The sequence below is a fragment of the Physcomitrium patens genome, chromosome 19, assembly GCF_059467195.1.
Source record: "Physcomitrium patens ecotype Gransden chromosome 19, ASM5946719v1, whole genome shotgun sequence".
Lineage (NCBI taxonomy): Eukaryota > Viridiplantae > Streptophyta > Bryopsida > Funariales > Funariaceae > Physcomitrium > Physcomitrium patens.
The window spans coordinates 999494-1071582 of record NC_143428.1 but is presented as its reverse complement, the minus strand read 5'-3'; the positions used below and the strand labels follow the sequence as shown (position 1 = coordinate 1071582).

Here is a 72089-nt window from a genome sequence, read left to right as displayed (position 1 = left end):
ATTTAAATCGGTAGCCCTTGCGTAACAGTTCATATAATGGATCCGCTATGTGAGCATAATGAGGGATCCAGATTCGATAAAATATACATGCACCTAAAAACCTGCGAACCTCTGTTAAAGAATCACAATACTCTTTCATCCTTCCAATTGCATCAACTTTAGTCGGATCTGGTTTTCTTCCATAAGATCCACATAAATGTCCAACAATCACAACCTCTTGTACTCCAAATACGGACTCCATACCCGATAATGTAAGATGAACTTCTCTAAGCCGAGTTAAAATCTTTTCACAATCTTGTATATGATCAACAACATATTTGCGACACCCCTTCTTATCTAAAGTTTCATCCTTGTCTCCTTCTCTGCACCTTTTTATAGAAACATCATCCAAAAAAGGCATAGTCTTTTCCGGAATAAAATCTCTCAATACCTTATTCATCCCATTCATCATATGCGCAACTGAGTTGGTCGCGCCTTGAGGAAGAGTGTACATTCTAACCAATCTAAGTGGTGTCCTCATTGTTGTCATATCTCTACTTCCTTCGGCAAGTTGAAATTGATCATAACCTAAATACAAGTCACCCATTGAATAGATCGCCCTTCAAGCAAACACCTCAGTAAATTCATCCACAATAGGTCCAATTCCTACATTCCTGACAGTTACTGCATTCACCGGTTGCATATCTTGAATAAACCGTAGTGACCCATTCTTCTTAGGTACCGTAAACCATCGACTAGAATACGGCTCAAATGAGGGTTTCAATATTTTCATCTTTATCTTTTCTTTTAATAGTTCAACCAATTTAGATAAATGTGCCCTCGATATTGGAATCGATCTTAGATTCCAAGGTACATGCGGTACAGTGAAGATAACCATAGGTGTTATAATATTTGGATCCACACACCCAATTTCATGAGATTCGAAGGCAAACGATCTATCTTGTTTAGCCAACATCTTTTTGAAATAAGTAATTTCTTCCAGCAATAAAGAACCATCAGAACCAATCTTCAATTCTTTAAAAGTCTCTTTAGTAAACTGATGTCCAATACTGATTGGATCTCTTAAACTTGCTTCTTTTGATGCTTCTCCCATTTGTTCTTTAGAATCTTCTAGTAATGGTCCGACAACAGGCTTTATCTTCCTATCTGCTGTTTTATATCTCGTCTCTATAGTGACTTCTGGTGCTTGAAAAGATTCAAGTGTGGTATAAACCTCTCTTGAATAAATCTCAACAATCTTATCATTATCTCCTAACCCAATAGATGTAATTAATTCCAATGAATCTTCCAATCCATTTTCTTCATAAACACCTAAAATCCTCTCATCATCTTGCAATGTACCTCACTTGCGTAATTCTCCTTCAATATCATATAATCTTTTTCTTTCTTTTCTTTTAAAATCATCAACTTTCTTATACATAATATTTCCATTCTCCAATATACTAATAAAACTCGCATGAAAGGCACCTTCATCTCGCGAGAGTACCTCCTCTTTTGTACCTCCATAATCTCGCTTTACAGTGGTACCTCCCCAAAATCCTTAAATCTTTCAACAAACTTTGGCAATGGTTTCTCCCTCAACCTATCTCGATTCCGTTCATGGTTAGGAGGTACTGTTAGAAATTGTACAGCTTTCCTCCCATCTTCGCTACGTTGTCGTGTTGTAACACGAGTATAGCGTAAAAATATAAAGAAAGTGGACTTTTATTAATGTTCAGTTACCTCGAATATTGGGAGCAACGACCAACTCCAATGCAAATACTAAGTGGCCAGGTTCAGTCACCCTGTTATAGTCAGCCGGGACGTACTGAAATGCTCCATTCGATTCCAATAACGGTAGTCAGCAGGAAGAGAAAGGACCAATTCACACGACGGATGAGCCTGGTTCGAAGAGCCAATTGGATCTAATTTCAAGAATCCAATCCGGGTCCTCTTATCCAATATGAGACCTACATTGGTCGGGCAACCTAATGCAGTCTAATTACGGAAAAATCGAGTTCTTACTACGGGCCTCAGCCAGTTTGACGCGAAGGACCAATTTGATCCAATTACAGGAACATCCAGGTTACTACGGGCATCTTACTCAATATGAGACCTGAATTGGTCGAGCGACTCAATGTGGACCCGAATACGGGGTTTCGATTCTGTTTCAGGCTGTCCTATTCTCTGTGCTGTTTCAAGGAACGTTGTTTTCGGTAAATGGATCTCTTAAAGGTAAAAACAGAGGAGAAAGCTCTGACGGCGGGAGCCAATTTCGGATCTAAGCTTTGATGGTGGGAGCCAATTTCGGATCCAAGACGGAAGATTGAAGAAATTCAGAGGATAAGGTTAAGAGGAGAATAAGTTTTTGGGGAGGTTTTTGAAGATCGGGGGGGGGGGGAGAGGAGCTTCATGCTTCGGGCGGAGAAAGAAGACAGAGAATTGGGTTTTTTTTTTTTTTTTTTTTTTTTTTTTTTTTTTCTTCATAGGATTTTGGGAAGACTGAGGCAATCGTTGTTGAAGTGAGTGTTGTAATGGTGAATTGGGATTTTAATGAAGTGGATTTGATTACTCTTGACTGTTTTGTGAAATCGAGTTACGTTCGAGATTGAAGAATTAAAAGGGTGTCTATAGGATTGAGTATGCGGAATGAATGAAATTTATTGGATTAATCTAACAAGACAGTCAGTGGATACAAGATTGTAAGTACAAAGCGGTATCGAAGATTAACAGTTTGGGTTGTTCGGGGTTCTCTGTAACATTTCGAGACCTATCGGCCGGGACAAAAAGGACTTCGGCGAGCAGTCGAAGGGGCATCTATATAGATTTACGATGTATTCTTGTAGTCCTTTATATTCTAGCAGTCAAAAACTGATAGACTGCTTGACTATTGGCGAATCTCCATACTACCTTCTACAGCAAGACGCCCGGCGCGTTCTCAAGCAGGAAAGTACGTAATACGACAACGTACCCTTGCATAAGCAGAACCATCGTCAAGTACTTTTGTTTCCATCCTTTTTGTCATAGTATAAGGTTGTCCTAAAATCAACGGATAAGACGTTGTATCTTGAACAAAGAAATGTTGCTCCGTCGCAACATCTCCAATCCAAATTTTGACATCTGGACAAGCTCCATATAATTCGCCCTGTGTGTTATTAGCTGCTCATACTGCCCATCCATGTTTCATATCAATTGACCATTTTTGCCTCTTATAAAGATCTTTAGATATGAAATTTATTTCAGAACCATGGTCGACTAAAGCAACAATTGGTTCTTCTATATCTCTTACTTTTATTAATACCTCAGTAGTTGCCTTTGCCCAATGCTTTCGAGTATAATGGCTCAAAGTTTCTATTTTCTTATCACTATAATCTTCAAAACGTATTCGTTGATTATATCCATTCTTTTCATTTGTTGGTTGCTTGTAACCAATATCAACCTCTTTCTCATCTTTATATATTCTTGCATCAATAGCATGACTCATTTCAGTTTCACCTATTAATTACCTCTTTCGCTTAATGCTGTCAATAATAACATCATGAAATTCCTTCTTTGCAATTCCCAAAACTTCTTTCAATGTGAATTCCACCTTAGCATTTAATATACGTTCTTCCAACACCCCTTTCAAATTTGTTGCTGCTTCAATGTCAGAAAGTAGCTTATAAGCAATTGATTTGTCCTTATCTTTTGTCTTCTCTATTTTTTCTTCCAATGATACTGAGGTATCTTTTACAAGCAATTCTTGTGAAGCTGCCTCTTGAGCCTTGTCTCCTCGAGTTTGCCTCTTAGAAGAATTTCCTTCTCTCATATCATCAAAATTTCCTCATCTCTTTTCTTCCATCAAAGCTTCGTGTTGGCTCTTAGCAATATATGCATGAACTGAAAGAGACTCAACAGGATCCTCCCAACTTGTTGCACCTTGTATTATAGCTGCAGTCCTCAATAACGCTTCTCGAGGTAATTTTCCTTCTTGCATTGTAGAAATGGCAGAAGCCTAAAACTCACTAGTTTCCATACTTCCACCAAGGTCATCATCCACTCTAGTACCATAACTTGCACTTTCTTGTGCTGTTGTTTCATGCTCTTTTAAGTAATCTTGAACCAATGCTCTCATTCCTCCCTTGCCAAAATTGGTGTGAAGAAGATCCTCCCTATCTTTCAATGCTATCTTCCCATCTTTCCAGCAAATAATTGCTTGCCGTATCATATTATTAAATTCATTGTAATCTTTTCTAGTGTGTGAAGCATCATCACACCAAATGCATCTTTGTACATATCCTTGTTTTGAAACATTCTTCGAATTGTTTATAGAAGTATTCTCTTCAAGTCTTGCTAATTTGATTTGAAGATCTCGCATTCCTCGTATAATTTCTTCCATCCCCATAACTGCTTTCTTTGATAAGGATATCGAAGGTTGAACTATAGGCATTGTTGGTGGTGTTGTACGTACTGGAGCTTTGGGTGCTTGTACTGTTTTCGGAATATTGCTCCTATCCTTTCTCCTTTCTCTTTTTGTAAGTAACTCCACCGCATCTTCAACGTTCTTCCACTTTGTTGTCAATCCTTCATCTTCTTCTTTGTCTTCAAGAAGGAGTTGTAATTTCCCTTGCAATTCTCCATCAACAGCTTGAAGAAATAGATCAACTTTGTTCGGCTCCAATGTCAATTTTTCTACGTTCGACAATTGAGAGTACTGCCTCTCAAATTCTCTTAGTAGCTCTGTTGCTTGCAAATTCTTATTAGGCCGTTCAATCCTTTCCAGAAACAGCTTCTTAGTAACGCGATCAGCATCTTCCAAGAAATATTCGTCTTTCAATGCATGTGAAAAAACCTCCCATGTATTCCCATAACGATGCGTAATCAATAAAATATGGTCTCTTATCTCCGGTATCGTGGCAAGTCCAAATAATTCAACCATTTTCTTCTCAGAAACCCGATTTAATTCCATTTCACGAACATAACATCTTAAATATCTTGAAATATTCCTTCCATCAAATTGATCAATTTTATTGACCACTGCTTGCAATGCTTTGGTTACCAAAGCTTCCTTTTGATCATTGCTTTGCTATTGCTGTATTGATAATAAGAAGGCTTGAAACATACTTGCAATAGACGGATCCATGTGCATACCTTGTCCTTTAGAAGAACCCCCACCAGAAACTCCTCCCAAAAATCCTTCAAAATTTTTATTTTCGTTTTCCATAAAAATAAAAATAAAATCAAATGAAATCCAATACCTTCCACCTCAAGCTTTCACGTTGGGTTCACCACTTTTGTCTCATTATGTGCTTTTCTGCTCGAGAACGCGCCGAACATCTGGTTGTAGAAGGTAGTATGAAGATTCGCTAATATTCAAGCAGTTTATCAGTTTTTGACTATTGGAATATAAACAACTGTAAGAATATATCATAAATTTATACGGATGTCCTTCGACTGCTCGCCAAAATCCTTTTTGCCCCAGCCGGTAGGTCTCTAGACGCTATAGAGAACCCCGAACAACCCAAACTATTAATCTTTGATACCGCTTTATACTCACAATCTTGTATCCACTGACTGTCTTGTTAGATTAACCCAATAAATTTCATTCACTGTGCATACTCAATCCTATAGATACCTTTTTAATTCTTCATCACAGACGTAACTCGATTTCATAAAACAGTCAAGAGCAATCACACCCACTTCATTAAAAATCTCGATTCCAGTACAACACTTCGACTATTCAGCAACGATTGCCTCAGTCTTCCCAAAACCCTATGAAGAAAAAAAAACCCCAATTGTCTGTCTTTTTTCCCCGCCCCAAAGTATGAAGCTAGCTCTTGGACCCTTCTAAAAAACTTATTCTCCCTCCTTCATTTCTTAACCTATCCTCCCCTTTAACCCTAATTCTCCCTTCTTTCAAATCCTAGCCTCTGAATTTCTTCAATCTTCCGTCTTGGATCCGGAATTGGCTTCGCCGTTAGAGCTTTCTCCTCCGTTTTTACCTTTAAGAGATCCTTTCACTGAAAGGACATTCCCGGAACAGCACAAAGGACGGAACAGCCTGAAACGGAATCGGAGCCCGTAATCGAGACTACATTGAGTCGCCCAACCAATTCAGGTCTCATATTAGCTAAGAGGCCCGTAGTAAGACCTGGATGTTCCCGTAATTGGTCAACATTGGGTTGCCCGACCAAGTCAGGTCTCATATTGGGTAAGAGGACCCGGATTGGATGTCTTGAAATTGGATCCAATTGGCTCTTCGAACTAGGCTCACCCGTCGTTGAATTGGTCCTTTCTCTTCTTGCTGACTCTCATTATTGGAATCGAATGGAGTATTTCAGTATGCCCCGGTTGACTATATCGAGGTGACTGAACCTGGCTTCTCAGTATTTGCACTGGAATTGGTCGTTGCTCCCAATATTCGAGGTAACTGAACATTAATAAAAGTCTCCTTTCTTTATATTTTCATGGTATACTCGTGTTACAACACGACACCATTTCAAATCATCTCTAGTAAAATTTCTCTTTTTAGCATACCTCATTGCACTTGTCCACAAAGAACTAGATTCTATTCGAAACTAAAGGTTTATACTTAAACATCTACTAGGTTCTGCTTCCACCCAATATGTTGATGTTTCATTGCTTCAGATTGTCTGCACTTTAAAAGTATCTCCAATAAATAACTTCATTCCTCCGTTACCAAAATTTGTTTCTAATTTTTCTCCATTTTCTTTTGAGTGTATCATACCATCTTTAAAAAAAACAACTCCTTTACGTAATGCCTCTGTAAATTCTTCATATTCCCTCCTCGAGTGATCTATGCTGTGACACCACATGCATCTATGTACTACACCCTCCATTGGCCTTGGTCTTTGTTTTATTGATATTCTTGATGATTGACCTTTCTCTTCAAGTTTTACAAATTCTATTTGTAAATCTCTCATTCCACATATGATTTCATCAATTCCTGTTTCTTCTTTCTTTGATGTAGCCATTGAAGGTTGAATTAAAGATGTCGGATGGATACTAGACACCTTTATCTTAGATGGTTGTAATGGTCTTTGATCACCCCCCATATCTTTTCTCTTTTCTCTTTTTGTCATCGTCCTTATAGCATCCTCTACCCTTTTCCAATTTGTTGTCAATCCTTCATCTTCTTCTTTATCTTCAAGCATGAATTCCAACTTCTCTTGCAACTTTCCATCAGCTCCTTGAAGAAAGAGATCCACCTTACTTGGATCCAATAACTGTCTTTCTTTCTTTGATAAAGAAGAATATTACTTTTCAAACTCCCTTAATAATTCTATTGCTAGAAGATCCTTCTTTGGCTTTTCAATCCATTCAAAAAAAGACCTTTTTGTAACCCTATCACTATCTTCTAAGAAAATCTCATCCTTCAAAGCTTGAAAATATTTCTTCAATGAACCTCCAAAGTGTTGAATAAGAAACTTAACTTGATTTCTTATCTCTCGTGCAGAGGCTAATTCAAATAATTGAACCATCTCACTTTCTGAAATATGCTTCAATTCCATTTCCTTTATATAACATCTTAAATATTTTGTAATATCTTTTCCTTCAAATTGATCGATCTTGTCCACGATCGCTTGTAATGCTTTGTTAGCCATACTCTCTTTGCGATCTTTAACCTATTGCTCTTGTTGTTGCATAAATAAGGTCAAAGCTACAAACATGCTTGTGGAGTTAGGATCAAAATGCATACCTTATCCTCCAAATGAAGCTCTTCTTCCAACTCCACTTGAAGTACTATCCAAATTGCCTCCTTCCATTCTCTTTTAATTCCTTCTCCAAAATTCAAATAATTAAAAAAATATAATAATAAATTCCTTCCACCTCAAGCATTTCACGTCGGGTTCACCAAATATGTCATAATGTGTGAAGTCTTGCTTGAGAATGCTCCGGGTACCTGGCTGTAGAAGGAAGAATAGAAATTGCAATAACAAAATCCTAATTCTAATAGAATACTAACAACGTTCTAATTAGACTATAATAATGCTAAACAAACGTAATCAAATTCAAAACAACTCAAAGAAATTTCAAACAAATAATAAAATTCTTAAAGAAATATTAGAATGATCACAAATTTTACTCAAATATATGTCAATTCAACCTTAATTTAATTCTAGTTAAAATCCTATTGAATTTCACTCAACTTTAGATCAAACCTAATTAAATCTTAAACCCTAATAATTCTTAAACCCTAAGTCAAATCCTAAATAAATCTTGAATTAAACCCTATTTCAAACCCTAAATCCTAAATCAAACCCTAAATCAAACCCTAAACCAAACCTTAAATCAAATCCAAACCAAACCCTAATCCAAACCCTAAATCAAACCCTAACCAAACCCTAAACCCTAGTCCAAACCCTAATCCAAATCCTAAATCAAATCCTAATCAAATCCTAAATCCTAATCCAAATCCTAATCCAAACCCTAATCCAACTCCAAATTCTAATCCAAACCCTAAATCAAATCCTAACCAAATCCTAAATCCTAATCCAAACCCTAATCCAAACCCTAATCCAACTCCAAATTCTAATCCAAACCCTAAATCAAATCCTAACCAAATCCTAAATCCTAATCCAAACCCTAATCCAAACCCTAATCCAACTCCAAATTCTAATCCAAACCCTAAATCAAATCCTAACCAAATCCTAAATCCTAATCCAAACCCTAATCCAATCCTAAACACTAATCCAAATCCTAAATCCTAAACCAAACCTTAAATCAAATCCTAACCAAATACTAATCCAAATCCTAAATCCTAAACCAAACCTTAAATCAAACCCTAACCAAATCCTAATCCAAATCCTAAATCAAATCCTAACCAAACTCTAATCCAAATCCTAGTAATTCCTATGACAGATTTAAACCTCAATATCTAATGAATAAACCGTTGATCTCAATTCAAAATTTTCACACTTCTTAAAAATCAAGTTCAAAATAAGCAAAAACATTTTGAAAAGGATCGGAATTACCAAATTGACGAAAACCTCAAAAATGTATTCGGGTGTTAGCCAGCCTCCTTCTCCAATCTTGTTGCCAACCTTCCAGAGCCAATTTCTCTTCTTTGCACCGTTCGATTGGTTTCAACTTTCTCATGGACATAGAAAAACAAGTCTTATATTCTCTCACACAAGTTTTACTCCAATCCAACTAGTAGATTGCATGAAATCTTAAAAAACCCTCACTGGATCTAAAATTCTACTTTCTAAGACCTTGACTCACTTAAACCTCAATATCTCTCAGTTCAACCGTTAGATCAATCTAAAATTCACAACATGTATTCAACACAACTATAACCATGAATCCAAAAAAATTCACCCATAGATCTGCAACAAAACTCTCGAAATCACTCAAAACATAAACCCTATTTTATTTCATAAAACCCAAGTCATCCGAAAAAAACCTCAACTTTGCAAAGCTCTTACAAATTCATAACAACTCCAAATCACCCAAAATCAATGCCTTAAGAAATCTTATCCAATCTTCTCTCAAACCCCACTCTCCAATCTACCAAAGATTCCGGGAGTCGTCATCGAGACTCGGTTTTGTGCCTCAGGATCTGATTTCGACCCTGGTTCATAACCGGCCCTCTCCGGATATCAATATCTAGTTTTTCTAAGTAACTTTTTTTTAGAATTTACTCTTAACTTTCTTCTAAAGATTCCTATATCATTTATTTTTCCAATATACTTTGATTTGCCTTACTTATGGTACTACAAAGTAAGTAGAAGTCACCTTTCTAAAAGGCAGTATTGGTACCTTTTAATTTTTCTACCCCTTTGGCTATTAACTATATTTCTAAGATAATTTGTTCTAATACTTTGAACTAAGATCTCTTAAATTATAATAATCTCTACACTCTTTCACCTATTAATCGTGTTACATCACGATAGCGTCCTCGTAAACACACAATTGTTACTTATCTAAAAACTACTTAACAAAACTCTACAAAGTTACTATTTCTTCTAGTCCACTCAATTGATCATTTGCTGCATTATCTAATGTAGGTTCCACCAATTCTAGTTCTAAATTCAAATCTTTCTCTTCTTCCAATCCATCCATTGACTCCTTCCTCAACTGGTTTGAGAGATCTTGATTATACTCTTCCAATTCATGAACTTAATCCTCCAATTTTAAGTTCTGGGCATCACGGAGTTCCAATTGATGCTACTGCTGACTCATCCATTCTAGAACATCTTCAATTGACGCTTGTGACTGCCTCCTCATTGTTAATTCTTCCATCAATTTTGCCACCTCAGAGTGTAAAACTTCGATTTTGGACCTCAACTTCTCCGTTTTGCATCTGGATTGATCACTCAATGCCGCTTTCTCTTTCATCAATAACTCTGTCTTGTCTGCTTCTGCTTGCAATTGAAATTTGAATTTCTCTCATTCCAAATTTCATGACTTGTGATTTCGGATCAATTCGTCTCATTGTCCTTCCACAATCCGTAAGATGTGTTCTTTTTCTTTTGTCAAAGACTCATATTGGTGAACCAATTTTTACTCCAATACCAGCTTGGATTCTCCAATTTCTTTTATAGTCCATGCTTACTTTTTAATTCTTCGGTTTTGCTCTGATATCACCTTGTTGCTGTCCTCTAAATCTCATTTTCTACTGCCTTCTACATTGAATTCTTGCTTTGTACTTTCAATTGCCATGATGCTTCCTGTAATCGTCGTTTGACTCGGTCTCAAAACACCAAGATATTTGATCAGTATAGGTGGATTCGATCTCGGGGAAAGACTCGTTGTATGAATTGGATATGTTATGTCACAATTGATTATGTATTAATTATCTAAAACTTCCAAAGTTCTCTTCCTCATCTCAATTCAATCCCTTCACAATCTCTACAATCGTTCACTACCCTGCAACTACTCAATATCATTGACATTCTTGACATCTACAGGATGCTTAATCTCTTTTCACAGTACTTCAATTCTCAATTCCTTTACTTTTACTCAATCTTCCAGTGCTACTATCACAATGCAATAATCTCTATTATCACAATCACACTTTCTTTCTCCAAATTAATTAATTCGAATTCATAATTTTTAATATCTCAATCACAGTTTCAGCAATCCTTTTCTTAAATCCAATACTAAAGAAAAACACAAAAACAAAGAAAACAAAAGAGTAGCTCCAAGCTTTACCCTGGCTCACGACTATCACAGTCTGGCCCCCATTCCTTCTTCCTCAACCTCTTTATCCTACCAAAATATGAATCGTCATTCAGCAGATTCCATAGGTTGTGAAACTTTGGCTTCTTAACCGCATATGTTCCTAACTTCCTACTATTAACAACTAATCGAACTAACCATTCATCTAAATCCTAACATTACTACTATTTAATTGATAACAAACCAGAAAAGTCATTTATACATTCTACACTTCGTCATTGAAATTCTTAACTGGAATAACTATTCTTGAATACACAAGAAATACAAAAAATGTCAATCTCAAAAAAAACAATCCAAAACTACACCACAGAATGACCTCTAACTGGTGCTCTATTCCTATTCTCTTATTACTTGGTGATAATGACAACATGTTACCTATATTGTCCATTTCTCACCTCCGTCCCATCTGACACATTAATAATTACTAACTATCCTTTCAGTCGCTTGTACATCCTAATGCACTTATATCATACCTAGGTCTATCTTGAGTCCATTTAAAATCACTCCTCCCAAAAAAATAAAAACCTGTCCTAAGTGTTATGTATTAAATAACCGTAATCGATTCCCATTAATACGGGTCCTGAATCGATGGCCCATGAAATCGTCCAATTGAATAGATCCATTAGAAAAACTTTCAATCACCTAATATAGCCTATATCAACTAATTTGAAATTTGTCCGAAAAATGATTAAACCGGCTATCATATAGTAATACCAAATCATTGGATATAAAATTCTTCGGACGCAGTTTACTATCATGGTAACTCTTCCTTCGTTTTTGAGTTGCTTCCATGTTGAAAAGAATTGTAGCCCGTATTTCATCTAATTTCTTTAATTTTACCAACTGAGAGTATAATGACTCGTTGTCATTGAGACGTTCATCCAAGGCAATCCGTAAACTTTGAACCTTCAAGTTGATAAGTAAAATTGCTTCTTGGCCACAAACTAGTTGGAGCGGAGTAGTGTTGGTAGTTACTTTATATGCGGTACGATACGCCCACAAAGCCGCAAAGAGTTTGGTCTGTCAATTGGTACCTGCCTCCAAAATTGTCTTAGTCAAGACCTTGTACAAAATTCCATTGGTCTATTTCATTTATCCATTTACACGAAGATGATATAGAGTAGTTTTTCAATGCTTAATCTCATATGTGTTCATCAAGGCGGCTATGGTAGCATTTATGAAATAGGTGCCACGATTACTAACTATTTCTTTTGGACATCCAAATCGAGTTATAATATTCTCGTAAAGAAAATTGGTCACCATACTGGCATTATCATAACAAGTAGGAATAGCCTCTGTCCATTTGGTTACATAGTCTATGGCGACTAAAATATATCACTTCTAGCTTAGTTTTGACGTTGGTATAATGGGACCGACAAAATCAATACCTTATTTTTCAAATGATGCCTGTTCCAAGATTAGTACTAATGGCATAGCAAAAGTACTCGTGGATCGATCCATTCATTGATAGGGATCTTAATGATGAACAAATTGGTGTATATTAGAAAACATTGTAGGCCACCAATATCCTGCCATTAAAGCCTTGCGAGCAGTGCTGTCCCCCCAAAATGACCACCACAACTATCCAAATGGCAACCCTCTAGTATCGACTTTACTTCACTTTGAAAGATATAGCATCTTAAAATTCCATCTTTGCCTTGTTTATACAACGTATTGCAAATCATCATGTATGGCGCATTCTTCAAAATGAGTCACTTCTTAAGCTTCTCGATGAAAGTTGGAGGAAAAGTGTGGAAGGTCAAAAACTTAATGATTTCACTATACTCAAGGAAAATCACATCCAGCATAAATAATTTGATGTTGAGAAGAGCATCAAGGACAAGCTTGTTGCCAAGAATATTAAACAATTAGGATAAATGATCAACATTTGCATGTTTTTTTTCAGCTTGTACAACAATCGTAAAATTAAACTCTTGTAGAAGTAATATCTATCGAGTAATGCATCCACTCAATTGAAGCTTATTAATCATGTATTTGAGGGCATCATGATCCACATAAAATATAAATGGATATCCAAGCAAATAACGCTGAAACTTCTGAACCGAGTATATCATATCTAATACTTTGCGTTCAGTAGTAGTATAATTACGTTTGATAGCCATCAATTATCGACTGGTATAATAGATAGGATAATTTAGATCTTCGTCATCCTTCTGACTTAATATCGATCCAATATTCACATTGGATGCATCAATATACATATGGAAATGCTCCGTCCAACAAGGTGCTACCAATATTAGAGCAGAGATGAATTTTGACTTTAATGCCTCAAACACCAGAGTATACTCCATGGTCTAGAGGAAACTAGTTCCATTTGATGGAGGTTTTTTTAGTAAGTTTGTTAAAGGTTGACAAATAACTTCAAATAAATGAATAAAGCGATGATAATAACTGACATGGTTGACAAACCCTCGAACACTAAAGACCGTCTCTAGTTTGGACAAGTTCATTATATGCTGCACTTTGTCAAGATCCATAGTAATATCACAGCTAGAGATGATATGTCCCATTAATTTTTTAGACAGAATTCCAAATTGACACTTCTCTGAATTCAACCATATTCCAAACTTAGCACACTGAGCCAAACATTTGCCTAGACAACTAAGATGATCTTGTTTTGTATTGAATGCACAAAAGTCATCTAAAAAAATCTCCATAAATATTCGGAGATAGTCTTGGAAGGCTTGAGTCATCACTCTCTGAAATGTGGCTGGGACATTGCATAACCCAAAAGGTATCACGCGATAAGCAAATGTGCCCCAATTCGTAGTAAAGGTTGTCTTGAGCTGGTCTTTCGGTGCAATTTAAACTTGATTAAACCCAAAAAAACCATCGAGGAATAAATAACATTCATGACCTTCTACAACATCTAATATACTATCTGTGAAAGGTAATGGAAAGTATTCTTTCTTGGTGGTCACATTAAATTTTTGAAAATCTTGAAAAATTTAGATTTTTTCGTTCTTTTTCGGCACCATCATGATTGGAGAAATCCATTCACTATTCGGTACCAGGTAAATAAAACCAATCACAAGAAGCTTGTCTAATTCCTCTATCACCATGATAAAATATTTAGGATTAAGGCGATATTGCCTCTACCATATCGGTTTAGCATTCTCTTCTAAAATGATACGATGCTCACAATCTTCAGAGAGGATACCTTTTAGATCATCACAAGTCCGAGCAAAAGCTGATTTATGATGTAAGAAAAATTTTGTCTAATAGTTCAATTCATGTTCTTTAATACCTTTGTAGACCTTAACTGTCCGAGGCTCTGCTGTAGTCGTCAAGTTGATAGTTTGACATAAAGGTGCAGCAGCGATGTTCTGTTTCAACTCCCGCGTTGATTTAAAATTAGTTGGGAAGTCCAACATATACAAAGTATTGAATCCTATGTCCAGGGCACTCACATGGTGCATATTATATTCGGTCATGCAATCAATACTAACTTTAGCAAAGATTTCCGAATCCGACAGATATATCAAGTACTCCCCTGGACCTCTATATTAGTACACTACTCCAGGATGTTGGACTGCTTTCATGGGTGCCTCCATAATTGGTGCTACTGCATCATCATTGGAGTTAAATTCATCGTCCAAAATCAATTCAGAAGCTCGCAATTGAGACTCCCCGTGATAGTATACTAGGTACATTTGTAACACCATTTTATCTCTGTTCTTCCTAATTATCAAAGTATCTCGACCTCAATCGTTCTTGACCTGTGCTTGATAAAGCCAAGGTCGTCCCAATAAAATTAGATATGATAAAATCAAAGGTTGTAATGAAAAGACGATGTAGTCGATTTCATATGCAATATCAATAATTATAGTTTGAACACTCCGTAAAATATCCATTGGTTTAACTTGGCTATGATCTGCCATCCTTATCACCAATATTGTGGATACTAAGTATTTTAAATCTAAAGAATCCATTGTATCAGCATTCATTAAATTGACGCTAGAACCACCTGAACACCTGAACACCTGAGATCATAACATCGTCACTCGAAATATTGATGGTTGGTGCAGCTGAGTCAGGGTTCAAACTGACTTCACAAACTTCTTTATTGCGTTACGTATGCCATATTAATGATGAATTCAATATAGAATGGTATTTTGGTGTGACCACTAAAAGTTGCTTCATAGAAATAGAAGGCCGAAAAACGTCCAAATCTTTCAAAATGTCACAGGGTTCTATATTTAAGGTAATTCTCAATGCCCTCTTTCTGTTCATTGAGTTGAGTTTAACTTTGAGAGGTAAGATATTTTTGTGCCTTGGACTTGGAATTGAAATAATAGCCCAAGCTTCTTTGGAATTTACGCCTCCAAGAGGATCTTTCAACGGATAGGATGTTTCTCAAAACTGCGTAGATAACAGAACCTCTTAGAACGGAACCAAAGCCTCTTTAATCGAAACCTCATTTGGTTGCTCAACCGAGTTAGGTCTCATACTGAATAAGAGGCCTGTAACAGGACCTACATTGGATGTCCCCGTAATTGGGTTAAATTGGTCCTTTACATCAGGCTCACCCAAATGTTGAATCGGTCCTTTTTTCTTTTGTTGACTCTTGATAAGAACGACTTGGATACATTCCATCTGATTTAGTAGAGAATCTTGAAGATCCTAATTTATCTCCTCAATTTTTTCTTGGCTTTGGATCTGCTGATCCCGATTTTTGAAATTAAACAAAGCATTATATAGCTGATAAGTATGCCACAACTGCTTGCAATTTCCACACACACTGGTACATAATCATCATTGGCTCTAGAATTGGGACATTCACTTATATAATGACTAATCTGTTTATAACAAAAAAAACGAAGTGGTCTTCTTGCACTCCCATTAGGCATATTAAGTATCTCCACTAGTATATACCTACTGGGCTTATTTCATGTAAGGTTAGAAAATGATCTTGGTTGTCCCATTGGTAAAGAATGTACTTGGTCTGATGGCGCCGGTGGAGCATATTGCTGATACCTTTGTTGCTCCTTACCATAGTTTTAGGGGTTTGATATAGACCCCTGATTAAAATTGAAACTTTGAAAGTTATGGAATGCTCGATTTTATAGATTAGATTGATTTCCATTCTATCCATATGTATTTTTCATTTGAACTTGATTCACATCTCATTGAGTTAGTGGGATCATGGTCTGATTATTAAATTCTTGTTATCTTTGCTGATTCCAACAATTAGCTATTAAGTGCTTTCCTTTGCAAAATGTACGTTGTCCCATCATTTGTAAGGATGAAGGGCATTCTGTTATCAAATAACCATAGCCCTTACAATTACTGCACCATACATTGGTCTAGTATTGGTAGGCTTGGGCCTCTTCTCTTTATCCTTGGCCATATTAACGGCCATTTCTTCCATTTTCTTTATCAGGTTCAATAACAAGGCTTCATTGGAATCTTTTGGAGCTGGTATTATTGGTAACTCTGCCCCTTGTTGTTGATATGGAAAATATGGAGCATACACTGTTGTCATGTTTGATGGTATAGCTTGTAATGGGGTGACATTAACTAGGCCCTAAATATTGGTACTAGAATTGGCAATTGTTTCTAACATCCATGGATAATTATCCACGAATCCGTTCTAAGTCGGATTTTAATAGCTGCCTTGAACTGAAATCATTGTGGCACCCATAGTTAAAAATTGATCATAATGGCATTCCTCCCAAACCTTGGCTCTATTAAGAGATGCAGTTATTGTATTTGGTTGAGCCTCTTTTACAAACATTTTTAGTTCAAGTGGATGCAATCTGTTGATTAATATGGAAAATACACAAGCCTTTGGCATTTGGTGATTTAGCCACTTATGGAATATATCTATCACACGACCATAGTATGATTCCACTACCTCTCCTCGATCCATTTTGCTAGTCATTAATCTTTCTCAAAGTTGATCCTCAAAACCAATTGGGCAAAAATGATTTTAAAATGCATTCTTCAATACTTTCAAATTAGGAAATTGATCCATTGGTTGATGATTGTACCATTCAAACGCCGTATCCTTCAAGGTTATTGGCAACCATCATAACCAAATATCTTCAGTTCTTCTATTATTGGCTACACATGCTGTTAGAAACTCAAACAAATGTTGATCGGGATCTGCATCCAAAAAATCCCTAAAAGTTGGTAATGGAGCCACGCTTGTTGTGCAATCACTCACGTAACCCATTTGTACTGCTATTGGAATTATTGGATCACCTATCGCCATTGAAGAAAATAATGTTCCACTTAATCTTTTGTCAAAACAACTAGCGCCTTCTCCAATTGATTATTATGAATTTTCAAGTTTCCTCAATTTGTTATTATTGATCCTTATTAAATTATTTGATTGAATTGGGGGTGAAAATGATGAATTTTGAAATACACTAAACTGGCCCTTATTGATCGATAATTTATGCCATTGTATGGAACTAGTTTTGATGGAATTGGAAGCTTTTATTATTGGAAACATATCCAATGGAGTACCCAATTCTTTTATGATTCCTCCACTCGCAATTAATAGCTTCAAGGGAAACATTGGTCCATTGACAAAAAATTTCATGAGTGCTCTTGGTAATTTTTCTAACGATATATACTTCTGAAATATTTGTTGTCAATCAACTTCTGGGTATATTTAGATATGCCAACAAGCATGCAACCATGGTTTAATCAAACTTTGTAGATGATTCATTTTTAATTTTTGTTCTTACTTGTTACGCAACAAATTTCTTGCTTGCGATCTCTCTATTCTTTCTTTCGACTACCATATTCTCTTTATTGTTAAGTTTTCAATCTTAATAATCATACTCTTTCATTATATTCTACTGAATTTGCTTCTTATCTCCCATCTAACTAAACCGGGAGTTAATTCCTAACACTCAATACTATTATCTATCCCCGACAGCGGCACCAAAATGTAATTGTTGTTTTACTTATTCTTCAATTCCTTTCAGAATAAACTTATATAGGAGAATTCAAACACAGAGAAAGATTAAGTGCATGAGTTTTACTTGTTAGGGTCACACAATTAACCGTATTCCGAACCACTAAAATACCAAAAAATATTACAATGCTTTCTCCTAGTAACAATACTCCTTCATCAACTGATAACAACAATGTGCAATCCTACACTCTCAAAAGATCGCTCAAAATACATAATTTCCATCCAACACCAAAAATAACAGACTTCAATCTAACCAATCTGAATTCACATAATTTCTGTAATCACTAACTTTCTTTGTCGAAACACACACAATTTTTAATAAACAACAATCATAATCTTCTAATAATTTCTCATATAATTCAATCACTTAGTGCTCCAATTATATAATCAATAACTCATAAATCAATCTCTGATTTATTCCACAGACTCACTTCTTAGTATTTAAAAACTATCTATTAATCTTCAACAACAAAGAAAAATAAAGAAACAAAGAGGTAGTAACAAGCTTAACCCCAACTCATGACTATCACAGTTTGGCACTCAGACTAACTTCTACAATTCCTATATACTTACTCTCTATTCTCAGATTCTAATCGTAATTCTGTAATTAACCACTTTTAATAACTAAGTTAACCATCTGTCCTCCTGAACTGACTATTCTATGGACTATTAGTCTATTTTACCAATATCTTACAAAAACAAACTAATATCTATTCAACAAGATTTAATAGTAATTTATAAATCCTAAAAAACATTGGACATCTCTTATCATTTTTGAGAACTTCTAATCTATAATAGTTTGAACTTTTGTAGGATCCATCATAAATCCATCATTTGAAATGATATATCCTAGAAAGTCAATCTAAGTAGTATAAAATATATATTTTTTTTTATCTTAGCATACAATTTTACATCTTTTAGTTTTTGTAATATACAACAAATATGGAGTTCATGTTTTTTTATATTTTTAGTATAGATTAAGACATTGGTTAGGCAACAAATAATAAAGTCATCTAAAAACTCTCAAAAAATATTATTTATTAGATGTTAGAAAGTTATTGGTATATATATAAGTCCAATAGGTGTGATGTTGTATTCAAAATATCTATACCTTATTTGAAATACAGTCTTTTATTCATCTCCTTCTTTGATGCATATCAGATTTTATGCTCTTTGTAGATCTATATTTGTAAAGATCTTAGCTTGATTCAAGTAATCAAGAAGTCCGGATATCAAAGATAGCAGGTATCTAATCTTAATTGTGATTTTTTTGACTCTTTAATAATTGACATACATCTGTAATGATCCATCATTTTTTTTACAAATAAAATTGAAACTCATATTAGAAATTTGAAATAGCATATAAAGTTCTTTGCTAGATTTTTTACAATATATTCTTTAAATTTAGCCAATTTATTTATGATAAATTGTAAATTGCTCTAAACAGCAATTGAGTTCCTTCTTGAAGGTCAATTGAGTAGTCATAGAAATAATTCTTCTCAAATACATCTTAAAAATCTTCATATTGGCTTAGAATGCTACTTGAAGTCTTTCTACTATTAGAAACAGGTGTAGTATAAATGACATAAGATAATCTCTCTTTTGTAACATGTAAAAAAGTTCTTACACTTACAAATATATATTTAATTATACTAAACTTATGATTTTTTCTTTGATCAATTATATTCTTAATTATATTTTCAAAAAAGACAAGACTATAAGAAATCCAATCCATTTTTGAATTTAAATTTTTTTAGCCATGATAAACTTAAAATAATTAAATTAAAGGGAGATCTAATGATGTTAAATATTACAAAGCTACTATAACTATTAGTTATTATCTATATAAGAAAGATTTTATGAATAATATTTTTTGAAGATAATAAACAACCATCTAAGATTTCCATGTGAACAAGTTTAGTTTTCTTCACTAAATGTGTGCTATGTCTTTTAGCAAATTCTTCATCTAAAAAATATGCTGAGGCTTTTGAATCTGATCAAGTAGAGGCTTTGTGATGTTTAGGTTCTAAAATAACATTTATTGTAAAACAAAGAGAGGATTTTGAGGAAAAAATAGGGCCTTCACTAGGCATTGTATAAGGTAGCTGGAGAAATGTTTTTCAACATACTATTTTCTTTGATGGCCATATTCCTCATTTTATGGTTGTATTGATTCTTTGAATAATATTGAAAAATACACTTAATTTTTTTATAACATAAGTATAATCCCTCTTGATGATAATGAGTCATTTTTTGCTCAATAAGAAATTTAAAATATATTATATGAATTTTCATGTCGTCTACTTTTTAATATATGTGTTGAAAAGATATTGGCATTGTCATTAAATTATAGTAATGTTGATGTGCACTTGTGCAACTCTCAAATTGAAATACAAAAAGTTAATTGTCACACCTCACAGCAAAGTCAATTGCTTGACTCAATGTTTAAGAATTTGCTAAGTTGAACATCAATTTTTTTACCTCATATTATAATTCATATAGAAATTAACTAATAATAGTAAGATAATCTCACTTGATATTAATTCTAAGTTATCTAAACTATAAACTATATAATGTTATCAATTGATTGTCTTATTGCAAAATATAGATTTTATTGGTTACAATATAAATTATATCATATTTTTTTATATATAGATCAAAATTTTGCCAAAAAAGCCTTCAAATTCTCTAATATTAGATCTCATTATTCAAAAAAAGATAAAAACTATTATAATGTTGAACTTGAAAGGAGTGTTTCAATGAATCTAATTTACAATCTTAGAGTTAGATAGCTTTGGAATTGAAGTTCAATTACATATTGTACTTGATTCATAAATCCTTAAAACTTAGATCTTGTGCCATCAAACTTCTTGGACAATGCAATCCTTAGTTTTTTAATACTAGAAGGATGTTCTATCATAAAAAAAGAAACATGATTTGGTGCAAATGTTGAAGCAGCTCCAATCATCTCTTTATCTTTGCTCCCTGCTATTCTTGTTATTTCTTTTGGGAATAAATTGTGTTGATGTATTACAAGTATTAATTCCCTCAACTATTCTTATATTTATACTATTACAATTTTTATTTCAAAAAGCTTTACTATGATAACCCTTAAAGAAAAAAAGATGTCTAATATCACTAAAAATAAATAAATAAAAAAAAGACTTGAAAAAAAAGAAAAAATACCAATAATAATATCAGTTTAAAAGAAGATAATTTGCAACTCCTAATACACTTAAGTCTTATAAAAAAAATGGATAATCTACTTTTAATCAAGAAAAGACAAAGCTTTGATATTATAAGTATATTCTTATCAATCTATCAAAGACAAGAACTTGATAAAAGTAAATAAACAAGTGAGACTCTCTCAAATAAATATGACAAAATAAAAATAGAAAATTATGTATATTAAAAAAGAAATTAGAATAGCTATTGCCAAAAGACAAAGAAACTAAAGACTCTCGAAACTAGATTAGAACCAAGAAAGGAATTGACAAGAGTAAAGAAGGCTTCATTCTTGCTTTTATATATACTATTTATCTAAGATCTATGTAATAATATTCTACAGGACCTCCAAAAATGTATTAACTTTGTATGATATATATCTTAACTTGCAAAGTAAGTTTTCTATATGAATGCCATATAGTTAGCTTGTTCTAAAAATTATCAATACATGTAAAATGTAGTTAATTTATTTATTAAGTTTTTTATATATTAATCAACTACAAACATATATAAGATAAAATCAACATCTGAAAAGCTTTTAGGAAGCTTTTCTAGAAGGTATATTAAAATTAATTTATTTTTATCCATTTATACTTATTCATATTATCTAAATAATAATTATAATAGATATATATCTGTGATAGGATTAAATATTTAATAAAAAAATAAATAAACTATTGATTTATGAATAAAAATTTGCATACATATTTACAACTAGCACACCAACATATTATCCAAATATCACTAGTACACATACTATATAACTCAAAAAATCCTCAAATTTATAAATATATTATTATTTCTCAACTTCTAATCCTACCAAGAATATTATTAAATTTAAAAATCCTTCAAAATCTCAATATTGATCTAAATGACATGAAATTATTGTTTTAGAATTTTTCTCTAGTCTGCTCTCAAATTTCACTCTTTGATTTACAAAAAAACCTTGGAGTCACCATAGGTGCTATCACAAACATATATATTTATCTCAATAGTTACTTATATGATTAGATAGAAGTAGGTAAATATAAATTAATTTCATAAAGTCTTCTTCAAAAGCTTTTTAGAAGCTTTATAGATGTGGTTCTGACTTTAAGTGTATTTGTAGGTTAGAAACTTGACCAATAAGTTAATTCCCTATAATAGCTTATAGAACAAGCTAACTATGTGGTACATACATGAATAACTTGCTTTGCAAGTGTCAAGGACAAGAACTCGATGAAAGCTAAAGAGTAAGTGAGACTTTTCTCAAAAAGAAATAGGACAAAATAGAAATATGTATATTAAGAAAGAAACTGGAATGGCTATTGCCAAAATACAAGAAAACTAGAGACCCTTGAAACTAGACTAGAAGCAAGAAAGGAGTTGACAAGAGTGAAGAGGGCTTCACTCTTGCCTCTATATATACTATCTAACTAGAAGCCACGTGGCGATGTTCTATAAGACCTCCAATATATGTTGACTTTCTAGGCCACATGCCTTTGCTTGCAAGGCAAGTTTTCTATGGATGGACCACGTAGTTAGCTTGTTCTTTAAGCTTCCAACATGCGTGGCACATGGCTAACTTGTTGACCAAGTTTCTAACCTAAAAGTCAACTATAGACTCCTATAAAGTCAAAGCAGTGTCTATGAAGCTTCTAAGAAGCTTCTCTAGAAGATATTACACAATTAACCTACTTTTACATACTTTTATCTATTCATATAGGTAATTATATGTATGTCCGTGACATTACCCCCCCTTCTAGGGACGAGTTCCACAAGGAGCGGTGATTATATATTGAGAAAATCTAATATGCGGCGAATTGTATTTGCTACATACTCTGATCTTTGTTCTCTTCGAAGATAGTTGATGGGTCCTCTTAGCCATCGATAGTGTCCCATTCCAGGGCGAGAAGACCACCCTGTTATTTGATCACTGTTGAGGCCTTCATAACTTCCTCAATCTTGTCTCTTTTATAAGAGAGGTTTTCATCTTGGTTTTGATGGATGTCGTTGATGAAAAACTTTGACTTTAGCTGATGCATTTGCTAGATTCCTAGATGGCTCCCATGTGCGCTCACTACTATCATATCCGCACCAATGAACAAGATATTCCAGCTTATTTCGGCGCCGCCTTGAGTCTAATATCTCTTCCACCTCAAATTCTTCATTATTATCTACTTCTATAGGAGGCGGTGGCATTTGTCTTCTTCCTTGTATATCCACTGTCTTATATGGTTCAAGAAGAGACACGTGGAATACAAGATGGATCTTCATTGACTCCGGTAGATGTAACCGATATGCAACTGGGTTGATCTGTTCAGAAACAGAAAAGGGGCCAAGCCTCCGATAGTCCAATTTGTCACAAGGTCGAGTGGTCTTGACATTGCGACGAAGTAGCCATACCTTATCACCCACGTTGAGTTGTGGTTGCTCTTTACGATATACATCTGCATTTATCTTTTGTCGTTCTTGAGCTTTCTTCAACTGCGCCTTCATTATTGCATGTAACTCTGACAACCGATTTGCCATATCTTCTGCTGCAGGATTATCAACTTTTGAAAAATCAAAAGTATCAAGTCGTGGATGATAGCCATAATTGGCAAAGAAAGGTGTTTGTTGCGTGGAGGAATGTACCGTATTATTATAAGCAAACTCTGCCAATGGCAGAAGGTTTGTCCAATCATCTTGTTGGTAGTTGATGGTACACCTTAAATACTGTTCCAAGACTTGGTTTACGCGCTCTGTTTGTCCATCAGTTTGAGGATGGAAAGCTGAAGATAGCTTTATGTCCACTTTTAAAATCTTGAAAAGAGTCCTCCAGAATCTCGACACAAATTGAGTTCCCCTATCCGATATGATATCTTTAGGCAATCCATGATAGCGATAGATATTATCAATGAAAAGCTTAGCTGTTTCTTCACCTGTGATAGATTTTGTACATGGCATAAAATGTGCCATCTTGGTGAAACGATCTACTATCACAAATATAGAATCATAAGATCTTGAGTTTGGAAGATCTGTGATGAAATCCATAGAAACAGAAGACCATAGTTGTTCTGGTATAGGTAATGGCTGAAGAAGTCCGTAAGGTCGATGTCGAGGAATTTTTGATCTTGAACAAATATCACATGATTGTACAAAGTCTTTGACTGACTTCCACATTTGTGGCCACCAAAAATCTCTTGATATGAGTTCCAGAGTCTTATTATATCCAAAGTGCCCTGCTGCTGGAAAGTCATGACGTGCTTGAAGAACACGCAAACGTGCTTTTCCTTCTGGAACATATAGGCGTCTTTCAAAATATAATAGATTATAATTGAACTCGAACTTAGAAGAATCATGAGACTTGGAAGAATTATTCTCGATATCATGAACAAGAGGGTCTGAGGACATACTGGACTGGATTTGCTTGAGAAAAGTTGAATCAACAGTCAATGTTGATTTCACTGCTCGGAGATGAAATTGCTCCGGTTTCAAGAGGACTGTTCTTTGTTGCTCAAAAGCTGCATCTCCTTCTTTTGGTGCAAAATAAGAACGTCTAGACAGGGCATCGGACAAACCTTGTTGTTTTCCTGGCCGATAAGTGATAATGAAGTCGAATCTTGACAAAGACATACTCCAACGAGCTTGACGACGATTCAACGCGCGTGCTGACATGAAATACTCGAGGTTCTTGTGATCTGTATACACAATGACTGGACTAGAAGCACCTTCTAGATAATGACGCCATTCTTGAAAAGAATCCACGATTGCAAGAAGTTCTTTATCGTGGATCTCATAATTGATCTCGGCTGCTGAGAATTTTCTTGAATGAAAAGCTATCGGATGAAGTTTGTCATCTGTTCCCATTTGTGATAAAACTGCACCCAAGGCAAAATCCGATGCGTCTGTTTCCATAAAAAATGCCTTGGAAAAGTCAACACGATATAAGACTGGTGCAGAGACAAACGATGTCTTCAAGGCTTCAAATGCTGCTTCCGCTTCTTGATTCCATTGGAATTTATCTTTACTAGTCAAGCGTGTAAGTGGAGCTGCAACTCGTGAGAAGTCTTTGATGAAGATCCGATAGTAATTGGCAAATCCCAAGAAACATTGGACATCTCTTACAGTCTTTGGAATCTTCCAATCCATGATTGTTTGGACTTTCTTAGAATCCATCATAAGACCATCATTTGAAATGATGTATCCTAAAAAGTCAACTTGAGTAGTGTGAAATATACACTTTTCCATCTTGGCGTACAATCCTGCATCTCTGAGTTTTTGTAATACTTGACGAACATGTATTTCATGTTCTTCAACATTCTTAGAATAAATCAGGATATCGTCTAGGTAGCAGACGACAAAATTGTCTAAGAATTCACGAAATACATCATTCATGAGATGTTGAAAAGCAGCTGGTGCATTCGTGAGTCCAAAAGGCATGACATTATATTCAAAATGTCCGTACCTGGTTCGAAACGCAGTCTTCCATTCATCTCCTTCTTTGATCCGTACTAGATTATATGCTCCTCTTAGATCTATTTTTGTATAGATCTTAGCTTGGTTTAACTGGTCAAGGAGTCCTGATATCAAAGGTAATGGATACCTGTTCTTGATTGTGATCTTGTTGAGTCCTCGATAGTCAACACACATTCGTAAAGATCCATCTTTTTTCTTTACGAATAGAATTGGAGCTCCTGCTGGAGATTTTGAATGGCGTATGAAATTCTTCGCTAAATTCTCGTCAATATATGTCTTGAGTTCAGCCAACTCATCTTGCGATAAACTGTAAATTGGTCCAAATGGTGGCTGAGTTCCTTCCTTGAGATCGATTGAACAATCGTATGGGCGATGCTCAGGAAGAATATCTGCATTCTTTTTCTCAAAAACGTCTTGATAATCCTGATATTGACTTGGAATGCCACTTGAAGTCTTTACGCTTTCAGAAATAGGTGCAGCATAAATAGCAAAAGTTGATCCTTCTTTTGCTGCGTGTATAAATGCTTTTGCACCTATAGGTGCGAGTTTTACTATACTAGACTCATGGTTTTTTACTTGGTTAATAGAACTGTTACTAATGCTCTGAGGAAAATCAAGTTTACGAGAAATCCAATCTATTCGAGGATTATACTTTTCTAACCATGATAAGCCTAAAATTACTGGATTAGAGGGAGATCTAATTATATTAAAAATTACGCAACTACTATGACCATTTATTACTACATCTACAGGAAGTGTTTAGTGAGTTACATCTCCAGAAGACAACGGACGACCATCTATGACTTCTACGTGTACAGGTTTAGTTTTTTGTATTAATGATATTCTATGACATCTAGCAAATTCTTCATCTAAAAAACAAGATGAGGCTCCTGAATCTACCAAGGCAGAGGCTTTATAATTATTAGGTCCTAAACGCACATCTATTATAAAACAAGGAGATGGTTCTGAGGAGAGGATAGGACCTTTATTAGAAGTTGTACAAGATTCCAGCCGCACGGTCCCTATTGTAGCTGGACATACTCGTTTTCCGACATACTGTCTTCTTTGACAGCCGTACTCCTCATTTTGTAGTTACGTCGCTTCTTTGGACAATGTTGAGCAGTGTGCTTAGGTTCTCCACAATATAAGCACAATCCTTCTTGTCGACGACGAGACTTTTCTTGCTCAGTAAGAGGTTTGAAACGTACCGCATCAATTTGCATATCCTCTACTTCTGAAGGTATGTGTTGAGGAGACGTCGGTGTTGCCATTGAATTGTAGTAACGTTGAGGCCCACTTGTGCGACTCTCGGATCGAAATTCAAAAAGTCGATTGTCGCACTTCACAGCAAAGTCAATTGCTTGACTCAATGTTTGAGGATCAGGTAAATTAAGCATCAATTTCTTTACCTCATATTGTAATCCGTAGAGAAATTGACTCACAAGTGCGGCATCATCCCACTTGATATCAGTTGCAAGTTGTCAAAATTGCGAAGCATATAATGTTACTGATCGATTGCCTTGTCGCAAAATACGGATCTTGTTGGTTGCAACACGAATTGCATCATGTTCTCCAAACATGGATCGAAACTCCGCCAAAAAAGCCTCCAGATTATCCAATATTGGATCTCGTCGTTCAAGAAAAGATGAAAACCATGACAATGCTGAACCTGAAAGAAGTGTACCAATGAATCTTACTTGTGACCCTGGAGTTGGATAGCTCTGGGGTTGAAGTTCAATCACTAGTTGGACCTGATTGATGAATCCTCGAAACTTGGATCTGGTACCATCAAACTTCTCGGACAAGGCAACTCTCGGTTCTCTAACACTCGAAGGGTGTTCCATTCTGGGAGAAGGGACATGGTTTGGTGCAGATGTTGAAGCAGCCCCAATCATCTCTATATCTTCACTTCCTACCATTCTTGTTGCTCCTTGTGGTGGTAAATTGAGTTGATGCATCGCAAGCATTAACTCCCTCAATTGTTCTTGCATCTGTGCCATTGCACTCTTCATTTCAAGAAGCTTTGCCATAGTAGCACTTAGAAAAGAGAAGATGTCTAATAACGCTCAAAAAAAATAGAAGAGAGGAATTGATAACAAAGAAAATACTAAGAACAATATCAGTTTAAAAGAGGGTAATCCGCAACTTCTAATGCGCTTATGTCTTATCAAGAAAAAGGGGTAATCCACTCTTAATCAAGAAAAGACAAAGCTCTGATATTGTAAGTGTACTCTTGTCAATCTGTCAAGGACAAGAACTCGATGAAAGCTAAAGAGTAAGTGAGACTTTTCTCAAAAAGAAATAGGACAAAATAGAAATATGTATATTAAGAAAGAAACTGGAATGGCTATTGCCAAAATACAAGAAAACTAGAGACCCTTGAAACTAGACTAGAAGCAAGAAAGGAGTTGACAAGAGTGAAGAGGGCTTCACTCTTGCCTCTATATATACTATCTAACTAGAAGCCACGTGGCGATGTTCTATAAGACCTCCAATATATGTTGACTTTCTAGGCCACATGCCTTTGCTTGCAAGGCAAGTTTTCTATGGATGGACCACGTAGTTAGCTTGTTCTTTAAGCTTCCAACATGCGTGGCACATGGCTAACTTGTTGACCAAGTTTCTAACCTAAAAGTCAACTATAGACTCCTATAAAGTCAAAGCAGTGTCTATGAAGCTTCTAAGAAGCTTCTCTAGAAGATATTACACAATTAACCTACTTTTACATACTTTTATCTATTCATATAGGTAATTATATGTATGTCCGTGTCAGCAAGTTAAGACATGTGGCTAGCAAAGTCAAGACATGTTGGAGGTCTTATAGAACATTGTCACGTAGCTCTTAATTAGAGAGTATATATAGAAGCAAGAATGAAGCCTTTTTCAATCTTGTTAATGCCTTTTTAGTCCTTAGCCTTGTTTCAAGACTTTTTAGTCTTCTTGTTTTCGGCAATAGCCATTCTATTTTAATATTATATCATCTTTTGAGTGTCTTTCTAATTCTCTTTAGTGACAAAAGAGTGTATTGAAGATTTTCTTTTTTCGAGATTTATGTCCTTGATAGGTGTATAGTTTTGTACTTAGAAGTCTAATTTTGATCCAAATTAACAATTGGTCATTTTTGGATATCAATTCTTTACTTCTCAAGGTAAATTTTTCTAAAATATATTCTTAATTTCTTCCTACATTACTTATATCAATCTATTTCTCAATATACTTTATTTTACCTTATTTCTAGTCCTACAAAGTAAGTAGAAGCTCATTTTGTAGCAAAGCAACATTAAATCTTTTTAATTTTTATCATCTTTTTAATTATTTTTTATATTATTAAGATAATTTAATACAATATTTTAAAATAAGATTTTCTATAATATAATATTTTTTTCTTTCTTTCATTCATTAGTTATCTTACATCACAACATCATGAGATCTTCAATTAATTCCTAGCTAAAATATTACATAGAAGTATGGCCAAGATCTTTCATCAAAGCTCAATTATGGCCTTCTATGAAAATTTGGCAAGAATCTTAAATAAAAGCTGGGTCAAACTGTTGGATTTAGTAGTAAAAAATTCTTATCTCTAGTTACAGAACAACTTATCTTTTCATATTTTGTTGTTATATCTTCATCTTTTGTATGCATTGTAGCTATGATAATGCCAAATGTCATTTTTTCCTTTTTCTTTCTTTCTTATTTTTTTTTCTAATATATATCTTTTTTCTTAAATGCATAGATTTTTTCAACCTCTATTGTCAAAACCTCTTGGTATGTAGATGTGGCAATCAAAAAATATTTTATATCTTGTCTTTTATCTTTTAATACTAAATTCTTTTCTATAATAACATCAACAATAATAGGAATAGATAAGTCTTTTTTTTTGCTTGTTCTTCTTTATTTTCTTCTTTTTAAGGTCCGTGTCTCTTAATTCCTTATTTATCATGATCTTCTAAATCTCAGCAACCAATAAGCTAATATGGATGGCAATGATTGTTTGTATAATCATTTTATTATTTTATTTTTATTTTTATTTATTCTATCTATATTCTTTAGAATTTTATCTTTAATTTATCTTTCAAGATCATGGACCAGTCTATCTATTTATCATTCAACATATTTTGCATATATCTTATGAAAGTTGTAGGTGCAACATTAGTCCTTTTTTGAAAATATAATGTAGCATACAAGAACTAGATAATATATCTTACAGCTTCAAATTTGTAAGTAAAAATGTAAAAAAGTAGAAGCTTTATAATTCTTTTTTTCAATAGAAGGATAGAGTACAATTTTATGTATAATATGCATTAAATTGTTATGTAATCTTTAGAAACAAAATGTAATTTTGTACAACGCACTATATCAAATAGGGACAAAACTGTAATTCTTTCCTGCTATAATACTACTATTGTGATCTTCTTGTATATTCAATAAATCATCTTGTATCTAAAAGGTGTATGTTTTGTTATAACCTTATATGTAGTATAATATGCCTAGAAGTTTGAATAAAATTTACTATTTCAATATGTTTGATTTGCATTAATTTTTTTAATTAACATAGTTTTAAGAACTTTATTATTCAATTCAACTTGCTCATTTTCTTAAAGATAATAAGTGGTGGACTTCCAATATTAAATCATAAATTCTATTGTCAATAATTAAATTATTTTTTGAATAAAATATATTCCTTGATCACTTATCAATTTAATAAGATAATTATAATATATTATAATTTCTTTATATAAGAATTTTGCTATTGATTTAGCTATATTATCTTTTAATTCTCTTGCCTCTATCCATTTGGTTTTATAATCAATTTCAATTATAATATATCAATTCTTTGTTAAATTAGTTGGTAGATCTATTGATTCCACAAAATCAATTCTCTATTTTTGAAACACTTCTAATGGTAATATTAGATATAAAGAATTTTTTATTTATTTGATTTAGTGTTTTTTATTGGAAAACATCACATTATTTATAATAATCATATATATCTTGTCTTAACATTAGCCACTAAAATGAAGCATTAAGAATTTTTTATAAATTTATTGTTTCCAAAAAATAACCTCCATCAAGTCCTTCATGCGCTTTAATAATAATAGCTTTTGTGATAGGCCTTGCTAAATAAATTTGTTCTATGCCATCTAAATATGTTTTTATTAATTTGTTTGTTTTGTCCAAATAAATGTATCAATTTCTTATAGCAATTTTTTTTCTAATATTAATTGAAGTAATTGTAGTAATTCATCTATTTTTAAGAAATAAATAAAAGATATTTTTCAATCTATAAAGATAATGGATTTTTTTTTTTTTTTTTTTTTTTTTTTTTTTTTGCAATAATTTGGACCATACATATATTTGTGTCTAAAACATTATCTATTACACTCATGAGTGCTTCTTTGGTGGTTATTTTAGACTAATGATCTACCATCACATGTTGACATCTTAATTTATAAACAATTTTGAAATCATATTCTTGTAATAGTAACATCCATCTTGTAACTTGTTCTAAAACTATTGGTCTATTAATTAAATATAATAATGCCTGATGATCAACATGAAATATAAAATGATTTACTAGCAAATAATGACAAAAAAAATTGAACTGAATAAACTATTGCCAATGCTTTTCTTTCTATGGTATTGTAATTTCTTTTGCTTGATTTAATAATCAACTGCATAGTAAATTAGTGGATCTACTTGCCTGGTAATGTTTTGGGACAAAATACAATAAATTGCTTCATTTGAAGCATCTCAATATACATAAAAAAATTTATTCCAATATGATGTAATTAAAATTGGAGTAGTTGTTAATTTTGTTTTTAGAACTTCAAAGGCTTATTGAAATTCTATAGTCTATACATATTTTACACTAGATTTTGTTAATTTTGTCAATGGTTGTGATATATTGAAAAATTTATATACAAATCTTCAATAATAACTAGTAGAATCTATAAATTCTTGCATTCTTTTAAATTTCTTTAGTGGTAGTAAAACAATGATAGCTTGTATTTTAACTAGATCTACTAATAGCTCTTCTTTGCAAACAATCTGATCCAATAATGCACCTGAAGTAACTACAAAGGTGTATTTTTTGGATTAAAGCTAATTCTATCTTCTTGATACCTTTGAAGGCACTTTTATAAATGCTCTAAATGTTTGACTTGAGTTCCATACGTGTTAAAATCATCAAGAAAAACTTACATGAAATCATTCAAATACTTTGCAAAGGCATGCATAACTATTCTTTGAAATGCAGTAGGTACATTTTTCAAATCAAAAGACATTACTTGATAAGCAAATGGTCTCCATTTTATGATAAAATAAGATTTAAGCTGATCTTTTACAACCATTGGTATTTGATTATAACCATTGAATCCATCTAATATAGGATATAATTCATATCTAACTACCATTTCAAGTACTATATTACTAAAAAAATAATACAAAAGGATCTAGTTTTGTGATTCCATTAAGTTTTCTATAATCAATACAAATCCAAAGTTTGGCATTCTTCTTAGGAACAATAACTATTGAAGATAATCATTTTGTTTGATCTACAAGATAAATAATCCCATCTTAAGTAATTTATTAATTTCTTCTTTTGCTTTAATAACATAAGTTGGATTCATTAGATATCTTACTTATTTAATTGGTTGAGAATTTAGTTCAAGTTCAATTTGATATTCACAAATGTGAGCAAGCACTTCCTTTAAATCTTCATAACTCCATGCAAAAGTATCATTGTATTTTTTTAGTAATTTTATCAATTCTTTTTTATAGCCCTTATAATTTTATTTTTTTTATCTTTATTGTTATTGGTTGAGCTTCAATTTGTAGATTTACTTCATCTACTTGGTCTTTTTTGCTGATTGTCCAACTTATGATGGATTTTTCCTTAATTGCCATTGTAGCTGGAATTGTATCTACTTCTTTGGCTTCCATCCTTAATTTATAAAAATAATCAGAATACTTTATCAATTCTTCCATGGGTTCAATTGATTTATGAGATTTTATTTTTATTTTTTCCTTGGATTTTATATCATTTTGTGATATGATATCCACCATATTACAATCATAACTAAACATTTCTTTTAATCTAGATAAAATCAATATCAACTACAAGATATAAGAAAAGTATAGCTTGATAATCAATTTATTCTTTTTTATTAGTCAAACCTCTTTTCCAATCATAATATTCAAAATGTGTGAGAAATTTTAATGGTAAATGGCTTCAACATTTTTCAGAATATATTTTCTTTTCTCTATTTTTTAAAAAATGGTTAGAGTATCCTTAGTCCAATCTTATTTAGATCTTGCTTATTTAAGTTATGATCGACCTAATAACACAGAATAGCATTGAATTTTTTTTTCCATTTTCAAAATTGTTATTATAATGTTATAAGTAAATTTTCCTATTTGTTTACATAAATCTTTGATAATATTCATTGGATTCACTTTTTGTTCATTAGCCATTATTATTATAAAAGGTAATGATTCAATCTTATTATAATCCACTTTTTTGTATAATTTTCTTTTAATAATATTTACTCTTGAATATCTATCTAATAATATATCTTGTATAATTTGATATTTAATTTTAACAATAATCATAGGCATTTCCATATTATAATCCTAATTTACAACATAAGCTTCTGATATACTTGATTCAAAATTACTTTTAAGAAGAAATGCTTTTATAATTATTTTGCAATATGGAGCCAATTCCAATAATTATCCTGTAGATATTATTTTTATTCTATCAAAATACATCTTTAATTATTTTTTCAATTTTTTCTTCCTTTATTACTCCTCTTTCTTCAATATTTTTACTTATTAGTTTTTTTTCAACATCTTTAAATAAATTTTTTTTTTGAATTGGAATTTCTTCAATTTCTTATTATAATTCTTATATTGTTTTTAGCTACATCTTTGTATATTCTTCTTTAATTAGACCATTCTTGAGATGCTTTTTCTTGTAATTTATCTTAATTTATAAACTCAAATTATTTTCTACTTTCATCCCCTTCATCTTTATCACTATTATTAGTGCTTGTTACTTCATTCTTAATTTCTTCTTTATATCTTTGAGCTCAAGTCATAACAAAAACTTTTCAAATTATTGCATTTGTAGCTACAACTTGTTATCTTTATATTTGTGCATCTCTAGTTTTTTTTTGGTATTTAATCTATAATAGACAATCTACTTTCATATGTCTATTTTTATGGCAATAATAATACTTAAGATTATCTCCATGTATTTGATTTATATAATCCCTTCTTAGTGAATTAACATTCATATATCTTTTATGTCTTCTTTCATAGCTTTGTTGTAATCTATCCTCATAATATTTGGATCTATATCCTTCTTTATGAAGATATCTTTCTTTTCCTCTATAAGTGCTATTCCTCATAGTATCTTTCCTCTTGTATTATTGTTGATTTGAAGGTCCTTGATCTCTATCTTGATTTATAGATAAATTTCTTCTTATAGGTTCTCTTTTTTTTTATATTATTTAATTATGGTTATATTTAATGAACTACTAAATTTCTATCTCTATATCATTAATTATAATTACAATCATTAGTTTGGTGCATGTATGTATTGAAATTTGTACAAAATTTTATATGATACTAGAAAAATAAAAAAAAATCCTTTATTGTTGCACTTTCTACAAATAATACCTATTCTAAATTGCTTTGATCCAATACTTAACTAAGCCATATCTTCTTTTAATTTCCTTAAATTTTCTTTAATAGAATTTTTTTTTCTTTCTTCTTCATCTAAATCTTCATTCAAATCTTTAGATTTTATATCATAAGATATTTTATTCATATATATATTTAGTTTAATTTTTTTTGATTGTAGAGCTTCTTCCAATATATTTATTAGTAATAAAGCTACATATTTGCCTACTTTTTTTTAACCTATTTAAAAAATAATATTTTTTTAAATAGGTCATGAACTTGAAGAACAAGTTTATTAGGTGCATATATTATTTTTTCCAAGAATTCTTCCACATCCTTACTTTTTTTTTGTTTGAGATGTAAAAGAGTAACAATGATTTCTTGATCACTTTTCTTTTTTTTGAAACGAATAATGAATACATTTCTAAGACCTTTCTAAAAAATAAAATGTCTTATAAGATACCAAGAATATTACTTTAGTACTTTTTTTAAGTATTATTGAAAAAAGAGTTAATTTGACTTCATCTGATATTTTTCTATTAGCCTAAAAAACATTATTAAATTCCTTAATGTAAATGTTTAGATCTTCTTTGCTTTTAAATTTGGATATGTTTTCTTTAATATGTCTAATAATTAATGCCATATTGATTGTTATTCTTTGATGTAATGGTATAGACAAACTAGAAGACTATATTGAAAATTATATTGATTCTACATTCATTGTAGAATTTACTAATTTTAATTTCCTTATAACTTCTTCTATAATTGAAGAACCTCTTTTTTCTTCTTTATTTATTGAATTTATATCATCTTTACTATTAAAACCTAAATCTTTTATTAAGTTTTTAAACATAAGTTTGTTGGAAAAATCTTTTCTCTTATTGTAATATTTTTTTCTTTCAATGTTTTACCTATCAATTCTATCATTTTTTATTTTTATTTATTTTTTTGTTTATATATTCTATAAATATGCTATCATCCAGCAACTTGTTCTCTTAGAGTTTTTGGATTGCTAGAAAATCTAGTTTCTTGGTTCATTACTTAATATAATGTCTGACTTTTATAGTCATTAATTTTATGTTGTTTTGTAATTTTTTGATTGCAAAAGTTTTCTTTTATAGAACATTCTTTGATGCAGATCCTTCTTCAATGTGTATCATTTTTTTATCTTGATAAAAGATAGATATTTTTTCTTTTTACTTTTGCCTTATTTATTCAATCCTTCTAGTTTGGCATGCAATATTGAATTGTTCCATACCATCTTTATTTATGGTTTTTAATACTCGTGATAAAGTAAATAAGTTTCATTCATGAATATCACTCATTCTTATTAAATAAACTCTATTAATTTGTTAAATTTTATAAACTTAATTACCAAAGAAAATAATGTATCCCTATCATGGTTGCCAAATGAATACCTAGATTCTTGCATCTCAAGAATCTCAAGTATCCCTTCTATGTTTCTACATAGGAACTATCCATGTACTTGTTTTTCACAACTTTTGGTTGTATCAAAAGTTGTGGTCAAACATGTCACCTTAGAAACTATCTTCAATTTATCTGTCAATTTTATTTGATCTTTTTCAACTTATTCTTTAAACATTCATATTTTCATAGACTTAATCTTATCTTTGTCTTCTTTAACCTAGTCTTCAATCATCTATATTTTTATTAACTTCTTCTTCTCTTCAACTTCTTCAACCTAGTCTTTAACCATTTATTTCTTCATTAACTTCATCTTATTTTTGTCTTCTTCAACTTAGTCTTCAACCATCTATATCTTCATTTTATCTTGCAACTCTCATAACTTAATACTAGATCAAAAGTGTATGAAACAATATGCAAACATGTCAATTTTACTCTCTTTCAATATGATTTTTTTGATAATAATAATATGATTTAAAGCTATTTATAGATTTTTAATAATAATTTTTTATCAATATTATTTAAAATATAGTAAGATTAATTTATTTCTAACTATCATAACTATCAAAGATGGTTTTAACTTCCTAAAAAGGTTTTAACCACCTTATCTTTTCTACACATTGGTAGCTAATCACTTTGTTTTATATTTTTATATTTTATATTTTATATTTTTGTCACCGCATTTTCCCTTGAATATATAAGTTATTTTTTATACTAATTTTATTCCTTCACATAAATATTCTTAGTAAAATAGTATCTTAATTATATTAATTATAATTTCTAAGATTATCATAGTTCTATAAATTAATTTTAAATAAATAATAAAGATAAATAAATAAATATAAATATTTTATGTATGTCTTAAGTTTTATGTATATATATATATATATATATATATATATAATATAATTTTGATCTTCACCAAGTTGAATAATGTAGTCTATTATATTGTTGTATTATGTAAAGTCTGCTTGAGAATGTATTAGACATCTGGTTGTGGAAAGAAAAATGGAACTTGCAATAAGATAATCCTAATAACTCTAGTAGAATTCTAAACAAATTTCAATTAAATTATAAAAATTCTCATCAATCTTTAATTAAATCCAAAAGAAGTCTCAAGAATTTATAAAAGAAATATAAAAAATTTATAAATTAATCTTAATAAAATATATATTATAAAAATATCTTAAAAAAATATCAAAAATAAAAATCTTAATTGAATCTTAATCAAACCTTAATGCAATCCTAAACAGATTTTAATGAAATCCTAAACCAATTCAAATCAAATTTTAATAAAATTCTAAATCTTAATCAAATTCTAATAAGATCTTAATAAAATCCTATACAAATCTTAATCAAATCTGAGACAAATCCTAAACAAAATCTAAATCCAAATCTTAGACTAAATCCTAATAAAACCTTATGTCCTAACCAAATCCTTGACAAATCCTAAGTTCTAATCAAACTCTAAACCAGACCATAATAAAATTTTAGAAGAATCTTAATCAAATTCTAAATAAATCTTAAATTTTAACCTAAACCAAATCCTAATTAAATTCTAAATTCTAAACAATTCAAGAAAATTCTTAGTAAATTTCAATCAATTATTATAGCTATTTGGGACCTCAATAAACATTAATTGAATTATAAAACTTGACTAAAATTTCATCCAAACTTCAACCAATAAGCAATTAACAAGCATACAAAATTTGAAAAGAATTGGATTTACTAATTGTAAGAAAAGCTTCCAAAACCTCTCAGTTTTTGGTTGCCTTCCTTCTCTAACTTGAAAGTTAATCTTTCAACACCAATTTCTCTTTACTGAACCATTAAATTGCTCTAAATAATTAGGTTTTGTATAGATATTTAAGTCTTAATTTTTTTTTACCAAATATTGCTTTAATCTAACTAGCAAATATTACTAGATCTTGGAATTATTCACAAACCCTAAATTTCAAATTCCAAATTTCACCTAATGGCCATGTTATTACATGACAACATACAAGTCTAATTTAAAACATTAAAATTAAAAAAACTTCATAAAAGTCTTTTTTTTACTAAAAATAATCCTTCTTTAAAAAATCTTGGATTTTGTATTTAGTACAAAGTAAAAAGAGGCCTTGAAAAAGGCCACTTTATTTTACTACTAAAATTTTAAATATGTCAATTCATATGATTATTATAAATATATTAAAACAAATATAATTTTTTATCTTCTTATTTTTTAATTAAATTATGTAAGTATCTTTTGACTAAAATTTTTATTTTTAAAAATTTTAAAACTACCTCAATAAGATGGATCTAATAGAAAATTTTAAAATACATATTATTCATGCATTGTAGACAAAAAAAACTATTGCACCTCATTTTTTCATTGAGGGTCTAAAAAAAATTTTTCCAATAAAAAAGTTATTACATAAAGGTATTTGTATTTTTAAAATTCAAAAAAATTCAAAGTTATAGCCACTTATCTTTTTTCTAAATTATATTAATTATATTATAGAAATATATTTTTAAGTCAATATTAAATATTAAAATATCTTTGAATTAATATATATATACATATATATATACTAATAAATTTTATTTACTAATGTATAAAATTAGCTTATATCATATAATTTTAATATTAATAATTTAACTTATTTGCTTATCTATCTTAGTATCTAAGATTTATCCATTTAACTAAATAATTTACTCAATAATATTTCAAACCAAAAAGTAAGTAGGAAAAAATTCATACACTACCTATTTAATTTATGCTATTACCTTTCTATCAAAACATACTATTTACATATATACAAACTAAGCACCAATTAAAATTTTAAGTATCTAAAATAAATTTATTTTTTAAAATAAAAAATAAAAAATCTAAAAATTGAACAACACTACTTTTATTAATATATAAATTTTTTCAAATTTCAAAAATGCATGAAAACATGTGAACCTTATCATATTTCTTAAATAAATAAATAAATAAATAAATAAATATCTTTTAAAAAATATCATTTTAAAGTAAATATAAAAATTATTTAAAAGAATTGTAATCTTATTTTTATATTCAGATTTGTAAAACTTATAATAATATGTCTTACTATATCAAAACTTAACAAATTAATTAATGATATCTAAAGTAATATAATTTTTTTTCACATCATAAACTATAAAATTAATCATAAATTAAAAATGATTAAATCCATTATATTAACATCAATTAAAAGACTATAAATATTTTTTAGCAAATGAAATCAAAAAAAATATTGCAAGATAGATTGTAACAATCAACCAGATTATGCTATAAAATAAATCAATTAAGATACATAAAACTTTAAATTAATTTATACCAATACAATTATAAGTACTATAATACATATGCAATTAAGATAATTAATCTTTCAAAGTCACAAGCTAGTTAATCAATTCTAAAGTCAATACATGCATTTAATTTTACAACATAAAAAACATAACAAAACTTACACACCAAATTAGATGCTCTCACAATATGACTATATAAAAAGATGATAATATCCATAAATTTTCATTCATTAAGAAGATTATATTTCAAACTATGTCATCTTTAATCAAAACAATATTTAAGTTTATAACTAATCCAACACATATTCTAGTATAATTCTACTATAATACATGCTTATTAAAAATATTAGAGCGTTGTCGTATTACGTGCTTTCCTGCTCGAGAATGCGCCAGGCGTCTAGCTGTAGAAGGTAGTATGGAGATCCGCCGATAGTCAAGCAGTCTATCAGTTTTTACTCCAGGAATATAAACGACTGCAAGAATACACCGTAAATCTTTACTGATGCCCTTCGACTGCTTGTCGAAGTCCTTTTTTTTGCCCCAGCCGGTAGGTCTTTAGACGTTACAGAGAACCCCGAACAACCCAAACTGTTAATCTTCAATACCCCTTTGTACTTACGATCTTGTATCCACTGACTGTCCTGTTAGATTAACCCAATAAATTTCATTCACTCCGCATACTCAATCCTATAGACACCCCTTTAATCCTTCAATCACAGACGTAACTCGATTTTACAAAACAGTCAAGAGTATTCAAACCCACTTCATTTAAAAATCCTGATTCACTATTACAACACTGACTTCAGCAGCGATTGCCTCAGTCGTCCCAAAACTCTATGAAGAAGAAAAATCCAAATTCTATGTCTTTCCTTCCCCGACCCGAAGCATGAAGCTCCTCTCTCTAATTTCCTTGATCTTCCAAAAACCTCCAATGAAAAACCGAACTGGTAACCTTGCAAAAGCTTGAAAACTTGCTCCCCCCCCGATTCCCCCCGAAAAAAAAACCTTCCCCCCTCAAAACTATATCCCCCCCTAACCTTATCCTCTGAATTTCTTCAATCTTCCGTCTTAGATCCGGAATTGGCTCCCACCTCAAGCTTGGATCCGAAATTGGCTCTCGCCGTCAAGCTTTCTCCTCCATTTTTACCTTTAAGAAATCCATTTACCGAAAACAACGTTCCCTGAAACGGCACAGAGAACAGGACAGCCTGAAACAGAATCGAACCCCGTAATCAGGACCACATTGAGTCGCCCGACCAATTCAGGTCCTATATTGGGAAAGATGCCCGTAGTAACCTGGATGTTTCCGTAATTGGGTCAAATTGGTCCTCGCGTCAGATTGGCTAAGACCCGTAGTAAGACCTGGATTTCCCGTAATTAGACTGCATTGGGTTGACCGGCCAATTCAGGTCTCATATTGGATAAGAGGACCCGGATTGGATTATCGAAATTGGATCCAATTGGCTCCTCGAACCCGTCGTGTGAATTGGTCCTTCTCTTCCTGCTGACTCCCGTTATTGGAATCGAACGGAGCATTTCAGTATGCCCCGGCTGACTGTAATGGAGTGACTGAACCTGACCACTCAGTATTTGTACTGGAGTTGGTTGATGCTCCCAATATTCGAGGTAACTGAATATTAATAAAATTCCCCTTTCTTTTTATTTTCACTGTATACTCGTGTTACAACATGACAGCGTAAAAACACATTATGACCTATTTGAAAAAATGTCAAATATTTATTTCTATTTCAAATCCAATAAAACACATGTGAATAAAAATAAAACCTTAAGTTGCTTCTATTTATAAATTTTATAATAAATTAATAAATAAAAATTTAAAAATTTCAATCTCAAAAGTGGTTAATTAAATTACTAAGCTAGTCAAGTCTTTGAATTCAAAAAAATAAAAAATAAAAAATAAAAAAATAATATCATAATAAAATAAAATAAAACTTTTGTCTAAATTAAAAAATTACATTGTACATAATTCTATAATTGCTAATAATATTGAACTTAATACCATGAAAATATTTCCAAAACATCAATTAAAGACCTTAACTTATCAAAATTTGTATCCAAATATCCTACATATATATATATATATATATATATATATATATTCTAAAATGATCCACGCAATTTCATGTAGGAATCCAATATATATTTTTTACAACATAGGTGGAAAGTTCACTTGAAAACCTAATATTGATTGGACAATCACAAGCATGTTGAATTGTATTAAAGATATTAAATTGAATGATTTTTAAAAAAAAACACAAGTTCCAATGCATTTATTTATTAGTGTGATTCAAAGAGGAAATAATAGACTTTAAAAATAATTGATGAATATAAAACAACACTCAAAGGACTTCAATTTCATAAGAATCCTATCCATATAAGCATCTAAGTTTGAAACCACAAGATAGAAAGAAAGAAAGATGCAATATGAATAATGTGAGTTTAATATTATATCCATTGATTGGCAAGTTGTGCCAAAAAGATGTCATATCTAGTAAAGGAGTATAATTTGGCTATTTAAAACTCAATGAAGTATTAGCACCAAAAGTCCTCTTGACTCAAAAAAAAAAAATAGAAGATGATATGTGTATTGGCTATAGGAAATAGTATAATGAAAGGTATAGTGCATAGAGACCAAGTAAAATTTGGAAATTTGATATGGTCAATGCCAAAGAAGACTTGATAGTAGTAAAAGGCTTCAAACATTGGTTGAAGAATCCAAACATTTAGAGGATTGGATTGGTAGAATAGTGGAATTGTCTTTTAGGTTTTATACATGGAAATTGATGCTACATTGGTTTAGGATTAGAAGCTTGATGAAATATTTGGGAGTTGGGTTGAATTGAGGGGTTACCTTGTTTGCAAAGGAGATTGAAGATTGGGTGTAGTAAAGATAGGAGGGATGCAATGCATGGAAAACCCCTAGCTTAGTTTGTAAATGGATGTGGTTTTAAGCAAAAGGAATTGTGGTGGGTGAGAGGCAAGGGTGCACGTGCAGTGGTGGAGGGTAGCGTTGACCCGTGATGCATTGCTTGCTGCAACTGGCGCGAGTGGCAAAGAGAGTGAGATGGAGAAAGCTTGGACGGGGTTGCGAGGCTGAGTGTTCCAGTGACGGAGGCTTCAGTCCTCGCGCCAGGTAGGGGTCGAACCTACGACTTTCTGCTTAGGAAACAGACGCTCTATCCACTGAGCTACAGGCGCAAGACGCACAACTCAAACATCATCAGCATAGTGTCTGATCGCGGGTTCGAACCGCGGACCTCCAGTGTGTGAGACTGGCGTGATAACCTACTACACCAACCAGACTCCGGCCACCCCGGTCACCTCCCAGATCACCGGCTGTGGCCGACCTGCGTCCTCTATCATATTTATTACATCCTGCCCGCTCCCCCGCGCCTCACAGCTTACCCACACCCCTGACTCCCCGCACATGAACCCAACCCTCCGCTCCACCACCCTTGCCCCTCCCCTGCCTTCACGGACAGAACCTGGACCTGCCCCACCATCTCACCTCCTCCTAAACAAAGCCCACCCATCCATCCTTGTTTCGTTTCCATGCTCCCACTTCAACGCGTTGCCAGTCGAGTTGTGTGGAACACCCATCCATCCGACCCAACACCCGCCCCACTGCCTGCCAAACGGTCCCTGGACCACTTCTCTTCTCTTCTCTGCTCCCCTCCTCCCCCCCTGGACAGGATTGTAGCGCACTGGGGATCACCCTCGCATTCGCAATGCAACCTCCCGTTCTTCAGTGCCACTCGCGTCACACGGCACAGAGCTTTCGCCAGCGAGCACCTCCTATGGTTTTCCATTTCTTACTGTGCGGCCGAGCTTCACAAGATGTGTGTTACAAGAAGTCATGTGGACATGCACCCATTCGGGTTCAGTTTTGCCAGTGCCGTAATTTTCGGTGACTACGCCTTAGAACAATAACTTCTAACATTAGCAGTTGCCAAATGCAGATTTGGAACAGCTTGTTGGTGGAAAAGAATTGGGACTTTCTGTTTTTATGTGTGTGTTTCTCTCTCTCTCTCTCTCTCTCTCTCTCTCTCTGTGTGTGTTTTCTTTTTTCTTCCCTTCTTCCTTTGGATCTTTTCACATCTTCTTCTGTTTATTTATTTATTTATTTATTTTTAAAACTTTAAGTTATTCAATTTGTGTTTGTTTTGAGCTTCATGAAAGTACCAAGGAGTTGGCTTGAGCTACATGCCACACATTATCATTTGTAGACCATGCATTGCCATCTACAATTACTCAAGCCCCATTTCCTTCAATCTTCTTTTGATTTTTTTTTTTTTTTTTTTTTTTGATTTTTTTCCTCACATAGACTTGTGTAATGACAATTTAATTTGTTTTGTTATAGTTTGTTTTTGTTTGTTTGTATTTAAGGCATTTGCTTGCAATAAGGAATGTATCATGGATGTCTTCCATTCTATTCTTCTCCATTACTTGCTAAACCATGTAAATGGTAATATATTTGCTGCAATCTTTGTCAAAATGACTAAAGATTGTTGAGTAATCATTCTCTATTTCTACCTTGTTTATTTGCCTTGTTTAAGACATGAACTTGCTAAACTCTATCTTTCCATTTTCATCTTCATCAATTACTTCCATAAACTTGAGTATATTCTATTCTTTGAATTTTGAGCCATATTTGAATTTACCATCTTTAAATTGTTTAAATGTCGTAATGCCATAGTTGTTGGTATCTATGGATTTAAATAGATCCCTGATTCTTAAAATTTCTTCTTTTGACAAATTCTAGGTAATATTATTTAGTACATGTCTCTTCATCTGGATGACACTCAAAAATTTATTTAGTTTCAAATTGTCAAGTAGCATGTGAATAGTGTCATTGCTTTCTTTCATTTATAGATGTTTTTATATTTGGAATATTTTATATTATTCTTCACATCCATATTAAACATCTATTTTTATGAGATCTTTGGCTTAATTATAGATTTTATGATAAAAGATGTCTTTAGCATCAATGATACTTTTCAAGACAACATCAAAAAATATCTTATCTTCTTTTCTAAGATCTGATACTAAATAGAATTTTGATCCTACAACATCAATATCTTCAACCATCCCATCTTATCTTTTATATTTGGCTCAAGACAACATATTTGCTATCAAATTTTTTTTTCTAGCAACATGCCTAAATATTGGATCTAATAAGTTTTTTAATGTTGATAATTAAGACTCTTTAAGTGTCATAGAAGTTTGTTATTTGTGTCTAGAGCTTGAAAAGAGGACTTGAAGATATTTGAATAGAATCGCCAAGTTATTTATAACAGACCAATATGTTTAAGTATGGTAACATATTTTTTATTGTTGTATTTTAATAGAATTAGTTTATTTAGATGAAATAAAAATTGTTATAGTATATAAGAGCAAATTTTATTTTTATAAAAATAAATCATTTAAAATAGTATAGATAAAAAGAAATTGTATAGTAAAAAATAATGTAATGCTAATCTCATTTTTTTTATAAAAGATACTTCTATTTATTTTGTAGAATCATCAATAAGACATAAATAAGTAGTTTACAAAAGCTTTTAATATAAGCCTCTTGCAGTGTCAAGAAGAATAGATTGTAATGAAAACCACCTTTAAAATTACAAAACATTACTTTGAGAAGAATAGTTGTAAGAATACTTTATAGGATTCATATAAGCTTTTTTGATTTATTTGAGTGAATTATAGCTTAGTAAAATCTTAAAAAAGTCAAGTTTCTTTAAAATGACTATTTTTATAAAATAATAAAAGATTTATATATTGAAGTATTTCATAAGTTTTAATATAAGTCAAAAGGTAGAAGCTTTTATGATATCGTAAACATATTTTTTATAGATATGTTTTGTAAATTTAAGCATAATCAAACCAATTATATAAACATGATTAAATTTCAAGTAGGATATTGTCTTGAAAATTGGATTGATAAAGATAATAAAAATTTCTATAATTTTAAGTAATTTTCTTATTGGATTAAAGTGATTAATTTTAAGCTCATAATTGATTTAATTTTAAAGAAACATGAATTTTTAAAATCAAGTATATGGTACAAAATAGAGCCATTAATATTGGAACTTCAATACTAAGATTGAAAAAGTAGATGAATAGTATTCAAGCTAATTTATAATTTTATTATTTTTTAATTTTTAAGTTTAGTTTCCTTCAAAATTATGTACCTGTTATCAACTTATTTATTGAAAAGGATAAAAACTTTAAATAAAGATTGATTGTTAAAATATTAATTATTGATGCTCTAATATGCTATATAATTTTATTAATAATAAATTATAATTTAATTAAGATTTAATTAGAATTTATTTAGGATATCTTTAAATTTTTATTAAAATATAATTAGATTATGATTAGGATTTATTTAAAGCTTAAATCTCATTTGGTATAATTTAGTCATGATTTAGTTTAGATTAAATTATGAATTATTAGAAATTACTTAAAATTTGACTAAAATTTATTAAAAATTACTTAGAATTTTATTATGAATTTTTAGTCTTTATTTCGGATTCAATAAGGTTTCAATAAAGAACTACTTTGGACTTCTATATTATTTGTTAAGGTTTGATTAACATTCCTATAGAAATTCTTTATGATATATTTATATTTTCTTAAAATTTTATTTCTACTTTAATTAGAATATTTAAATATTATTTAAATTATAATTAGAGTTACTTATAATAATATAAAATATTTTTAGAATTTTTTTAATATTCATAAGAGATACTTAACATAATTGGAAGCATATTTAGATAGTTCAATATTATCAAAGAGATATTTTTATACACCATATATAATAATTTTGAGCTAAAAATATAATTTCAAGATAAGATCAAATTCTTCTTATAATAAGAGGTTTGTTGCTAGATTAATATTAGATGCAATACCATTAATTTATATTCTAATTCAAAAGAATTAATAAATTAAGATCTTGTGGCATAGTATGTTATAGTCATAGAGCTTATTATAGAGTTTTATGTAGATGGAAAGCTTTACAAATACAATGTAGTCAAATGCCTCATAAAAAAAAAAATATTAGATAATTTTTGTATGATTTATTATAAATGTGGTATACATGTGCTATATTCTATGTATATTTCATAAGGCCTTGAAGTTAAAAGATTTTTTAAATTTTTGACCAAAACTAAAAATAAAAAGCTAAAATTTAAATTTCTACTTTTTCAAGCTTGATGAATTCTTCTATGACATAGATGAAAGTATGTATTACGTTATTTTAGAGGTTTTGAGGTAAAATTATAAAATTAAAGCTATCAAAGATAGGAGCTAGAAGAATATAATTTTAGTAGTTGACATATGTCTCAAAGAAAGATGACATAAAAGAAATATGAAAGTATGTAGTTTCAAGAAGAAATTAGAATGAATATCTCCAAAGATAAGAAAACTACATGCTCTTGAAACTACACTAGAAGCAAGAGAAGAATTGACAACAATAAAAAAGACCTCAATCTTACTTCTATGTATATTATCTAATTAAAAAATTACATAGTAGTATTTTTTAGATGATTTAATATGTATCTAATATGTGTGCCAAATGCTTAAGTAATACAATAAGTGACCAATATTTTCAATATATGGCCAATTTATAAATCAAATGGTCAAAATTTCCAATACAAAGATAATTTTTAACCAAATTTTAATCAATAATTATTTATAAACATATAGAAAGTCAAATCCAAATTTTGAAGCTTTTAAGAAGCTACTCCACATAATATTAAAAAAAATATTTTTCTATCTAACTCTTCTTATTTAAGTAAATATTATATGCATATGTTTATGATATTATTCTTCTTTTAAGAAACAAGTTCCATAACAAGTAGTGACAATATGTTGAGAAAGTCCAAGATTTAGTAATTAGATTTGGAGCATAATTTGATTTTTATTCTTATTAAAGATAGTTGATATCCTTTTAAACCATTGATAAAAATTTTGGAATACCATAAAGAATGGTTTTACTCAAATATTATTACTGAACATCAAAAGTATCTTCTAAGCTTGTATTATCAAACATGTTATATGTGGCTATCTTTTTAACGAATAATATGTTGTTTTTGATGGCCTTTATATCTATTCCATTATCTTGAAGACTATAATAATATCAATGACTTATTTGAAAATTCAATAAAAATTAGTTCTTGAGTTGAATTTTCTAATTTTTGATTATTCATCTTTTGAATGCCACAATTACAAAAAAAATCTCAAATAAAGATAGAAGATAGAATGCAATCTTCATTGATCTTGTTTTTTTATAATAAAGATTTTTTTATTCTTTATTTTGATTTTAATGGATATTATTCATAAAAAAATATTAATTCTTTTTGTAGCATTTCCAAAATTTCTAAATGACTTCTATGTATAATTATTGTTATCATATTTATACCTATGTGTATAAAGGATATAAACTTCAAAAAACTAAAATATCAATATACTCTTGTGTCACTCAAAAAGAATAAAAAATCACTCAAAGATGATATATTATTAAATTAGAATGGCTATTGTCAAAGATAAGAAAACTAAGAAGTCTTGAAATAAGACTAAGGACTAAAAAGACATTGATAAGAGTGAAGAAGGCTTCACTCTAGTCTTCATATATATTCTTAATTATGAGTTATTTGGTGATGTCTTATAGGACCTCCAAAACATGTTGACTTTGGAAGATACAAATCTTAACTTATGAGGCAAGTTTTTATATACGTGATCTGCGCTATATAGATATTTTGTTTTGTAAGCTATCAATACGTTGTTAATTTATTGACCAAATTTCTAATCCACGAATCAACTAAAAACACATATAAAGTCAAATTAGTATTCATAAAGCTTCAAAGAAGTTTTTTTAAAAAATATTATAAAATAAATCTACTTTTATTTACTTCTATTTAATCATATGGATAAATATTAGAATAAATATGTATATCAATGAAATTATCTCTCCTTTTAGAGATGAATTTTATAAGGAGCGATCATCACATGTTGAGGAAATCAAAGATGTGGCAAATTGTATTTACCACATATTCTGACATTTATTCTTTTTGAAGATGATTGAAAGGTCTTTTTAATAATTAATAGTATTTCATACCAAGACAAAAAGATCATCCTATTATTTGATCATTGATAAGGCCTTTATAACTTTCTTCAAATAAAACATTTGAAACATCGTTAGGAGCCGTTTCTACCTCTAATAAAATCACCAAACATTCGAAGACTCTTCCAAGGTTGTGTTATCAAACATGTTATATCTTGCTATCTATTCAAAGAAAGACATGTTGTTCTTAAGGATCTTCATCTCAATTATGTTGTCTTGAAGGTTGAGGCAATTGCAATGTCTTGTTGAATAAGTCAATAAGTAATAGCTATTGAGTTGAATATATTGGTTGTTAATTTTCTATCTTCTTATCGTCACAAATCTATAAAATTTACAAATAAGAATAAAAGGTAGAATGCTATTGTCCTTGGATCTTGTTTCTATTCTACAAAAGATTTTTTTTTCTTGATTTTAATAGATTTCATAAATAAAAAAAGCCTCAACCTTTTTTGTTGCATTTATAAGATTTTTTATTTTCTCCCATGTATATTTATTAATATCATATTTGTACCAATGAATAAGATATTTTAATCTATTTAAATGCCGCCTTGAATCTAAGATTTCTTTCACCTCAAATTCTTGATTATTATCCATTTTTATATGAAAAAATGGCATTTTTCTTTTTTCCAAGATATTCATCATCTTATATGGCTCAAGAAGATACATATAGAATATAAGATGAATCTTTATAAATTCTAGTAGATGTAATTGATAAGAAATATAATTGATATTTTTATAAATAAAAAAGGCCCAAGCTTATAATAGTCTAACTTTTCATAAAGATGAATAGTCTTGATATTACAACATAGTAGCTATACCTTGTCACTTATGTTGAATTGTGGTTCTTTTTTGCAATAGGCATTCACATTGATCTTTTATTTTTCTTGAGCTTCTTTTAACTTTGTCTTTATTGTTGCATATAGCTTTAATAAATTATTTGTCAAATCTTCTATTACATGATTATAAACTTTTGAAAAGTCTAAAATATCAAGTCATCAATAATAATTATAATTAACAAAGAAAGATGTTTGTTGAATAGAAGAATGTATTGAATTATTACGTACAAACTTTACCAATGAAAAAAAAAGTGTTCAATCATCTTAATGATAATTAATAATACACTTCAAATATTATTCTACAACTTCATTTACTTGTTCCGTTTGCATATCAATTTGAGGATGAAAAATTGAAGAGAGTTTATATCTACCTTTAGAATCTTGAAAAGAATTTTCTAAAATTTGGATACAAACCGAGTCTTTTTATTTAATATGAATATCTTTGTACAATCTATGATAGTGATAGAAGTTGTCAATAAAAAGCTTAGCCATTTCTTCACCTCTGAAATATTTTATACATAATACAAAATATACTATCTTAGTAAAAATAATCTACTATCATAAATATAGAATCATAAAAACTTTAGACTAAAAGATTTGTAATAAAATCTATAGAAACAGAAGACCATGGTTATTTTGAAATAAATAATGGCTAAAGAAGTCTATAAGATTGATGATGAAAATTTTTAAACTTAAATAAATATCACATGATTGTATAAAGTCTTTTATTGGCTTTTTCATTTGAAGCCACCAAAAATCTTTAGATATTAACTCCATAGTCTTATTGCATCTAAAATGTCCAACTGCTCAAAAGTTATGATGAGCTTAAAGAACATGTAGTTGTATTTTACCTTTTGAAATATATAATTATCTTTAAAAATAGAGTAGATGTCAAGGACACAAATTGGAAGAAGATACATAAACTTGTGGAATCTATGTCAAAAGGAAAGTGAAAAAATAAAAAAAAAGTATGTATATTCAAGGAAGAACTAGAATGGCTATTCTTTAAAGACTAGAAAACATAAGATTCTTGAAACTAGACTAAAAACAAGAAAGGAGTTGACAAGAGTGAGGAAGGCCGCACTCTTGCCTTTATATATATTACTTAACTAAGAACTATGTGGCGACATGCTATAGGACCTCTACTATGTGTCCAACTTGCAAGATACATGTCTAATTTAATAAATATAAGTTTCTTAGGTGTGTGCCATATGTCCAACTTGTACTACAAGTGGTCCACATGTCGACACGTTGTCGTATTACATGTTGTCTTACTCAAGAATGCACCGGGCACTTAGCTGTGGAAGGTGAGATTATGTTTCACAAGTAGCCAAGAAATCCTAATAGGTTTCATCTATGCGAGAACAATATAATCTGAATTTCAATTCAAAAGTGCTTAAAACATTCTTCTTAGTAGTCTTAACCATACATAAATCCCAGTTACCTTGTTAACTTTCATATTTAAGCAATTTAGATTTTTTCTTGTAAATCCTAATCCTAATCAGTGAGCTTTAATAAGCTGTAACATCCAATCCAACCGTCCACTTGATGTAGAACTTTACATACAATTGTCAATGTAAGTCTTCTAAATGCTTGAGAAGTTTTAGCCCAATCCAACTTACAGATTGTGAGAAAACCTCCAAAAATTGCAACCAATGTCACTCAGCCGCCAACTTAAAAAGTGAAACAAAAATCCCAGCAATGATTTCTCCTTCTCTAACCATTAAATTGGCCTCAAAATTTGTGTGTAGCTTGATCTTTAAAGTCCTCCAACACCATGCCAATTTTCACCTTAATCCACACTAATAGATCTTCAAATATCATAGAAATCCTACCCAACTTCAAACTCCCACCTTTTGAAGCCCTCTTGTGCTAAAAACTAGATATCTCTAAACTACGCCATTAGATTATCATAAAATTTTATATGCACTTAGCACACCCAATAATCCAAATAATATCAGATTTTCAATGATATATGTCATGCCAATTGCACGAACTAGCCAAAATTGCTAGCCCTAATTATATTATATAAAATCCAAATCACTAATACAAACCCTGACTTTGAACAACAATTGCTAAATCCTCCAAATCTCTCTCAAAATAATTCTTATGTCTTTGGAATGAACTTCAAGCTAGCTCTCAAACCTTAACCTCCAATCTTCAAATGAAACCCAATTTTGCCCTAGGCCGTCGTTTTAGTGGCCAGAGGTCTGATTTCGACCCTGTCTCACAAACGGTCGACCCCCAGGTATCAATCTATCCTTATACTAAAGATTTTTTTAGCCCAACCCTACTCTCAACTTAATCCTAGTACTAACTATATTAATTATTTACCTCTTCTAACCTGATTTCATCAATTTATGGTCTTTCTAAGGTAGTAGAAGAGTCTCTATAACCTAGAAGGTAAAATTACTAACTAACCTTCAACCTACTAATTATTAAGATAAGAAAATAACCTAAGAGGCTTTTATAAAAGCCATGTTTAGATGCCTTAAATTATAATTAAACTAAGATAATTAGATTTTAATTAAAAATTCAATTTTGATTATAATTTCACTATATAGTCGTATTACATCACAACAATGTGGCTTCCTTGTCGGCCAAGTTTTCAACCTATCAATTACTTATAGACAAGTATAAAAGCAAAGCAACATCTATGAAGCTACTAGAAAGCTTTCCACAAGATATTTTCATATTTATCTACTTTGACTTACTTCTATATATTCTTATTATCTAAATAATTATCATGATAAATATGTATGGCCACGATAGTAGATTATTCTTGAAATTGAACTTAAAAATATCATAAGACTTAAATTTTTTTTTTTTAATATCATGAATAGGAGGATCAGATGACATACTTGATTGAATTTTCTTCACAAAGGTTGAATCAACAGTCAATGTTGATTTAATTGCTCAAAGATGAAAATGCTCTAGCTTTAAGAAGTTTTTTTTTTTTTTTTTTTTTTTTTTTTTGTAAGATAGGAATGTCTTAAAAAGGTGTCTAACAAATCTTGTTGTTTTTTTTGATTGATAAGTAATCTTAAAATTAAATCTTGATAAAAACACATTCCAATGGACTTAGCGACGATTTAAAACATGTATTAACATAAAATATTTGAAGTTCTTGTGATTCATATATATAGTATTGTGTAGTAATACAACTATATAATAAAGAATAAAAATATGGATGTTATTATAGAAGAGCCTAGTAGAAAGATGTAATAGAAAAATAAGGATAAAAATTAAAAAGATAGTAATAAAGGATATAGTTTTAATATTGAATTTTTATAGAAGGAAATTTTATTTACTTTGTAGAGGCATAATTGAGCCAAAACCAAAATAAATTTGATAAGAATTTGATATGGACATATTTATAAGAAATTCAATAATGAAATAAAGAAAAATTTATCTTATATTACTAAAAATTAATATTCGAAGAGGACCAGTTATGAACCTAGGTCAAAATCATACCATGATGTATTAAACCATGTTCATATGGCAACTTTAGAGTTATTTTATAGATCAAAGATAAAGAACTAATATCAAACTTAAAGAAAAAAAATTAGGCATTAGTTTTATATCAATTGAATCAATGAAGAATTTTCAAAGTTAGTAATATCCTTAATTGGTTTAACTTTTGAAAAATAATAATATGTTTACAAATTTGAGGGTTTCTTGAGTTTTGAGGTATGTATATAAGTGAATTTTGAGCAATGTGTTGGTATGCTAGTTATAAATGTGTGTACAAATTTTAAAGTCAATTAAATAATTAGATCAAAGTGCGTGAAGATTTTTGTGGATTAAAATCTTAAAAATTAGAGTTTTAGGATTAATAAGTGTTTTTAAGATTTTCAATAATGTGAAAAATGGATTGAAGTAAAAAGATTTTTTGTAATACTAAACTTGATTTTCAAGGTTTATGTGAAATTTGAAAGCAATAAGAAGGAGGTATTGATAATAGAAGTTTAGCATTCAAATTGAAATAGGAGTCTTTTTAAGACTTGATTGGATTATCTTATATTTCTCTCTATAATAAGTGTCATCAATTTCATCTTTCTTGTGCTTGTTTCTAACTAAGATATTAATTAGCATACAAATTTTGAGTTGATATTGACTGTTCAATCATTAGTCGTTGAAATTCCGTTTTGTTATAGGATTTGATTTAGAATTTATTTATGGTTTGATTAGGACTTAGGATTTAATCTAAGACTTCATAAGAATTAGGATTTTTTTTGGAATTTTGTTTAAAACTTAACTAGAAATTAATTAGGATTTATCTAAGATTAGTCTAAGATTTAGATTTTTATTAGGATTTGATCTGAGATTTGGATAAGATTCAATTAAGGTTTTAATTAGGATTTGATCTAGAAATTGGTTAAGATTTAATAAAGATATTTATTTTTAATATTTCTTTAGGATTACTTATTATTTCTTTAAAATTTTATATTTTTAATATTTATTTAATATTATTATTTATTTTTAAAATTTTATTTTTATATTTCTTTAAGATTTCTTATTATTTGTTTTTTAGATTAGTTTAGAACTTCTTTGTATTTCTTATATAACTTCTTTTAATTTTCTTTTGGATTGATCAAAGTTTGATTAATATTATTAAGGTTTACTTAAAGTTTATTTATTATTATTAAGATTCACTTAAAGTTTATTTAATATTCTATTAGATTCGGTAGGATTGTTGTTGAATTTCTACTTACCTTCTATAGCTAAGTGTTCAATGCATTTTTTTAGCAAGAACACACATAATACAACATAAGTAGAGAATTCAATGTGAAAGCTTGAGGTATGAGGTATTGAAATTGCTTAATTTTTTTTTTTAAAATTTATTTAATAGATAACAACAGCAAGAGTTTTGAAGGAGCTATTGAAGGAGCTTCAAGTAAAGCTGTTAGTGGAATTTCCATTAGAGGACAAGATATGTATATGGATTCAACTATTGCAAGCATGTTTCAAGCTTTTAAATTCTTTATGGAACAATAAAGCAATAATTGCTAGGAAGCTTTGGCAACCAAAGCATTACAAGCAATAATTAAAAAGATTGACTAATTTGATAAAAAAGACATTCCAAAGTATCTAAGATGTTATGTGGAGAAAATAGAATTAAATTGGATCTCTGAGAAGAAGATGATTAAGCTATTTGGACTTGCGATGGTATCAGAGATATGAGAACATGTTATATCAATTATGAAGCATTATGGGAGTTTATAGGAGATATTTTCACATGCATTAAAAGACAAATATTTCTTGAACGATATTGATTATATTACTAAGAAATTATTTTTAGAATAGATTGAATGACCTAACAAGAATTTATAAGCAATAGCAATATTAAGGAAGTTTAAAAGATAATATTTTCAATTATCAAAGGTAGAAAAATTAACACTGATTCTAAACAAAGTTGAGTTATTTCTTCAAGCAACCAATGGAAAATTATAAAAAAAAAATTGGAATTTCTTCTTGAAGATAAAGAAGAAAAATGAAGGATTGACAACGAAGTGCAAAAATATTGAAGATGCTGTGGATTTACTTGCAAAACAAGAGAGGAGGAAGGACAAGGTTGATGTTCCAAAAGTGATACAAACATCTAAAACTCAAGTACATACAACATAATTAACAATTCTTGTTATTCAATCTTTAGTGTCTATATCAAAGAAAGAAGTTATAGAAGTTGAAAAAATTATACATGATATGTAGAATCTTCAAATTAAATTGATAAGACTTAAAAAAAGACTTCTATAAATAATTTAAAAGCTATTTTTAAATAAGAATATATACAAAAATACATTTGATGTGATAGTATTTTTTTACTATGAAGGATTGCAATGAATTTAATAATATAGTGTAACAAAAAATTATTTTTTATAAAAATAAAAAAGTGACATTAAAGAATATAGGAGACTTTTTTCAAATCAATTTTGAAAAGGAAGATATAAGAACATTAATTCACAACTATTTAATACCACATGGAGTAGTAAAACAAGAAAGTATAAGTTATGGTGCTAGAATAGATGATGACTTTGACAAAAGTATAGAGACAAGTAAATTCCCCTTTCTTTTTATTTTCACTGTATACTCATGTTACAACACGACATCCACCCCCTCTGAACCTGTGCATCCTCCGGTATGCACCAATTTACCCAATTGCTGTTTGATTCAGAATATATCTCCTACGTCTTTGTCCAGTTCGTCTTCGTTACCTTCATCATCGATATCACTTTCATCTTCTTGCTGCGGAATCTCTGTACCTTCATTAAGGTCTTTCATATTCATCTCTGCGTGTCTTCGTTTAAATATTTTTACTCGCTTCCCTGCAATTGGTATTTTCAATTTTGTACCATCTAACTCCCGTAATGAGTAAGTCGCATTATCATGAACAGTTGTTATAACATATGGTCCAAACCAACGTTTTGAAAATTTCCGCAAAGTACTATGTTGATTATCCAGACTATTGTCATAAACAAGTACCCAGTCACCTTCCTCGATTGCTTTTGGTCTCAATCGATGTTGCTTATCGAATCGCGCCTTGTTTTGTAACCTTGCTCTTTTTAACCTTTCCAATACTATCTGGACATCTTCCGTTCTTTGCTCCAATTGTCGAATCCTAATAGCCAGAAGTTCTTCTCTTGTCAATCCATCTTCCTATGGTAGCATACTCCAAGTAAGTACCTTTTCTTCAATCGGCATAAATGGTTTTTGACCTGTCATAAGTTCTACTGGCATATATCCTGTCACCGAACTATGTGTTGTTCGATCAGCCCATAATGTAAATGACAAAAGCCGTGGCCACTCTTTAACCTTCCCATTACAAGCTTTAATCAATGCTTTCACAATCGGCGGGTGACCGCGTTCGCTTTTCGCATTCCCTTCCGGATTATAAGCAGTAGTCAGTGATAGTTTAACTCCACATTTTTCAAAGAACTTATGAGCTTCTTGTGCATTTAATTCTCCACGATCTGCAGTGATTTTTCCTACGCACCCGTAACGGCAAATGACATCTTCAAGCAAAAACCTACAAATCTCCTCTATAGATTTTGTCCTCAATGCTCTTCCTTCTACTAGATTTGATAAATCTTCACGAGCTAAAACCAAATATCTCATCTGCCATAACCCAACCGGCATAATAACCAAATCAACAACCCATTTAAAATGAATAGCCAGAGGATATGTAGGATGAAGACCATCTCGATGTCGGATATTAGAATACGATTGACAAATTTCACCTGACTCTACAAATGAGAGCACATCTCGATACATATTTTTCCACCAATATCGTTCCTTGAGTTTAGCAAAAATAGCCCAGATTCCTCTATGCCCTGCCCATAAACTATCATGAAACTCCTTTAATAATTTTAGTTTTTCTTCCCTTTTGCCTATCACTCGTTGTGGCATCCCAATTCCTTTCTTCGGTCTCTTCCATAAGAATCCATCTCGAAGTAAAAATCCATATGTTTTTTTTCTTATTTGTTTGAATTTTTCTGTAGACCAATTCCCCTACTTAGACAAGGTATTCAAATAATGACCAATATCCAATAATTCTCCTTCATAAGATTCTTCAAGAAATAGCTTGTCTTCTCTGTTGAGATTTGATATTGAATAGAATTTCAATCCGACATCATCAATGTCTTCAACCATTTCGTCCTCCCTCTCGTATCTTGCTCAAGATAGCATGTCTGCTACTAAATTGTCCTTTCCAGTGATATGCTTAAATTCTGGATTTAGTGACTTAATATAAGCAATCCATCTCAACATTGCAATATCTGGCGTTGAACAGTTAATAATCATTCCACGCAATGGCAAGCAATCTGTTTCAATTACTACTACTGCCTCAATCAAATAGTCCTTTTTAGCTTTCATAGCCGAAACGACTCCCCAAAGTTCTCTTTTGACTTGCGAATATGCACGCTAACGAATACTTAAAACTTTAGCTCCAAATCGAACTGCAAATCTACTCCCATTCGAATCATTTTGACCCACAGCCCATTCAACGGGAATTGGACTAGCGTCTACAGTAAGAATCACTGGTCTATTGCACTTATAATCAACCTTCCTCAATATTGGAGGTGACATCAATAATTTCTTCAATCTTTGCATTGCCTGAATATGCCTTTCTTCCCATTCAAATTGGTAACCCTTGCGTAACAGTTCATATAATGGATCCGCTATGTGAGCAAAATGAGGGATCCAGATTCGATAAAATACACATGCACCCAAAAACCTGCGAACCTCTGTTAAAGAACCACAATCCTCTTTCATCCTTCCAATTGCATCAACTTTAGTCGGATCTGGTTTTCTTCCGTAAGATCCGCATAAATGCCCAACAATCACAACCTCTCGCACTCCAAATACGGACTTCATACCCGATAATGTAAGATGAACTTCTCCAAGCCGAGTTAAAATCTTTTTACAATCTTGTATATGATCAACAACATATCTGCGACACCCCCTCGTATCTAAAGTTTCATCCTTGTCTCCTTCTCTGCACTCTTTTATAGGAACATCATCCAGAAAAGGCATAGTCTTTTTCGGAATAAAATCTCTCAATACCTTATTCATCCCATTCATCATATGCGTAACCGAGTTGGTCGCGCCTTGAGGAAGAGTGCACATTCTAACCAATCCAAGCGGTGTTCTCATCGTTGTCATATCTCTACTTCCTTCGGCAAGTTGAAATTGATCATAACCTGAATACAAATCACCCATTGAATAGATCGCCCTTCCAGCAAACGCCTCAGCAAATTCATCCACAATAGGTCCAATTCCTGCATTCCTGACAGTTACAGCATTCACCGGCTGCATATCTTGAATAAACCGTAGTGACCCATTCTTCTTAGGTACCGTAAACCATCGACTAGAATACGGCGCAAATGAAGGTTCTAATATTTTCATCTTTATCTTTTCTTTCAATAGTTCCACCAATTTAGGTAAATGTGCCCTCGGTACTGGAATCGATCTTTGATTCCAAGGTACATGTGGTACAGTGAAGATAACCATAGGTGTTATAATATTTAGATTCACACACCCAATTTCATGAGATTCGAAGGCAAACGATCTACCTTGTTTAGCCAACATCTTTTTGAAGCAAGTAATTTCCTCCGGCAATAAAGAACCATCAGAACCAATCTTCAATTCTTCAAAAGTCTCTTCAGTAAACTGATGTCCAATACTCATTGGATCTCTTAAACTTGCTTCTTTTGATGCTTCTCCCATTTGTTCTTTAGAATCCTCTGGTAATGGTCCGGCAACAGGCTTTACCTTCTTATCTGCCGTTTTATATCTCGTCTCTACTGTGACTTCTGGTGCTTGAAAAGATTCAAGCATGGTATAAACCTCTCTCGAATGAATCTCAACAATATTATCATTATCTCCTAACCCAATAGATGTAATCAATTTCAATGAATCTTCCAGTCCATTTTCTTCATAAATACCTAAAATCCTCTCATCATCTTGCAATGTACCTATCTTGCGTAACTGTCCTTCAATATCATATAATCTTTTTCTTTCTTTTCTTTTAAAATCATCAACTTTCTTATACATAATATTTCCATTCTCCAATATACCAATAAAACTCGCATCAAAGGCACCTTCATCTCGCGAGAGTACCTCCTCTTTTGTACCTCCATAATCTCGCTTTACAGTGGTACCTCCCCAAAATCCTTAAATCCTTCAACAATCTTTGGCAATGATTTCTCCCTCAACCTATCTCGATTCCGTTCATGGTTAAGAGGTACTGTTAGAAATTGTACAACTTTCCTTCCATCTTCGCTCCGTACCCTTGCATAAGCAGAACCATCGTCAAGTACCTTTGTTTCCATCCGTGTTATCGTGATATAAGGTTGTCCTAAAATCAACGGATAAGACGTTGTATCTTGAACAAAGAAATGTTGCTCCGTCGCAACATCCCCAATCCGAATTTTGACATCTGGACAAGCTCCATATAATTCGCCCCGTGTGTTATTAGCTGCTCGAATTGTCCATCCATGTTCCATATCAATTGGCTATTTTTGCTTCTTATAAAGATCTTTAGACATGAGATTTATTTCAGAACCATGGTCGACTAAAGTAACTATTGGTTCTTCTATATCTCTTACTTTCACAAATACCTCAGTAGTTGCCCTTGCCCAATGCTTTTGAGTATAATGGCTCAAAGTTTCCATTTCCTTGTCACTAGAATCTTCGAAACGTACTCGCTGATTATACCCATTCTTTTCATTTGTTGGTTGCTTGTAACTAATATCAACCTCTTCTTCATCTCTACATATTCTTGCATCAATAGCATGACTCATTCCAGTTTCGCTCATTAATTGCCTCTTTCGCTTAATGCTGTCAATGATAACATCATGAAACTCCTTCTTTACAATTCCCAAGACTTCTTTCAATGTGAATTCCACCTTAGCGTTTAATATACGTTCTTCCAACACTCCTTTCAAATTTGTTGCCGCTTCAATATCAGAAAGTAGCTTATAAGCAATTGATTTGCCCTTATCTTTTGTCTCCGTTGTTTTTTCTCCCAATGATGCTGAGGTATCCTTTACAGGCAATTCTTGTGAAGCGGCCTCCCGAGCCTTGTCTCCTCGAGTTTGCCTCTTAAAAGAATTTCCTTCTCTAGTATCATCAAAATTTCCTCGTCTTTTTTCTTCCATCAAAGCTTCATGTTGGCTCTTAGCAATATATACATGAACTGAAAGAGACTCAACAGGATCCTCCCAACTTGTTCTTCCTCGTATTATAGCTGCAGTTCTCAATAACGCTTCTCGAGGTAATTTCCCTTCTTGTATTGTAGAAACAGCAAAAGCCCAAAACTCACTAGTTTCCGTACTTCCACCAATTTCATCATCTACTCTAGCACCATAACTTGCACTTTCTCGTACTACTGTTTCATGCTCTTTTAAGTAATCTTGAACCAATGCTCTCATTCCTCCCTTGCCAAAATTGGTTTGAAGAAGATCCTCCCTATCTTTCAATGCTATCTTCCCATCTTTCCAGCAAATAATTCCCTGCCGTATCATATTATTAAATTCATTGCAATCTTTTCTAGTGTGTGAAGCATCATCACACCAAATGCATCTTTGTACATATCCTTGTTTTGAAACATTCTTCGAATTGTTTATAGAAGTATTCTCTTCAAGTCTTGCCAATTTGATTTGAAGATCTCGCATTCCTCGTATAATTTCTTCCATATCCATATCTGCTTTCTTTGACAAGGATGTCGAAGGTTGAACTGTAGGCATTGTCGGTGGTGTTGTACGTACTGGAGCTTTGTGTGCTTGTACTGTTTTCGGAATATTGCTCCTATCCTTCCTCCTTTCTTTTTTTGTAAGCAACCCCACCACATCTTCAATGTTCTTCCACTTCGTTGTCAATCCTTCATCTTCTTCTTTGTCTTCAAGAAGGGGTTCTAATTTCTCTTGCAATTCTCCATCAGCAGTTGAAGAAATAGATCAACTTTGTTCGGCTCCAATGTCAATTTTTCTACCTTCGATAATTGAGAGTACTGCCTCTCAAATTCCTTTAGTAGCTCTGTTGCTTGCAAATTCTTATTGGGCCGTTCAATCCATCCCAAAAACAGCTTCTTAGTAACGCGATCAGCATCTTCCAAGAAATATTCGTCTTTCAATGCATGTGAAAAATCCTCCCATGAATTCCCACAATGATCCGTAATCGATGTAATGTGGTCCCTTATCTCCGGTATCGTGGCAAGTCCAAATAGTGCAACCATTTTCTTCTCAGAAACCCGATTTAATTCCATTTCACGAACATAACATCTTAAATACCTTGAAATATTCCTCCCATCAAATTGATCAATTTTATTGACCACCGCTTGCAATGCTTTGGTTGCCAAAGCTTCCTTTCAATCATTGCTTTGCTGTTGCTGCATTGACAATGAGAAGGCTTGAAACAAACTAGCAATAGACGGATCCATGTGCATACCTTGTCCTTTAGAAGACTCCCCACTAGAAACTTCTCCCAAAAATCCTTCAAAATTTTTATTTTCGTTTTCCATAAAAATAAAGATAAAATCAACCGAAATCCAATACCTTCTACCTCAAGCTTTCACGTCGGGTTCACCACTTAGGTCGTATTACGTGCTTTCCTGCTCGAGAACGCGCCAGGCGTCTGGCTGTAGAAGGTAGTATGGAGATCCGCCGATAGTTAAGCAGTCTATCAGTTTTTACTCCAGGAATATAAACGACTGCAAGAATACACCGTAAATCTTTATTGATGCCCTTCGACTGCTTGTCGAAGTCCTTTTTTTTGCCCCAGCCAGTAGGTCTCTAGACGTTACAGAGAACCCCGAACAACCCAAACTGTTAATCTTCAATACCCCTTTGTACTTACGATCTTGTATCCACTGACTGTCCTGTTAAATTAACCCAATAAATTTCATTCACTCCGCATACTCAATCCTATAGACACCCCTTTAATCCTTCAATCACAGACGTAACTCGATTTTACAAAACAGTCAAGAGTATTCAAACCCACTTCATTTAAAAATCCTGATTCACTATTACAACACTGACTTCAGCAGCGATTGCCTCAGTCGTCCCAAAACTCTATGAAGAAGAAAAATCCAAATTCTATGTCTTTCCTTCCCCGACCCGAAGCATGAAGCTCCTCTCTCTAATTCCCTTGATCTTCCAAAAACCTCCAATGAAAAACCGAACTGGTAACCTTGCAAAAGCTTGAAAACTTGCTCCCCCCCCGATTCCCCCCGAAAAAAAACCTTCCCCCCTCAAAACTATATCCCCCCCTAACCTTATCCTCTGAATTTCTTCAATCTTCCGTCTTAGATCCGGAATTGGCTCCCACCTCAAGCTTGGATCCGAAATTGGCTCTCGCCGTCAAGCTTTCTCCTCCATTTTTACCTTTAAGAAATCCATTTACCGAAAACAACGTTCCCTGAAACGGCACAGAGAACAGGACAGCCTGAAACAGAATCGAACCCCGTAATCAGGACCACATTGAGTCGCCCGACCAATTCAGGTCCTATATTGGGAAAGATGCCCGTAGTAACCTGGATGTTTCCGTAATTGGGTCAAATTGGTCCTCGCGTCAGATTGGCTAAGACCCGTAGTAAGACCTGGATTTCCCGTAATTAGACTGCATTGGGTTGACCGGCCAATTCAGGTCTCATATTGGATAAGAGGACCCGGATTGGATTATCGAAATTGGATCCAATTGGCTCCTCGAACCCGTCGTGTGAATTGGTCCTTCTCTTCCTGCTGACTCCCGTTATTGGAATCGAACGGAGCATTTCAGTATGCCCCGGCTGACTGTAATGGAGTGACTGAACCTGACCACTCAGTATTTGTACTGGAGTTGGTTGATGCTCCCAATATTCGAGGTAACTGAATATTAATAAAATTCCCCTTTCTTTTTATTTTCACTGTATACTCGTGTTACAACATGACAGCGTAAAAACACATTATGACCTATTTGAAAAAATGTCAAATATTTATTTCTATTTCAAATCCAATAAAACACATGTGAATAAAAATAAAACCTTAAGTTGCTTCTATTTATAAATTTTTATAATAAATTAATAAATAAAAATTTAAAAATTTCAATCTCAAAAGTGGTTAATTAAATTACTAAGCTAGTCAAGTCTTTGAATTCAAAAAAATAAAAAATAAAAAATAAAAAAATAATATCATAATAAAATAAAATAAAACTTTTGTCTAAATTAAAAAATTACATTGTACATAATTCTATAATTGCTAATAATATTGAACTTAATACCATGAAAATATTTCCAAAACATCAATTAAAGACCTTAACTTATCAAAATTTGTATCCAAATATCCTACATATATATATATATATATATATATATATATTCTAAAATGATCCACGCAATTTCATGTAGGAATCCAATATATATTTTTTACAACATAGGTGGAAAGTTCACTTGAAAACCTAATATTGATTGGACAATCACAAGCATGTTGAATTGTATTAAAGATATTAAATTGAATGATTTTTAAAAAAAAACACAAGTTCCAATGCATTTATTTATTAGTGTGATTCAAAGAGGAAATAATAGACTTTAAAAATAATTGATGAATATAAAACAACACTCAAAGGACTTCAATTTCATAAGAATCCTATCCATATAAGCATCTAAGTTTGAAACCACAAGATAGAAAGAAAGAAAGATGCAATATGAATAATGTGAGTTTAATATTATATCCATTGATTGGCAAGTTGTGCCAAAAAGATGTCATATCTAGTAAAGGAGTATAATTTGGCTATTTAAAACTCAATGAAGTATTAGCACCAAAAGTCCTCTTGACTCAAAAAAAAAAAATAGAAGATGATATGTGTATTGGCTATAGGAAATAGTATAATGAAAGGTATAGTGCATAGAGACCAAGTAAAATTTGGAAATTTGATATGGTCAATGCCAAAGAAGACTTGATAGTAGTAAAAGGCTTCAAACATTGGTTGAAGAATCCAAACATTTAGAGGATTGGATTGGTAGAATAGTGGAATTGTCTTTTAGGTTTTATACATGGAAATTGATGCTACATTGGTTTAGGATTAGAAGCTTGATGAAATATTTGGGAGTTGGGTTGAATTGAGGGGTTACCTTGTTTGCAAAGGAGATTGAAGATTGGGTGTAGTAAAGATAGGAGGGATGCAATGCATGGAAAACCCCTAGCTTAGTTTGTAAATGGATGTGGTTTTAAGCAAAAGGAATTGTGGTGGGTGAGAGGCAAGGGTGCACGTGCAGTGGTGGAGGGTAGCGTTGACCCGTGATGCATTGCTTGCTGCAACTGGCGCGAGTGGCAAAGAGAGTGAGATGGAGAAAGCTTGGACGGGGTTGCGAGGCTGAGTGTTCCAGTGACGGAGGCTTCAGTCCTCGCGCCAGGTAGGGGTCGAACCTACGACTTTCTGCTTAGGAAACAGACGCTCTATCCACTGAGCTACAGGCGCAAGACGCACAACTCAAACATCATCAGCATAGTGTCTGATCGCGGGTTCGAACCGCGGACCTCCAGTGTGTGAGACTGGCGTGATAACCTACTACACCAACCAGACTCCGGCCACCCCGGTCACCTCCCAGATCACCGGCTGTGGCCGACCTGCGTCCTCTATCATATTTATTACATCCTGCCCGCTCCCCCGCGCCTCACAGCTTACCCACACCCCTGACTCCCCGCACATGAACCCAACCCTCCGCTCCACCACCCTTGCCCCTCCCCTGCCTTCACGGACAGAACCTGGACCTGCCCCACCATCTCACCTCCTCCTAAACAAAGCCCACCCATCCATCCTTGTTTCGTTTCCATGCTCCCACTTCAACGCGTTGCCAGTCGAGTTGTGTGGAACACCCATCCATCCGACCCAACACCCGCCCCACTGCCTGCCAAACGGTCCCTGGACCACTTCTCTTCTCTTCTCTGCTCCCCTCCTCCCCCCCTGGACAGGATTGTAGCGCACTGGGGATCACCCTCGCATTCGCAATGCAACCTCCCGTTCTTCAGTGCCACTCGCGTCACACGGCACAGAGCTTTCGCCAGCGAGCACCTCCTATGGTTTTCCATTTCTTACTGTGCGGCCGAGCTTCACAAGATGTGTGTTACAAGAAGTCATGTGGACATGCACCCATTCGGGTTCAGTTTTGCCAGTGCCGTAATTTTCGGTGACTACGCCTTAGAACAATAACTTCTAACATTAGCAGTTGCCAAATGCAGATTTGGAACAGCTTGTTGGTGGAAAAGAATTGGGACTTTCTGTTTTTATGTGTGTGTTTCTCTCTCTCTCTCTCTCTCTCTCTCTCTCTCTGTGTGTGTTTTCTTTTTTCTTCCCTTCTTCCTTTGGATCTTTTCACATCTTCTTCTGTTTATTTATTTATTTATTTATTTTTAAAACTTTAAGTTATTCAATTTGTGTTTGTTTTGAGCTTCATGAAAGTACCAAGGAGTTGGCTTGAGCTACATGCCACACATTATCATTTGTAGACCATGCATTGCCATCTACAATTACTCAAGCCCCATTTCCTTCAATCTTCTTTTGATTTTTTTTTTTTTTTTTTTTTTTTGATTTTTTTTCCTCACATAGACTTGTGTAATGACAATTTAATTTGTTTTGTTATAGTTTGTTTTTGTTTGTTTGTATTTAAGGCATTTGCTTGCAATAAGGAATGTATCATGGATGTCTTCCATTCTATTCTTCTCCATTACTTGCTAAACCATGTAAATGGTAATATATTTGCTGCAATCTTTGTCAAAATGACTAAAGATTGTTGAGTAATCATTCTCTATTTCTACCTTGTTTATTTGCCTTGTTTAAGACATGAACTTGCTAAACTCTATCTTTCCATTTTCATCTTCATCAATTACTTCCATAAACTTGAGTATATTCTATTCTTTGAATTTTGAGCCATATTTGAATTTACCATCTTTAAATTGTTTAAATGTCGTAATGCCATAGTTGTTGGTATCTATGGATTTAAATAGATCCCTGATTCTTAAAATTTCTTCTTTTGACAAATTCTAGGTAATATTATTTAGTACATGTCTCTTCATCTGGATGACACTCAAAAATTTATTTAGTTTCAAATTGTCAAGTAGCATGTGAATAGTGTCATTGCTTTCTTTCATTTATAGATGTTTTTATATTTGGAATATTTTATATTATTCTTCACATCCATATTAAACATCTATTTTTATGAGATCTTTGGCTTAATTATAGATTTTATGATAAAAGATGTCTTTAGCATCAATGATACTTTTCAAGACAACATCAAAAAATATCTTATCTTCTTTTCTAAGATCTGATACTAAATAGAATTTTGATCCTACAACATCAATATCTTCAACCATCCCATCTTATCTTTTATATTTGGCTCAAGACAACATATTTGCTATCAAATTTTTTTTTCTAGCAACATGCCTAAATATTGGATCTAATAAGTTTTTTAATGTTGATAATTAAGACTCTTTAAGTGTCATAGAAGTTTGTTATTTGTGTCTAGAGCTTGAAAAGAGGACTTGAAGATATTTGAATAGAATCGCCAAGTTATTTATAACAGACCAATATGTTTAAGTATGGTAACATATTTTTTATTGTTGTATTTTAATAGAATTAGTTTATTTAGATGAAATAAAAATTGTTATAGTATATAAGAGCAAATTTTATTTTTATAAAAATAAATCATTTAAAATAGTATAGATAAAAAGAAATTGTATAGTAAAAAATAATGTAATGCTAATCTCATTTTTTTTATAAAAGATACTTCTATTTATTTTGTAGAATCATCAATAAGACATAAATAAGTAGTTTACAAAAGCTTTTAATATAAGCCTCTTGCAGTGTCAAGAAGAATAGATTGTAATGAAAACCACCTTTAAAATTACAAAACATTACTTTGAGAAGAATAGTTGTAAGAATACTTTATAGGATTCATATAAGCTTTTTTTGATTTATTTGAGTGAATTATAGCTTAGTAAAATCTTAAAAAAGTCAAGTTTCTTTAAAATGACTATTTTTATAAAATAATAAAAGATTTATATATTGAAGTATTTCATAAGTTTTAATATAAGTCAAAAGGTAGAAGCTTTTATGATATCGTAAACATATTTTTTATAGATATGTTTTGTAAATTTAAGCATAATCAAACCAATTATATAAACATGATTAAATTTCAAGTAGGATATTGTCTTGAAAATTGGATTGATAAAGATAATAAAAATTTCTATAATTTTAAGTAATTTTCTTATTGGATTAAAGTGATTAATTTTAAGCTCATAATTGATTTAATTTTAAAGAAACATGAATTTTTTAAAATCAAGTATATGGTACAAAATAGAGCCATTAATATTGGAACTTCAATACTAAGATTGAAAAAAGTAGATGAATAGTATTCAAGCTAATTTATAATTTTATTATTTTTTAATTTTTAAGTTTAGTTTCCTTCAAAATTATGTACCTGTTATCAACTTATTTATTGAAAAGGATAAAAACTTTAAATAAAGATTTATTGTTAAAATATTAATTATTGATGCTCTAATATGCTATATAATTTTATTAATAATAAATTATAATTTAATTAAGATTTAATTAGAATTTATTTAGGATATCTTTAAATTTTTATTAAAATATAATTAGATTATGATTAGGATTTATTTAAAGCTTAAATCTCATTTGGTATAATTTAGTCATGATTTAGTTTAGATTAAATTATGAATTATTAGAAATTACTTAAAATTTGACTAAAATTTATTAAAAATTACTTAGAATTTTATTATGAATTTTTAGTCTTTATTTCGGATTCAATAAGGTTTCAATAAAGAACTACTTTGGACTTCTATATTATTTGTTAAGGTTTGATTAACATTCCTATAGAAATTCTTTATGATATATTTATATTTTCTTAAAATTTTATTTCTACTTTAATTAGAATATTTAAATATTATTTAAATTATAATTAGAGTTACTTATAATAATATAAAATATTTTTAGAATTTTTTTAATATTCATAAGAGATACTTAACATAATTGGAAGCATATTTAGATAGTTCAATATTATCAAAGAGATATTTTTATACACCATATATAATAATTTTGAGCTAAAAATATAATTTCAAGATAAGATCAAATTCTTCTTATAATAAGAGGTTTGTTGCTAGATTAATATTAGATGCAATACCATTAATTTATATTCTAATTCAAAAGAATTAATAAATTAAGATCTTGTGGCATAGTATGTTATAGTCATAGAGCTTATTATAGAGTTTTATGTAGATGGAAAGCTTTACAAATACAATGTAGTCAAATGCCTCATAAAAAAAAATATTAGATAATTTTTGTATGATTTATTATAAATGTGGTATACATGTGCTATATTCTATGTATATTTCATAAGGCCTTGAAGTTAAAAGATTTTTTAAATTTTTGACCAAAACTAAAAATAAAAAGCTAAAATTTAAATTTCTACTTTTTCAAGCTTGATGAATTCTTCTATGACATAGATGAAAGTATGTATTACGTTATTTTAGAGGTTTTGAGGTAAAATTATAAAATTAAAGCTATCAAAGATAGGAGCTAGAAGAATATAATTTTAGTAGTTGACATATGTCTCAAAGAAAGATGACATAAAAGAAATATGAAAGTATGTAGTTTCAAGAAGAAATTAGAATGAATATCTCCAAAGATAAGAAAACTACATGCTCTTGAAACTACACTAGAAGCAAGAGAAGAATTGACAACAATAAAAAAGACCTCAATCTTACTTCTATGTATATTATCTAATTAAAAAATTACATAGTAGTATTTTTTAGATGATTTAATATGTATCTAATATGTGTGCCAAATGCTTAAGTAATACAATAAGTGACCAATATTTTCAATATATGGCCAATTTATAAATCAAATGGTCAAAATTTCCAATACAAAGATAATTTTTAACCAAATTTTAATCAATAATTATTTATAAACATATAGAAAGTCAAATCCAAATTTTGAAGCTTTTAAGAAGCTACTCCACATAATATTAAAAAAAATATTTTTCTATCTAACTCTTCTTATTTAAGTAAATATTATATGCATATGTTTATGATATTATTCTTCTTTTAAGAAACAAGTTCCATAACAAGTAGTGACAATATGTTGAGAAAGTCCAAGATTTAGTAATTAGATTTGGAGCATAATTTGATTTTTATTCTTATTAAAGATAGTTGATATCCTTTTAAACCATTGATAAAAATTTTGGAATACCATAAAGAATGGTTTTACTCAAATATTATTACTGAACATCAAAAGTATCTTCTAAGCTTGTATTATCAAACATGTTATATGTGGCTATCTTTTTAACGAATAATATGTTGTTTTTGATGGCCTTTATATCTATTCCATTATCTTGAAGACTATAATAATATCAATGACTTATTTGAAAATTCAATAAAAATTAGTTCTTGAGTTGAATTTTCTAATTTTTGATTATTCATCTTTTGAATGCCACAATTACAAAAAAAATCTCAAATAAAGATAGAAGATAGAATGCAATCTTCATTGATCTTGTTTTTTTTTATAATAAAGATTTTTTTTATTCTTTATTTTGATTTTAATGGATATTATTCATAAAAAAAATATTAATTCTTTTTTGTAGCATTTCCAAAATTTCTAAATGACTTCTATGTATAATTATTGTTATCATATTTATACCTATGTGTATAAAGGATATAAACTTCAAAAAACTAAAATATCAATATACTCTTGTGTCACTCAAAAAGAATAAAAAATCACTCAAAGATGATATATTATTAAATTAGAATGGCTATTGTCAAAGATAAGAAAACTAAGAAGTCTTGAAATAAGACTAAGGACTAAAAAGACATTGATAAGAGTGAAGAAGGCTTCACTCTAGTCTTCATATATATTCTTAATTATGAGTTATTTGGTGATGTCTTATAGGACCTCCAAAACATGTTGACTTTGGAAGATACAAATCTTAACTTATGAGGCAAGTTTTTTATATACGTGGTACTGCGCTATATAGATATTTTGTTTTGTAAGCTATCAATACGTTGTTAATTTATTGACCAAATTTCTAATCCACGAATCAACTAAAAACACATATAAAGTCAAATTAGTATTCATAAAGCTTCAAAGAAGTTTTTTTAAAAAATATTATAAAATAAATCTACTTTTATTTACTTCTATTTAATCATATGGATAAATATTAGAATAAATATGTATATCAATGAAATTATCTCTCCTTTTAGAGATGAATTTTATAAGGAGCGATCATCACATGTTGAGGAAATCAAAGATGTGGCAAATTGTATTTACCACATATTCTGACATTTATTCTTTTTGAAGATGATTGAAAGGTCTTTTTAATAATTAATAGTATTTCATACCAAGACAAAAAGATCATCCTATTATTTGATCATTGATAAGGCCTTTATAACTTTCTTCAAATAAAACATTTGAAACATCGTTAGGAGCCGTTTCTACCTCTAATAAAATCACCAAACATTCGAAGACTCTTCCAAGGTTGTGTTATCAAACATGTTATATCTTGCTATCTATTCAAAGAAAGACATGTTGTTCTTAAGGATCTTCATCTCAATTATGTTGTCTTGAAGGTTGAGGCAATTGCAATGTCTTGTTGAATAAGTCAATAAGTAATAGCTATTGAGTTGAATATATTGGTTGTTAATTTTCTATCTTCTTATCGTCACAAATCTATAAAATTTACAAATAAGAATAAAAGGTAGAATGCTATTGTCCTTGGATCTTGTTTCTATTCTACAAAAGATTTTTTTTTCTTGATTTTAATAGATTTCATAAATAAAAAAAGCCTCAACCTTTTTTGTTGCATTTATAAGATTTTTTATTTTCTCCCATGTATATTTATTAATATCATATTTGTACCAATGAATAAGATATTTTAATCTATTTAAATGCCGCCTTGAATCTAAGATTTCTTTCACCTCAAATTCTTGATTATTATCCATTTTTATATGAAAAAATGGCATTTTTCTTTTTTCCAAGATATTCATCATCTTATATGGCTCAAGAAGATACATATAGAATATAAGATGAATCTTTATAAATTCTAGTAGATGTAATTGATAAGAAATATAATTGATATTTTTATAAATAAAAAAGGCCCAAGCTTATAATAGTCTAACTTTTCATAAAGATGAATAGTCTTGATATTACAACATAGTAGCTATACCTTGTCACTTATGTTGAATTGTGGTTCTTTTTTGCAATAGGCATTCACATTGATCTTTTATTTTTCTTGAGCTTCTTTTAACTTTGTCTTTATTGTTGCATATAGCTTTAATAAATTATTTGTCAAATCTTCTATTACATGATTATAAACTTTTGAAAAGTCTAAAATATCAAGTCATCAATAATAATTATAATTAACAAAGAAAGATGTTTGTTGAATAGAAGAATGTATTGAATTATTACGTACAAACTTTACCAATGAAAAAAAAAGTGTTCAATCATCTTAATGATAATTAATAATACACTTCAAATATTATTCTACAACTTCATTTACTTGTTCCGTTTGCATATCAATTTGAGGATGAAAAATTGAAGAGAGTTTATATCTACCTTTAGAATCTTGAAAAGAATTTTCTAAAATTTGGATACAAACCGAGTCTTTTTATTTAATATGAATATCTTTGTACAATCTATGATAGTGATAGAAGTTGTCAATAAAAAGCTTAGCCATTTCTTCACCTCTGAAATATTTTATACATAATACAAAATATACTATCTTAGTAAAAATAATCTACTATCATAAATATAGAATCATAAAAACTTTAGACTAAAAGATTTGTAATAAAATCTATAGAAACAGAAGACCATGGTTATTTTGAAATAAATAATGGCTAAAGAAGTCTATAAGATTGATGATGAAAATTTTTTAAACTTAAATAAATATCACATGATTGTATAAAGTCTTTTATTGGCTTTTTCATTTGAAGCCACCAAAAATCTTTAGATATTAACTCCATAGTCTTATTGCATCTAAAATGTCCAACTGCTCAAAAGTTATGATGAGCTTAAAGAACATGTAGTTGTATTTTACCTTTTGAAATATATAATTATCTTTAAAAATAGAGTAGATGTCAAGGACACAAATTGGAAGAAGATACATAAACTTGTGGAATCTATGTCAAAAGGAAAGTGAAAAAATAAAAAAAAAGTATGTATATTCAAGGAAGAACTAGAATGGCTATTGCTAAAGACTAGAAAACATAAGATTCTTGAAACTAGACTAAAAACAAGAAAGGAGTTGACAAGAGTGAGGAAGGCCGCACTCTTGCCTTTATATATATTACTTAACTAAGAACTATGTGGCGACATGCTATAGGACCTCTACTATGTGTCCAACTTGCAAGATACATGTCTAATT

General features: G+C 31.2%; 4 non-coding genes across 4 annotated transcripts; all 4 read right to left on the bottom strand.

Moving 5' to 3' along the window:
* Positions 1-42351: 42351 nt before the first annotated feature.
* Positions 42352-42424, bottom strand: TRNAR-CCU (transfer RNA arginine (anticodon CCU)). Its single transcript has one exon. It is a non-coding gene; the product is annotated as a tRNA-Arg (tRNA).
* A 31-nt stretch (positions 42425-42455) lies between these two features.
* TRNAV-CAC (transfer RNA valine (anticodon CAC)) lies at positions 42456-42529 on the bottom strand. Its single transcript has one exon. It is a non-coding gene; the product is annotated as a tRNA-Val (tRNA).
* A 21536-nt stretch (positions 42530-64065) lies between these two features.
* TRNAR-CCU (transfer RNA arginine (anticodon CCU)) lies at positions 64066-64138 on the bottom strand. Its single transcript has one exon. It is a non-coding gene; the product is annotated as a tRNA-Arg (tRNA).
* Positions 64139-64169: 31 nt separating this feature from the next.
* TRNAV-CAC (transfer RNA valine (anticodon CAC)) lies at positions 64170-64243 on the bottom strand. Its single transcript has one exon. It is a non-coding gene; the product is annotated as a tRNA-Val (tRNA).
* Between the last annotated feature and the right edge of the window lie 7846 nt (positions 64244-72089).